A 72089-nucleotide genomic window follows, 5' to 3' on the forward strand; every position below is an offset into this window, starting at 1 on the left:
AATCATTACCTATAATTAATTAGTATACTTGTTATATATTATCTAAGATTTTTGTACATAGAAAATACAAACTGTTCATAACAATGGTATTACTAATAATTAGCATTGTGCATTTTGTTAACATTGGTTTTATATTGTGTTATAAGTTACAACTAACCATGTAACAAAATTATACCTAATTAATTGAGACATAAATATTTATCATATACAAAAATTGACATTTATTTTTAGCATAATGCTCAAATAACCCCTTAATCTAGTAAAAAAAAATTCAAATAAGTCTTTATTCTTTTATTACGTTCAATCAAGCCCATATACTTTATTTTAGGTCAAATAAGCCCTTATGACTAATAATTGATTAATTTTCATTAGTCAAAATACCCATTGTTATTTTATATCCACATGGCACTGACATAGCATTGATGTGGAGGGTGAAAATGTCATATGGTTATGTTATCATGTCAAATTAGTATGTCACGTCATCATTAATTATGATATATCAACATGCTACATCATCATCAATTATGATATATTAAATTACCTCATTAATACCACACGATATAAAATGACAAATGACATTTTAACTAAGTTAATCACTAATTATAAGGGGGTATTTGACTTACAAGAAGAGTTTAAAGACTTATTTAGCTTAAAATAAAAGTTCAAGGGTTTGATTGAATGCAATAAAAGTAAAAGGGCTTATTTGAGTTTTCTAAAATAGTGTAGTGGCTTTTTAAGATATTATGCCTATATTTTTCAATTAAATATCATTACGTGGATGTTTAAGATACACATGTGCTAAAGTATTATACCCTTATTGTACTTTTTATTATTAGTAAAAAAATTTTGTTTATAAATTTTTCTAATATATTTTTATGGATATTTCCCTAAACCCTTGTCTAATCGTATTCATATATTGCAATATATGAAAATTTCACTTAATGTTTTGGTTTGAAGGTGGCATTTTTCTATATATAAATCTTTGTTTTTGTTCCACTCTCCTTGGAGATATAGGTAACCTACACATTAATTTGCAAATCATTACCAAAGTCTTCAATAAACCAAAGCACAATTTACAATCAACAGTGAGTTTTTGCTAATAGCATTTCTTTTTTCATCTTTTGGCATTTTGCGAATTCTAATAGAATCATGGGTCATTAATGTATATTCAACATAAAACATAAATTGATTAATGAACAGCTTAGGCTATTAATGATTTTGTCTTCACCATTTGATTGCTTTTACAACTGAAAAAACATACAAAGCTTAAAATCATCGAAAGCAAAAATAGGAAAAACAAAGAGCAAAAACTTATTATAAAGAAAACAATTCAAATCTCAAACCTTAAATCAAACAAGTAGTCAAATTTTCATAAAAGTGATTGATTCAAGATAAGGTAAATGGTTTTGAAGTAAAAAGCATACCTAAATTGAAATATGCATAGTAAAGTTGAGTTGAGTGGGAAAAAGAAATGGTTGTACAAAGGATATTAGATTGACATGTGTGCTTTTCCAACTAAATGTTTTCCATCGCTAATCTGTCAATATTTTTGTCTACTGTTAAAATAGTTGGTCGAGAATCAATCGTTAATCTGTAGGCATTGCCAATGGATGTTTATCGATGAAAAAAGTTAGGTAAAATCATCTTTTTAAAGGGTATGATTTTTGTTTGTGTATGTAAATATACAAATGAAAAGTTTAAGTACTATATAATTTTATTTCATTTCTCGTTTGAATACTTTTTTTTGAAAGGTAGTTTTTATTATTGATAACTCCATTTTACAAAGTTATGTGGCCTCATTTTGTTCTTAAAAACTAGCTAAAATTTTGAATTTAGGTAAGAATTTAGTTATTCTTAGTGACTTTTTTAATTAGTTTATTTTTTGTGAGTTATTTTATTTTATGCTATTTTTATGTTTATTTGCTTTAGTTTAGTTATTACTTAGTAGTTTTTATACTTTTGTAGGATTCCAAGAAATAAGGCTTCAAGTTGGTAAAGAAAGGTGTTTAAAGGACCAAGGCTTTATTCATGCATGTTACAATATTTCGAGCATAACTTCAATTCCAAATGTCCAAATAATGCAATTCTTAAGCCATTGGGAAGGTAAGAGAATAGACACAACTTTCATGGAATCCACTTTGCCCGTTTCTATCTTGAATTTGGAGAAAATTAATTTGGAATTTGACAAAGTGTAGCAAATTATGCATGAAGACCTAAAGCCAAGCTAGCGCCATGGTATAAAATGTCAGTGTCGTAGCATCAAGAGCCCAAATTCAAATTTTCAACCCAATTGTTAAAGGCCACAGGGTTGGTGCATTGTTTGAAAGACAAGAGAGTCTTAATAATGTTTTAACACCTATTCTAAGCCTCTATAGATAGCAAATTATGCTAAGTTTAGGATTATTAGAAGTTTTAGTTTTTTGTAGAGCAATTTAATTTTAGTTTTTTTAGAGAAGTTAGCCATCAAGAGATTTGAGAAGCAAGCATCAAAGTGGAAGATTGAAGATCAAGATTGAGAATTTTTCATTTTTTCTTTCTTATATTCTTATTCTAGTAACTCTTGATGATTAAACTTCAAATGTTTTTATTTATTATTGCAATTATGAGTAGCTAATTTCTTTTCTTTAAGATTGCAATTGAGTAGCTAATTCAAATTTTTAATCTCTTTCTGATTTATTTTCAATGGTATTGGATTGCTTATTCCAATTTATTCTTAATGCTGTGAATTGCTTAGCTACCAGATAAGTTGAATTGAAAACCTAAACATAACTTGGAAAAAGAAGTTTAGTGTAGACTAAGATTGGAATAACATATGATCAAATTTATTTGCTTAAATGAATAAATTGATTTGTGTATAAGATAAGAATATTCTTATATGCCGTATGTAGCTAGGAATTAAAGCATAGATTTAATCAATTTATTTTAATTTTAAATCATATAGGAACATAATATTTTGATTAAAATAGATATTTTCATAAGAGTTTCAGGAGCGTATTATAAATAATTGAGGACTCTAGGTTAACAATCAAATCTATTGAATTAAGTTAAGAGACAAAGGTAAGATTTAGATGAAGTGTGAGAGATATTGTACTCTTAGGTTTGTTTCAATTGATTTTTCTACGATTATATTATTGCTTTGATTCTTTTAGTTATATTATTGTTAATTAGATTTAGTTAATTTTTAGTTTAATTGGTTATTTAGTTTTGATTGTTTGGATAAGACTAAATTGTGATAATTTTAGTACTTAGTAAAATTTTAGATCAATTCTTCATGAGATTGACAATTTGGTTACTATTATATTATTTGTTCGATACCTGTATTTGCATGGGTAGAAAATTAGACCATATTTATTATGTAACTACTTATAAGCTAAAAGATAGTTTTATGACTTATTACATAATAAGAAGAAAGATAAACCCTAGAATACATTAGGGCTAAGACTTAGGAATATCTAGCACTTAAAAACAAAACACTAATGCCCCATCGCTTATCCATACTCGATTCTAACCCCATAATCCATAAGATGCGTTTTACAGCCAATTAAGATTGCTTAAGACTTGGTACCAATCATGCAATAACATCATTCATATTAAATGATTAGAGGTTTTTCTTCATCAATAATACATTAATTATAATGGGTTATAAGTTTAATTAGATGAAGTCCATGAGATTAATATGCCCTACAAGAGAACTATAATAGGTTGCAGTTATGAGATCTCTATGCATCAAAATATAATCTCAAAATGTTTTTTGTCAATGTATCATGAGACTAGACATCAATGATGTTTAAAGACTGGTAAATTCTATGTTCCATACTTTGGAAGTAAGCAATTGATCTCGTGGATTAAAGTATAGAGATACTTGAAACTAGAATTTAGGTGTTTACCTAAGAGAGTAAGTTCACTAAACATGACCCACCATGAGAAGTGCATTTAGTAATACACACTAGTGTCTATGCAACATTTCTCGTGTGTCAGTTGTGTAAATACTCTCTAGACTTAAGACACCAGACTATCTTATAAGTAAAGTGCTATACTTTAATTTCATCCCTATAGGTGCCTAACCAAAGATGTCTAAACAAGATGCTTTTGGGTATAGTATGAAGTATGTGAAGGCAAATAAGCAGTTAAAATAGGAATCATCACCTCAAGTGTTTTAGAGGACATATCCTATGAATGCTTGGTTAATAGTAGCTTATTGAAGCCCTTGGCCAAGGCGATTTGGAGATTATGAAAAGGTTTTATAAGTCTCTACAAAGCTAAGACTATAACTGTAGAAACAAATATAGAGATCAATAAGAGTAGACACTGTACCAAGCTCTTATCATCTTTGGGATATATGATGAAAGAATGAAATATATTCATAGACTTGATATTAAAAGGTTATCAAAGAATCCTTTGACTCTCCTAACAATTGGGTGGCCATGATGCATTGCTAGATGCCAATCTTGGACTACGAAATTGATTATAAATTAATTGATTGAAACTTATATTAATCAATTAAGTCATTAATCAATTCCATTGCCAACATGTTAGGAACCTAATGAGTCACACACAATGATTGCATTTGAATTAAATTGCAAGAGTGGTGATTTAAGTTAGACTTAAATTATATGCTGAGTAATTAACTTTTATAAACTTAATTAAAAAGAGTTTAATTAAGTTTTTGGCATAATATATAAATATTTATAAATAAAATGTCAAAATTGTAATAGTATAAAGGAAAGTATTTCAATTTAATTTCCATTGGGCTTAATTAAAATAGTTTAATTAAGTCATGGGCCTATATTGTAATGTGTTATAATTTGGAGGGCCTTACTGCAAAATGGAAGTTAATTTTAACCTAGCTATATAAATCACATTTAACTTTTTTTCTATATATGAAGAAAAAGAGTTGTCAAAAAGAAAAGTTTTCTCCTTGTGCACCGTCACCTATTTTTTGAATAAGAAAAATTATTTTTGAAGCAATTTTTCAAGCGTGTGATTGGGCCATCCTTGAGAGAAGTGGAAATGGACAAACGTTGTCCCCTTCTGCTAGCACAAAAACATAGTTAAAATCTCCCTCATTTGCCAAGAGGTTCAAGTGAAATCATGTGTACTACCATTGAAGGCAAAGAGTTTGATTGCCTAGGGTTCTTGTTTCTTATGGTGTTCGCGAGATGCATTGAGGAGATTGCTATTTCGATAAGAAAAATGTCAGCAAGGTTAGCTTCTGATTTTATAATTTTATATGCCATTCTATATGTTAATATATCACCATGGTGATCCGTGGGTGGGGGTATGTTTTGTTTTTAAAGTTTTTAATTTTCTTTCCACAGCGTAATTTTGAGCACGCCGTCCATAGCCAAACCCAACATTTCCAAAAGCAATCTCCATTATAGTTTCTAAGTTATACTTCCATGGGCAATTATTGTGACCCCTTTAAGGCTAGAATACATGTTCACTACTTTCCCATTTATATAAATCACGAGAATACTTATGGTAGCTCTCTATTACATTGTACTCCCATTTTTTGCAAGTGTATTCTCTTCATTGTTTGTTTCTCATATGACACGTGAAAGTTTCCACATCGTAAGTTTGTTTTTCAAGCTGTCCAAATGTACTAACCACTTTTTCTCATCCTTCATGAGGCATTAAGAGGATTATTTGCCTAAGTCACTACAATATGAAAGTCGTTTTCAATCTACTAGTTGATTGACACCATTTTGAGGCTGCAAAAATGATTAACGCCTCTTTATATGCCAATATTTTTGCTAGGTTCGAGTCACTTATGCCAATCAATTTGAAAAACATCACTTTTATTGAGCTTTTTCCATTATGTAAGATACCACAAATTCCTATCTCCTTTTAAAACCTTACTCATCACCACTTCTACTTACTTTACTCCCTACTGCTGCTTCTTTTTCTTTTATCTAAAGTCTTTACTTCTTTTTTCTCTTCTAGTTAAGAAGTTTGAAACTATGGGTTGAAATCTCACCCCGTCCTAACCTAATCGACCCCACCACTCAACTTTGACAACCCATGAATAATGACCAATAGTAGTAACTCCAACTACCTCTGTAGCCTTTATTTCATCCTCAAACTCCAAGATATTTTACGCCTCTTTGTTTCCTTATTCAAATCAATTCAAGCCCAAGAAAATCTCTATTTTCCCCTTTGATCGCTAGCCTCTTTCGACGCAAGCCATAATAAATATCAGCCACCTTTCCTCTATCAAAGTAACAGCCATCATATTTAACCACCACTGATGGGCCATACCACAATATTAGCAACATCACCAACGAGATTATTCCATATCCAACCATATTCTTGTGTTTCTTCGTCTCTACGTTACTTATCAACCAAGACACCTTTTCTTTTAGTTAATTTGTTTGGGGTATTTCTTGACTTCATTTTTATAAATTTATATGATTACAGTAAAACCTTTATAAATTAATACTCGATAAATTAATAACTTCAATTAAATAATTTTTAATCGGTCCTAACTTGAGACCAACATAGTAAATTAATAATTTGCTAAATTTATAATATGAGATAACACATTTAAAAAAACATATGTCTGACTTCATATATAAATTAATAATCTCTTTGTACATAAAAATTATATATAATACACACGACTCAATTAAAAGGCTTTTGTAAATATTACTCCAATGCTACTTATTTCTTTTTAAAACTAATGTCTCTTTAGACTTTATCTCTAACTTTTCTTAATGCATTAAGAAGCTCTGTTGCAGTGTTCTCGTATTACAAGAGAAAATTATGCAATGTGATTGTTGCTTTGAGTGCATTTTTACGTGAGACAAGCTCCAGTATAGAACTATCGTCTTCAACTTCATCTTTTTTATCATTTCCCATGACATTCTCAATAATTTTCTTGTCACTCAACAATTCTAGAGTTGCCTCCTTTTCTCCTAGGTAGTTCAAAAGGTAATCAACATCCATTGTATCACAATACTTAAACCCTTTGATTAAAACATGCAATTGTTGAATGACTCTAACATGTGAATGTTGATCCAAATTCTTGGAAGCCACGTTATCCATAGACCTTATTTTCCAATGTCGAAAACAATTTGTAATTGTACTTGCTTGAACATCTATTGTCCAAGTCAAGATTGCAAGATTCATTGCATCTAAAACATTTATCTTCTTTGGATTTGGGATTCAAGTTTATAACCCTCCAAAAGATTTCAATAAAATCGATGATGATAATGCATCCTGAAAGCTCGTATGATCCCCGCTTCACAAGGTTGAATCTTTAATGTTGTATTGGGTGGCAAGAAAAACAATTCAACATATTTCAAATCTTCAATAGCTTTTGGATGAGTGGAACTATTATCAACAAGCAAGAGAACTTTTTTACCATCCATTTTTCTATCAAGTTGTCGAACATATTCTTGAAATAAAATCTCAATCATCCATGTTCGTTTGTTTGCATGATACTCGTAGTTCATACTGCTTAAGTTCACATTCTTGAAACACCATGGTTTAGCATACTTACCAATGAACCATAAAGGAATTTTCTCAAAACCATCCTCATTACAGCAAGTAACAATTGCTTTGTTAGAAAAGAATGATCTAGTTGTAGCTTATAAAATAATCATGTTTCATCCAAATTGAGAACATCTTTCATGGGAAATTGATCTAGTTTCTCTCTTGTGGACTGAAAATTACTCTCCATGAGCTCTATATCAATTGATATGCTTTCTCCGAAATGACAATGATGCCACGTCTTGACTTGAAGCACTTGAGCCAACCTTGAGATAAATAGAACTCAGGAGTATCTATAGGGTACATCTTTTTCATAAAGCCCTTTACCTTCTCTATGATTAAATCTCTAGTCATATTCATGCATTCTTGGTATTGAACTAACCACTCATAGAGAACCTTTTATAGCTTTGAGAATTTTGCAGTTTTGTGTCGTTTGATATTACTCTTTTTTAATGTTAGCTGATAAATATTATGATGACCTTTTGATCGTATGTGATATTGTTACTTTGCTCACTTGCAAGTTAAACTTTTCTAACACCCACTATTGCAATTGCTTATGGGTGCAATTTGCATTTTATATGTTGTACTTACACAATATTTTACACATTTAATCAGTCATTATTGATTTCTTTATACCTTTAAGATGAGAAGCCATTGTATTTAGTTTTATTGTTTGTGATACTTTATGATTTCTTTTTATAGATGTTTTTGTTTGACTTAATGTACCTTAAACCCTAAACCTTGATAAATTAATTTTTTATTAATTAATATATAAATTAATAAATTATTAATTTATCGATTAAATAATATCTCGATTAATTAATAAATTTTTATGGTCCTAAAGGTATATATTTATAGAGGTTTTACTATAGTTTGAGTCAAGTTTTGGATTAGTTTGACGTTCCAGTTAACTATTATTAAATTTGCTTGAATGGGAAAAATCATTGATTATATACCTAATAGATGATTTATGGGTTTTCTTTAATTTTAAAAATTCATGAAAATTTCTTATGATAATGAAAAATGTTATGATATATGAGATTATATACAATAATAACATATATAATATATGAGATTATATTAAAAAATGAAAATAAAATATATAAGATTGTAATAAGAAATGAAAATAAAATATATTTAAGAGATGATATTATATAAAAATTAACAATAAAGAAAACACATGTATATTAAACTTGCATTTTAATACATATGGGTACTTTTACATTCCCGATAAAATATTTGCAAATTAAACACTAAAATATTATCTTCTCTATATTTTAATCATTACTTTGTTTATATATATATACCAAACACTGTAATATTATATTCTTTATAATCACATTATTTACAATTACCTTACCTACAATCACATTGCATTGCAAGTTACCAAACACCACTTAATAGTATTGTGAAAGATCTCTTCTACCCACTTTATCACATTAGGCCATTTTGCCTTCACTCAAGCTACAATCCTCAATTTAAAAAGATCATATAATTGATGACTATCCGAGCTTTTATCATTGAAGACCTTATTGTTTTGGAATAACCATAGTGACTATATTATTGCAAAAAAAAAAAAAGAAGCAACGATCCAAATTTCATATTTTCCTTTACTAAAATTAACTTGACTCTGTAGCAAGAACAAGGATTAAGGATTGCAGAAAATGTATATATTCTCTATTTAAATAATTGTATTGAATTTTTATCTTCTCAAATAAAGAAACAATTAAATACAAATTTTTTTAAGTAGTAGAAAGTGCATTTTGGTTTTAACTCGTGATTCCTACTCAAATTTTATTTCATTTTTTCATTCTTATTAAAGGTGTTTATAGGTCCATAGACATCTTTAAAAGTTGGACCCTGGTCTAGTCCACTCATTTAAATTAAATTTATTTTTAAAATATTAAAAAAATATTTTTAAGAACTTTTGTTCAATGAATAATCAATAATAATGTCTAAGAGAGGAGTGAATTGGACTTTTTAAAAATTTGCTTTGAACTTAAGGAATTAGAAAACACTATTGCAGTAGACTATAAAAGGTTTCTAGTCGACTATGCTTGTAAAAAACTTGTTGTCGACTCTATTGATTTTGTAGCAACCCTTGGCCAGAAATCATTTTAAAAAGATGCAAAAGAGGTTTCAAAGAGAGTTATGATGCATATGTAAATATTTTGAAAAATTAACAATCAAATGCAAGCAAATGATTATTTTTGAAATGCTTTAAATGTTTTTCAAGTACAAATAGAAAAAATGTAACACAAGAAAATTATTTTCAAGAGTAAAAGTGTATTGGTGATGTAAAAAGACACAATAAAGAATCAAAAATAAGATGTTAAAAAATAAATCAAACCACAAGCACTTTATGAAATGGGTTTTCTTGAAATGAAGTATAGCAAAACAAGGCAATGATAAAATGAAGACATTAGGTAAAAATCAAACCTTTTTCAAAATAGATTTCCTGCTTACGTTAAGACCAAGGTAAATGATTTAGCTTAAATAGAATTTCAAAAATATATCATAAGACATAAAAGTAAATCAAGACATAAGGATTTTATAGTGGTTTAACTTTCTCAAATACCTATATCTACTCCCTTAGCAACCAAGAAATTTTCAATCTACTAAAAAAGATTTTTGCTTTTTAATAAGATGAAGTGGTAACCCTCACAACGGCTTTTTCACGGGATCAAGTGGTAACCCATGGCTTTTAATGGGCTCAACCACAAACCCATATTGACTTTTTCTAGGATCAACCATAACCTTTACAACTGCTTTTCCACAAAATTAAGTGATAATCCATGGTTTTTAACGAGCTTAATCTCAAACCCATTCAATGGCTTTTTTCTGGATCAACCATAACATTTACATTAATTTTCAAGGCTAAGTTAGAATCTTTACACAAATAGAAAGAGTGCTTGTAAAAGGTAGATTTTGCTAAGTGGGAATAATGGAGGAAAAATGCCTAACATTGGATATAAAGATAAGATATTGTTAGAAAGATAAGTTTAAAGTAAAACTATCAAGAAAGAGGGTGCATTAGTTGTGAAATAAGAATTCCCCCTTTTTTGAAAACTTTAAGGATGGAGCAAAATATGAGAGAATGATATAGCAAAACTGAGTATGAAATCAATAAGTAAAGAGTAGAAACATAAAGAGTACTCAATAGGATTTTTATAGAGGTTCAATCTTCCAATTCCTACGTCCTCGCTTTTGATATAACAAGGAGTTTGAATCCATTCTTAGCTGGCCTTTTCAACAAGACCAGCTGTAACCTTTACAACATGCTTTTAAACAGGATCAAGCATAAGCTTCATAACATGCCTTTTACCAGGATCAGGAGTAACCTTTACCAAGACATTGCCTTTTTCAGATTCAAGTATAACCTTTACACAAGATGTAACCTTTTAAAGGATAAAACTAAACCTTTTTACCTTTTGTTTGAAGGTATAACCAATACAATAGTGGATTCTAAAGAATCTCTAATTCAAAACCTCTAGAAAGGTTGATAAAGGAGTTTAAAATTAGAAAAATGAAAGCTTTCTCAAAAGATATGAAAAATCAAGGAAGGTTTAAGTTCAAGAAATATTAGTTGAAGGATAAAAATGTGATTTTTAAATCCTGTTCTTGCTCAAAGATAGGATTTTGCTACTTACATCTCTTTCTCTTGTTTTTCTACTCTTTTCTTCTTTAAAGATGATTCAAATCCATTCAAAATCCTTGCTTTAACATACTCAAGGTAGGTATTTATACCTCTGTGATTTCTTGCCTATTGAAGTGACATTTGAATTACTTCTCGTACGTTTTAGCCAGCTTGCACAATTTTGTTGCATATGTAAAATCGATTCTTTGCTATTGAGTTGTCATATCTTCACAAAGTCTAGAGCTTTTTGTCTCTAGAGAATCGATTCTTCTACAACTTGGTTCAAAGGTGACATCTTTGCTACCTTGGAAAACCAATTTTTCTGCCTTAAGATGTCGATTTTCTATTGTAGTCTGCTATCAAAATTTGCAAATAAGTTTGATTTTTGGCGCTCTAACCTTATCCAATTACACCAACTCTTCCTTGGTCACCAAGTTTCTAAATATTGCTTTTGGTGTATCAAGAACCGATATCTTCTTCATGTCGAATCAATTCTTCTTCATCTTGAATCAATTCTTTCTTCTTTGCATTTTGTCTCTATATAATTGATATTTTTATCTTTGAGGTGTTGATTCTTCGCAAATCCTAAAGCTTTTGTCTTCCAAGAACCAACTTATTCTTTTCTCATAATCAATTTTTCATTTTTGATCTTTGCTTAAGAACTAACTTTTTTCGTCTTCAGAATTGATTCTTCATGTTATAAACAATTAAATTTTGCTTTCTTTTCATTTAAGAAAGAAGTCTTTTCTTTTGAGAGTTTGTTTATGAAGTAGGCACTGAATTTTGAAAACAAAAAATCTTTGAGAAAACCAAGAAATATTTCTTTAAGTTCAAAAGCATAATCAATCACATTCAAAGCATGTTCAAATAATATTAGCATTTCAATATATCATTATCTTAATTTTAGGTTCAACACTTCTTTGAGGATTTTTTTCATATTCAAAAGTATCTTTCATTCATTTTCAAAGCTCATTAAGTTCAATTAATTTTGTCATTTCAAAATAAGAATAAAGCTAACAATCTCTTTCTTTTTCATGTGACAAAATTAAGAGTTAGATTTACTCATTGAAGAAAACTCCTTCTGAAATTAAGCTCAATATTTTAAAACATTTTTCTGAAGTCAAGCTCCCCCAGAATTTGTGCGTTTTCAAAAAAAATTATATTTGAGTTTGAAAGCACTTTTAAAATCGTTTTGAAAAATCCAACCATAATGAAAAGTTAAGCTTTGCAAATTTACTCACAATATTTCTCCTCCTTTTATTATATTAAAAAGCAAAAAGTAGAGTACAAGAATTTAAAACTCATAGAAATAGCATTCCATCATTAGTAGGAATAGTTAAACTAGATATTCATGACAATTGCTTACATATGGCTAGTAAAAAATGTTAATCAATATCTAAAAGCATATCTCATGTGCTATAGATATTAGGAAATATATGGATGAATGTATGCAAATGGAAATGTAGAAATCATCCAATAAAGTTAAGAATTCAGATTTTCGAAAAATAACAATAAATGTGTTCCAAAAATTAATAATCTGTCTCTAGTAGATTGGCTTAAGGATCAATTATTTAAATCAAATTTCTTCTTAAGTTGACTCATTTTCTTTTCATACTTCTCTTTTTCATGTAGCAACTTTTTGATTTGATTGTCAAAGTAGTTGTCCATTTCTACAATCAAGGAGTTCATGGTGTTTTAAGAAGGAGGATCTTCAGTGTCAATAAATTTCCTGTTATCATCTGTTTCAATTTCTTTTTGTTCAAGAACTTATGCAGGTGTCATATTCTTAGGATACCATTTCCTTTCAACCAAGTGATATTTAAACTCCTTTATTACTTCTTTAATGGTCATTTAACATTGACATCTGATTATCAAGTCTACATTAGTGTCAACCTCAAGTGCATCCATCAATTGACTAATCACTATTCCATGAATTAATAGTTTATTCTTTCCTTCGATTACTTCCATCATATCTTTAAGAATAAAATGACCTAAGCTGATTTGCTTGTTATGTTTGATGTGATGCATGAAAAGTAGATCTTCAATATTCACATATGAATATTCTCACCCACTTGGTCTTAGAAACCAACATAAAATTAAGTGTAAATTTTTATCATGAAAGCTTAAACGAATTACACTGAAAGATTCTAATGGTGTTGGTGAAGGGAAGGTAAAGAACTCATTTTCTAAGTCATGTTCATAATGTCCACTGTGTACACTTTCCAAGTCTATTCCAAAATTAGGAACTCATAAGACATGATTAATTACTAATGGAGAAATACCCATTTCTCATCCCATGATTGATGTAAGGAACATGACCCTGGAAGTATATGCCTTTCCTTTATTATCAATGGATATAGTGTTAGCATTTGAGTAGAAAACCTTGATTGAATTCTCATAATATGGTTTATTTATTTCTAAAACTCTTAACCAACCTCGTTCTTTGAGAATCTCTAAATATGAAAATTATAGTGTGCTCTAGTAATCAAAGTCAAGTGATTGGCCAAGAATCACTTAAAGATATGAAAACAAGCACAAATACCATTGTCTTTGTTCATGACTATTGAAGTTTTTCCTAAAAGTATGATTAGGCCTTGATAATGATTCTCCTTTATGGTCTCTAATAGAATTTTCATGTCTTGTTGTCATGACTAGTGATTCTTTTGATGAACAAGGTATTGTGAATAGAAGTGGGAGAGTTTCACAACAGATTGCAATAGAGTTATGGGAGATGAACAAACCAATAATACATTTATATATATATATATATATTTCTTTTAATATTATGAGAAGAGTTGTTTGGCATTTTGCTTTCCTTCTCTGAAGTTTTAACATTCCTTATGTGGATTCTGTCACTTTGACTTGTACATTTATTTCATTTGACTACCGTATTCTAAATCTCTAAGATTCTAAGTGAAAGTCATTAAGATATTAAAGTCAGACATAAATTCTTTGCCTTTATGCTCAGGGGTGACAAAGTTGGATGACTTCTTATAATGAATGCATGTGTTTCATGTCATGACAAAACATTCAAGACTAACAAGACAATATTATTCATATTCATCATTGTCCTTACATTGATTCTTGTCAGTTAAAATTCTACTACGCAAGTATACGTATCGAATAGACAGTATATTAGCAAGTAGAGTATCGATCCCACAGGGAATTGATCTAAAAGTTTACTAAGTACTAAAATTATCGCAAATTAATCTTATCCAAACAATATCAAAATAATATCAAATCAAACTAAGTTATAGCAGAATTAAATTAAGAAAAATCAAAATAATAAATACTCAAATAAATATCAAATCAAACAAGCCTAGGATTACAATATCCCTCACACTTCATCTAAATCTTACCTCTCTTCCTTAACTTATCTCAATGGTTTGAATTGCTAACCTAGAGTCCTAAATTATTTATAAGGGTTTCCCGACTCATCTTATAAAATATCTATTTTAACCAAAACACTATATCCCATATGTGAATTGAAATTAAAACAAACTCATTAAGTTCAAGCTCTAATCTAGCTACATATGGCCTATAGGTATATCCCTATCCTATACGCAAATCAATTAATATGATCATATGCTATCCCAATTTTAGTCTACACTAAACTCCCTTTCCCAAGTTTGTTTAAGTTTCTAGATCAATTTAATTGGTGGCCAAGCAATTAAAAGCATTAAGAACAAATTGGAATAAACAATTCAAATCTCATTGAAAATAAGCAGAAAGTGATTAAAAATCTAGATTACATGTGAGTTAATTGCAATCGTAGAAAAATAAATTAGCTCATAATATCTAATAAAGACAATATCCAAAGAAATTTAGCCATGAATCCAAGTCAAAGAAATAAAGAAAAACACAAGGTAAGAGAGAAAACTAATAGTTAGAGATTTATGATCTTAATTCTCTCTCCAATTCTCTTGTTTCCTTGCTTTGTTCTTGGCTCCAAATCTCCAGAATAGTTGCTTGCTGCCTCCTCTCCAAAATCTCTGAAAAAGGCTCCTTAAATAGGCTCCAAATAACATAATTTTCGAAATTCCGTTAATGTCCTTTATTTTTTTTGGAAAGTCGCGCAGCGCTGCGGCGCTACTTCTCCAGCGCTGCAGCGCTGAGCTCTCTGGAATTTTGTATGTGTGCTTCCTTTCATCAACGCTGCAGCCTTGTTCGCCCAGCGCTGTGGCAGTCTATCAACTTCAAACGTGAGTTTCACCTGATATGTTAAGAACTGGGCAAGTAGTAAACATAAAAGTTTTATCCCTGTCTCTTAACTTTCCAATGGATCAAAAATCACATCAATTGGACTTCTGTATTGAAAGATTTGCTCCAAATACCGCATCATGTTCAGGCTCGTTTACATACTTCTGTAGTGGTCCGACTTTGACAAATATTTTGACCATGATCCAATCAGAACTGGGGAACTTGGTGAACATAAACATTGTATCCCTTCTTCTTATAATTCTATTGGTCTAAGAATCACCTCATTTGGAGTTTTTTTGAAAGAGATATTGTCAAAATACTGAAACATATACGAATGAAGCTATCACCATACTTACACTGATTTTCATCAAATGAGTCTTTTTCATCAATTTCCTACAAAAGTCATAAGAGAAATTAGCAATAACTACTCTTAAAGTAATTTAAAATAAAATAACTTAAAATTTAACTAAAATAACTTAAATTAATCACTTAACAAGTAATCAAACTTAAACTAAAAAAAACACCTATAATGCTAAAATTTGAACCTAAAATCTCAAAGATCTAGCTACTTAAGCTCCCAAAATGACTCAAAATAACTCTATATAATAGAGTTATCAATTCTCATACCTGTTTCAAGCCTAGTAAGCAATATCGAGTTCTTTAAAAGGCACCCTGTGCCTAAAGAATTGATTCTTCCAAATAAATATATCAATACTAGACATTTTGGTTTTCCTTCTTTTTACTTTGATTTGCCTACAACACAAATTCTCACTTAATTTTTGGTATCCAAAATTTCTTTGGATCTTTTGGTTAGTGAAAAAAGGAAACTTTTTAAAAACTTATAATAAGAATTTATTCGCTTCACTTTTGAAACTCATTCAATCAATTTTCTTTTTATAATCTTCAAGAGCATTTTTAAGCTTTTCATTTTCATTTTTTGCATCATTAAGATTCATCTAAGATATTTTAAAATTCATTTTCAATTTTTTATTTTCTCTTTGTCACTCAAGTTTTTCATTTTTCAAAAAATCATTTTTAACATTAAGATTTGAAATCTTTTCTTCATTTTCCAAATTTCTTCTCTTATACATATGAACTAATTCATCAAAAACCTCACCAAATTCTTTAAAAGAGTATTTAAACATACCATCAGATAGGCATTCTACCCTCCCTTCTTGATTCAAGAATGAAGAGCTTGCTTCATCACTTTGTTGCGAGGATTGAATCTTACTTGACTTATTTTCATTGACTGGACTATTATTTTCTTCTAGCTCTTCTTCTCCATATGTTTATTCTATTCTTTCCCATACTTCTCTTGCACTATTGCATGAAAAGACTTTACTATATTCTTTTCTTCCAAGTACAGAAAAGAGAAAGTGAATGGCTTTGGTATTGAGTTCCAACATGTCTAAGTGACTTGCATCCCATTCATTTAATGCTTTGATTAACTAGCATGAGCCATCTTTGATTATTCTCCAAACTTCATAATCATTCACTTGGATGTATTGTTTTATCTAGTTTTTGTAATGGTGATAGTCTTTGCCATTGAACCTTGAACACTCTGCTATTGAATTTCTTTTGTTGGGGGTAAAGTCTAAGTCCATTGAAAGTTACTTTTCTTGGTTCTTCACTCTTGCTATGGTGGTCATTTTCAAAAACAGAATTGGTGCATTCTCCTTCCTTATCCATAGTTTTTTCATTGATAATTATTGTGTGACTCAGACATTTAGCATCAAGATATTGTGAATTGTCCATTTGTATATCAAAATCCAGAAGATCTTTATCCATGAGATCATCAACTGCCATATAATGGAGGTTGTTTGTCTCTTTTCCCTTTTCATTTGATGACTTGTCACTATCACTCCAAGTTGCAATCATGGCTTTTCTTTTAAAGTACTTTGGATGATTCTTATCAATATTAGGACACTCATATCTAATATGACCATATTTCTTACACTCACAACAAATGACATGATCATTGTCATATCATCCTTTTATATGTCTCTTTTCAAATTCCTTTTTGGTTCTTCTCTCTTGAAAAATCTTTTGTTTCCTTGTTTCTTACTAAAAAATCTATTGAACCTCCTGATCAATGGTGCTATCTCTTCATCATTACATTCAACATTCTTTTCATTTTCTTCCTTTGCTACCTTGAGAGCAATGCTTTTTTTTTGTTTCTCCTTTAATTGCTTTATTTCTTTTTTTTTTTTGTTGCCTAAGAGTCATCTCATAAGTGAGCAAAGAACCTAGAAGCTTATTTAACTTAAGTACATTTAGGTCTTTGGCTTCTTTTATGGTAGTGACCTTAGGTCTCCATTACTTTGGTAGGCAGTGAAGGATTTTCTTTACAAATTGTATGTTTAGAAATTCTTTTCCTAATACTTTAATCCTCCAATAATTTTGGTGAACCTCTCAAACATCTCTTCAATGGATTCTTCATCTTTTATCTTAAAATGCTCATAGTCAAGTATCAACATACTAATTTAAGATTCCTTCACTTGACTTGTCCCTTTATAACAGTTTTCTAATGTGTCCCAAATATCTTTTGCTGAAGAATACATAACTACCTTATTAAATTCATTCTCACTAAGAGCACACAAAATAGTTATTACAGCTTTAGATTCAGTTGTACCAACTTTTTGTCCTTATCATCCCATTCAGCTCTAGTTTTAACATGTTTCTCACCATTAATAGTCTTGGTAGGGATATGAGGTCCATTAACAATAATATCTCAAAGATTTAGATTAATAGATTGTATAAGGTTTTCAAACCTCATTTTCCAAGAAGGGTAGTTTTTGTCTTTAAACAAAAGAGGCCTCATCATAAATTGTCATTCTCCAATAAAGTTTGAAGATGCATTGCTATTACTTTAAGCTTTTTGTTTAGGATCTCTCAAAGGTGGTTCAACCTACAAACCTTGAGAACCTACTCTAATATCAATTGTTAGAAAGATAAGCTTAAAATAAAACTACCAAGAGGTGGGTGAATTGGTTGTAAAATAAAAATTTTTCATTTTTTGAAAAGCTTTGAAGACGAAGCAAAAATATGAGAGAATGAAACAACAAAACAAATTATGAAATCAATAAGTAAAGAGAAAAAAATAAAGAGTAGTCAACATGATTTTTATAGAGGTTTAACTTTCCAATGCCTATGTCCACTCTCTTGATATTTCAAAGAGTTTGAATCCATTATTAGCTTACCTTTTCAATAAGATCAAGCGTAACTTTTACAGCACGTCTTTCAATAAAATTAGGCGTAACCTTCACAACATATCTTTTACTAGGATCAGGCATAACATCTTCTAAGACATTGCTTTTTTCAAGTTCAAGTACAACCTTTACACAAGATGTAGCCTTTTAAAAAATCTGGTAAAACCCCTCTACCTTTTGCTTAGAGGTATAACCAATACAACAGTGAATTTCTAAAGAATCTCTAATTAAAAACCTCTAGAAAGGTTGATAAAGAAGTTTAGGATCATATAGATGACAGCTTTCTCAAAGGATATGAATGATCAAGGAAAGTTGAAGCTCAAGAAGTATCAATTGAAGGATAAAAAAGTGATCTTTAGGTTTTACTCTTGCTCAAAGATAGGATTTTTCTATTCATAGCTTTTTCTCTTGTTTTTTTTGCATTTTTATTCTTCAAAGATGATTCAAATCCATTCAAAATCCTTTCTTTAACATCATCAAGGTAGGAATTTATAACCTTTGTGGTTTATTACTTATTGGAGTAAAATTTGAATCACTTTTCGAACGTTCCAACCAGCTTAAACAATTCTGCCGCATATGTAAAATCAAGTCTTTGTTGTTAAGTTGTTAGTTCTTCACAAAGTTTGGAGCTTTCCATCCCTAAAGAATTGATTCTTTTATTTTGAGATGTCAATTCTTCTACAATTATGTTCAAAGGTGACACCGTTGCTATGAAATCCCACCTTTAGTAAAAGGACAAGTTAGAAAATCCTTAATTGAGCATATATATTGCATGTTTTGAATATCAAACTTAGTTTTAACCTTAAAAAAAATGAATTCATTGACACTTTTGGCAGTCTATCACTTTTGAAGTAGAAAATTTTCTAAGTTTGAAAAGGGTCAAAATATGTGATTTTTATAGAATAATTTTTTAGAAATAAAAAATGACGGTAATAATTCCCTTGATATTTAGATGATCAAAAATGATTTTACCATAATTTTTAGAGTACATTTGCTATGGTAAATAGGAGCTGCAAATTTAATTTTAGTTGACTTTTTTCGATATTGTTCTTGAAAGCAACATTTAGATTTTAGTCTTTCATATTTCGATATTTTTTATAGTTTTATTGAATCTAAATAGGAGGTTATTTGCTTATTTACATTAAATATCTTAAGTAAATAGAGAGTAAAAAGGAAAGACGTAAAAATGAATACATTTATTTAAATGGTATTTAATATAAATAAACTGAACAGGTTTCATAAGTAATCTGTCTCAAAAACTATGTTATGTTTCAAATGAATTGATACATATTCATAATGTATCGATACATATGATTATGTACTGCTAAATGTTTATAATTTATCATTAGAATTTTTGTAGAACCAAATGTTTCGATACATGGCCCAAATTTATTGATATATTTTGTTATTTTTAGAAAAATAAAGGGGTAAAATAGTATTTTTCACACTCAAAACTATAAATAGCTCACATTTTAGTAGCCTTAACCACATTGGAAAAATAAACCCTCAACTCTAAGGGTCTCCCAACCCATTTTTAACTAAAAACTCCATTTTTATGATTTTAAAGCTTAGTTTTGAATTTTTATGAAAAAAGATGACATTTTTAGTTTTGAAATCTTTTGATCTCGGATGTCCAAAACTGAAATAGTTGCTTTAATGCCTAGATATTTTTGTGGATTAGTAAAGTTCAAAACTTTGTGTTTTTCTTAAACATCTAAGCTCACCTAAGGTAAGGATGGAGGATTTATGAGTTTTTAAATATTTATTTGGTTGAGTACAGTGGGTTTAAGCTAGGAATTTAGATTTAGTTGAATTTGAATAGTTTCGAAAATACCTAGAGTGATTACTATGACATTATTATTCTAGGTAATGATTATGATGATTTTTGTATGATAGGAATGCTTGAAAACTCCATTGATTATGTCAAAACGGAGTTGTAATTGGAGTTAGGAAATCAACTCTCCAATTAGGTGAGTGGATACACTACTTTTAAATTATTTTGATATGTAAAGCAGCATGATTTCTATGAAAATTATTATTTATGTATGTTGAAATTATATCTCTAAAATGGTTTATTAAAGAATTTGAGTTTCAAAAATGAAAATGGTTTTCTAAAAAAAAAATTGTTAGTGATTGTAATATGATTGATGCAATGATTCTCAAAATGTTTACAAATCTATTATGTATTAGTTTTCAAGAAGGGGAGACAAGCTCCTTACGTTTGAAGTTCACGCAATTGCTCTAGTCTTCAAACTAGTGTGGGTACAAGATATAATTTATGATAAATGCATGAATGTCATGATGTGTATGTTAGATATGTTGAGGCATGAAATATGTGATGGATTGCATGATGATTTCTCATCTAAGATGCTAAGTTAATATATATGATTTGTATTCTATATACTACATGAGGTGATTGAAAAAGCATGATGAATGCAATGAGATTATGTATGTAATGTTTGTTTTACATATTACATGAGGAAATAGAGTAGGCATGAGGAATGCCATAAGCAATGTCTATGATGTAAATTCTATATACCTTATGAGATGAGTGAGCATGTATGTGAAGGACATTCCACATACCACATTCTATGAGTACAAGTACTCAATTAGTGCAATTGATTCCACTCTTATGGGATGCAAGCAACAACTTCACTCCTTTGATGTGTCATAAACACCTAAGTTGTAATGAAGATGTACGTTGTTGGTCCAAGGTTGATGGGGGTCAAACCATCATAATGTGTGAGTTTAATGTCAGTGGAATGACTATAATTGTTAAGTTTATAATATGTTGTATGTTAAATTCATTTGAGTATTGTTTATGATTTACATTATCTAACAGCATGAGAATATGCTTAGTGAAAGAATTAAGCCTAAAAGATAATCCCAAGAGGTAAGAGGACTTAAGGAATGGAAAAAATGTAAAATTTTACCTAGAAACAGAGTTTCAAAGGCTATCTATCAATACATGTAGAACATCTATTGATAAATAGCAAACAAAATGTAACAGGAAGCATTCTGCTTCAAATCTATGCATAGATTTCCTTAATCTATCAATAGATGAGTTATATAATTGTAAGTATTGGCTTATTTGAAGGCTTTTCAAAGGTAAAAAGGTATCTAGAGGTTATGCAAATTTGTTTATCATACAAATGCTATTTAAAATGTGTTTAAACGACATGTTTCATGAACTTTATTTTTAAATGGTTTGTGATTGATACAAGATTATAAAAGCATGTTTATGAAATACTCTTATCCCCTGGCTTATCCCTTTTCTGTATCCACTCACGGAGTCCTTTTGACTCACACGTTATTTTTCCTATATATTTTTATTGTAGATGAGTGATAGCGTTTTTGCTAGTAGCTAGTGTCACAAAGATATGATCTGTTCATACTTCATTGGTAAGTGTCTAGGAACCTCTTTAAGCCTAACGAGACGAGTCATATTTAGTTGATAAGTTGGTTTTTAATTTTGTTAATAATATCTCAAATCAACTAAATGTGAGATTAAAAAACCATGTTTAAAATTCGACTTAAGTCAGGTTAGATCCCTTGACCTGACAAGTAACTCGACCCGTGAACAATTCTTTTTCTTATGATTGAAGTTATCTTTCAAAAAAAAAAAGAATTTCTTATTACTAAAGTCAATTTGAGTAATCGCTTTCGATGATGATAAGTTCTAGAGGTGTAACTTTAAAAAAAAAAAAGTTCTAGAGGCGTAGAAATGATAATATTTCAGATCAAAGTGCTACACTAAATCTATTGACTTAAAGTTTCGGCCTAAACATCTATATTAGATATTCATTTCAAAAGTTAATATTTACCAAAATTTTCATTTCAAAATTCAAGTTATTCTTTCTTCAAAAAAGATTTCAAAATTCAAAGAGGAGAAAAACTAGCATGTATCCATTCTTGAAAACAAATGCAATATCCAGTGTAATTGGGCTAGACATGGGAATTTCTTGCATCAGCAAGGAAAGCAAGAGAAGAAAAGAAAAAGCAAAGGTCAAAATAGGGAAAAAGAAGCAAAGGGTATAATGGTAATTTAAATATTGGAAGCTCCAGCAAGATGCAAAACTTGTGTGGGCACCTGAAACGGAGGTAAAAGGGGTGTGCCAAATGTTGGGTGGCACGTGACATTCCCGTTCTTTTGATATGCTTTGAAGAAATTAAGTCCAATAGTTATTGTTGAACTAAAAGATAATGTATTAATAAAATAAAAGGTTGCTAAAAGTTAAATTATTAAATAGCAATATCTATGGGTTGGTGTATGGGGGACCTTTTATTAACTCAAGGTTGCTGAATCAAAGCAAAAACATTATGATGGTTAATTAAATGATGGAAAAAGCCAAGTTAAATGTTGTTGGATTTATGCTTCATTAATTATTTGAGCTACTCTCATTATGAATCATGGATATCAAACACAGTTTAAAAGAATTAAGTTTCCCATTCCATTGTAATTCTTTTTTCTTGTACATATAAAATATTTTACTTCATTCCAAGGAAAATATTGAAAAAAAAAAAAACCCAAGGGTATACGTAAGGAACAAACCAACTCAAAGGGTCTAATATGGTGTAATGTATATCCATCTGGTAGCTGATCAATTAGAATCACAGCCAACAAAACCTCAGCAGCATGCAGGCGTCACTGCTAGGGTTGTTAAAGAGACAAGATTCTTCAAACTGGCCCACCGTCGTTTAACAAATTAAAACGTAAAACATGTCTAAAATTGATTCTTTTCAGATATTGTTTTTCTTGATGAATGCCAAATTCTTTAGGAGTTAACTACAAAGGCTTGTTTGTCTTCTCTCTGTTTAATTATTCTTAGAGAGAATTCAACCCAACACCTTCATTTGATTTGTCTAAGAAGGAAGCCTCCAGAGCATGACTCTAATCCTCGAGCCTCCTTTGATGCATGCTTGTGTTGTCATTTATCACGTAGATATTTACAACGCATGGACGGGAAGTAGTTGGATAGCTGGATGCATTAACCTAAATGAAATGAAATTTCCTAACTCCATAACTTATAATATTAATTAATACAGATGTCATGCAATTTCTCTGACATGCGAAATGCTTGTAGCTGATCAATTCTTTAGACCTACGATTCTTCGCGGCAGCATCATGCATGCCCCTGCCTAATGATCGTATGGTGTGCATTGGATTTCGACTTCTACATATGATCTTTGGGCTTATACCATTTTACATCCTACTGAGACTTTAAAATCTAAAACAAGGTTTCTCTTCCCAACTACGGCTCGATAAATTTAAAGGTAAAGTCAAAATTTTTTTTGTGTAAAATAGAAGAAATTATTCAAATTTATATAACAAAATCGAATAATTAAGAAATTATTCAAATAATTGATTTTATGTGTAAAATAAAAGAACAAATAAATTTTTTTAATAGCCAAAAAATAAATCTTTTATTAATTATCATAAAAGAAAAAAAAACTATTATAGAGGAAAATTTATATAACAAAATAAATAATATAAACTCCATAAAAACTCCTTATCATATGATATTTTTTCATATAAAAACTTGTGTATTATTTCAACTCCCAAAAGGTAACGGTGTTGAAGTTTCAATTAGTTTCTTGCAAAAAAATAATAAGAACCTTTCTTTTATAATCTTTTTATGTTATTTGTTTAATTAGAGAAAAAAAGATTTGAGCAACTCTCCTCTCACTTTCTTTCCTCACTTTCTCACTCTTGTCCAACAAATCAATTGAGTAACATATATATACATGTTGTTGATAAAAATTTGTTATAGTTAATTAAAATATTTTTCAAAAAAAAATTTCGTTTAATGCATTATTTTCATCAAATTAAAAAAGGAAAAAATACATTAATTATAAATATATTTTAAAATATCGTGTGGATAATATTTCCTCAAGGCAAGTAAAATTTAACTTTAAGTAAATAAATTAGGATTTCCGTTTCTATTATGTTGAACTTAAGCCGCAATTTCTGACGAATCTATGAATGAATGCCAACATCTCAACCGCTGAAAGGCTCCAACGACAATATTTTATAGCTTTTTGCTCAATAAGATATTTTTATAGTAATTTGTTAAGATTAATAAAAAAATTTATTTTAATTATTTTTCATTTAATGTATTATTTTTAGGATAAACTCCACACAGACCTCTATAGTATTTTTTTTAGCACTAGAAGTTATTTTTTCCTCACATAAAAAAAACTTAAATAACCGTTCAAATCTTTTTTTAATTAAACAAACAAAAAACAAAAGTATTATAAAAGAGAGGTTCTTATTGTCTTTTTACAAAAAAATTAATTAAAAATTTAATATTGTTACTCCCTTTGGGAACAAAAGTAAAACATAGAATTTAATGTGGGAAAAAAAATAACTTCTGGGTGCTATGTAAAAAAATGTCATATTACAAAAGGTCTATATGGAGTTTACCCAAATAAATATATATTGTACGGTGAAACCTCTATAAATTAATACCCTTGGGATCATAAAAATTTATTAATTAATTGAGATATTATTTAATCGATAAATTAATCATTTATTAATATATACATTAATTAGTAAAAAATTTATTTTATCAAGGTTTAAGGTTTGGAGTATATTAAGTCAAGTAAAACATCTATAAAAAGAACATAAAATATTACAAATGGTAAAACAAAACACAATGGTTTCTCATGTTAAAGGTGTAAAGAAATCACAATGTAAGATGAAATGCGTAAAACATTGTGTGAGTATAACATGAAAACTTCAAATTGCATCTAGAAGGAATTGCAACAGTAGGTACAAGAAAAGTTTAACTTGCAAGTGAACCAGGGAATAATATCAAATACGATCAAGCGGTCATCAGAGTATTTATCAGTCAACATTGAAAAAGGTGATGTCAAATATACAAAACTACAAAATTCTCAAAGCTAAAGAAGGTTCTCTATAAGTGGTTTATTCAATACCATAAAAATGTGAATATGATCGGAGATTTAATCATGGAGAAGGCAACGGAGTTTATAAAAAAGAGATACCTTGTAGATACGCTAGAATTCCATTTTTCTAAAGGTTGGCTTGAGCGTTTCAAATCAAGACGCGGCATCAAGATGTATCGTCATTTCAGATAAAGCGAATCAGTTAATATGGAGCTCATGGAGAGCAATTTGCAGTCCATTAGAGAGAAACTAGATTAATTTCCTATGAAAGATGTTTTCAATATGGATGAAACATGATTGTTTTATAGGATACAACCAGATCAATCTCTTGCAACAAAGCAACTTGAAGGTAAGAAACAAGGAAGGAACTTACAATTGTTATTTTCTATAATGAGGATGACTCTTAGAAAATTCTTTTATGGTTCATTGGCAAGTATTCTAAACCATAGTGTTTCAAGAATGTGAACTTGAGCAATATGAGCTACGAGCATGATGCCAACAAACAAGCATGGATGATTGAGATTTTATTCCAAGAATATGTTCAACAACTTCATAGAAAAATGGATGGTAGAAAAGTTCTCTTCCTTGTTGATAATTGTCCCACTCATCCCAAAACTATTGAAGGTTTGAAAAATATTGAATTCTTTTTTTTGCCACCCAACACGACATCAAAGATTCAACCTTATGATGCAAGGATCATATGAGCTTTCAAGATGCATTATCATTGTCAATTTATTGAAAACTTTTGGAGGGTTATGAAATTAAGATCCCAAATCCAGAGAAGATAAATGTTTTAGATGCAATGAATCTTGCAATCTCGGCTTCGACAACAAATGTTCAAACAAGTATAATCACTAATTGTTTTCGACATTGTAAAATTAGGTCTATGGATAACGTGACTTTAGAGAATTTGGATCAACACTTAGATGATAACATTCAACAATTGCATGTTTTAATCAAAAAGTTGGACTATAGTGATACAATAGATGTTGAGTATGTTTTGAACCACTCGGGAGAAAATGACGTAGCTTTAGAGTTGTTGAGTGATAGGAAATTATTGAAAATGTAATGAGAAATGACAAATAAGATGAAGTTGAAGATGATAATTTTGTACTGGAGCTTATCTTGTGTAAAGATGCACTCAAAACAATAATTACATTGTATAATTTTCTTTGACAAAACAAGAATACTACACTAGAGTTTCTTAATGCACTAAAAAAAATTAGAGATGAGGTCTAAGGAGACATCAAATTCAAAAATAAGCAAATAACATTGGAGTCATTTTTTACAAAGACCTCCTAATTGAGTCATAGTTTACAAGTAACATTGAATATATATTTTACAATATCCTACATGAGCACATGAGTGTGGAAAATGAATGATGTTCTTATTGATATATATATATATATATATATAAAGAGAGAGAGAGAGAGAGCTAACTTGAGTTCAGTGTTTGTGATAAATGAAAGTATGCCTATTAATATAATTGTTGAAGTCTGCAAACTTTCAAGCATACATGTGACTGTATCATGTATAGGTGTATTATAGAGAGTACAGCTTGCTTGGATCAAAGGGGGCATGTCTTCTTGGTCCTCGCGCTGGTCATGGCCCGGGATCAAGTTGTGACACCTAAGCTCACTTAGGTTAAACTTAATCACCTTGTTGTGCGGCCTAAGCCACTTTTCATACTGACTTGGTAGCTTAAGTCAACCTAGAAACCCATTTTTACCTTTTGAATTGGAACCAACTAGAAAGATGCACAACACACATACACTGAATATAAGAGTGAATGAGGCAAAGAATGTTTATACACAAGTATACAAATATACAAAAAAAGCCTCCATTTCTCTATAAAAAGATTGAAGAAACCCTTTTTATAGCCACAAGAGCTTCCTTCAATGGTTGAAAGCCTTAGAGTTCAAATTAAAAAGCCCTTAATAGTTACAAACAATTTGGGCACATAAGAAAGGCTCCCTCACCGTTGGAACAGTGCTTTGCCCAATCTGCCCTTTTTGCTAGTCGTTACAAAATGCTTAGTTTGTCTACTTGGACAGTTAGCTGGCTCGGCCCCCTAACCTACTCTTGGCTTTTCTTCTTGTTGGGCAAACCCTTGCTACCTTGCCAAAGCTTTTTGGGGCTTGGCAGAACTCACAACTCACGACAAGTTATGATGGTAGAAATTAGTAAGGGTGAGCAAAACCAAACCAAACCAATTACCCTTCCAAACCAAATGCGATTTGGGTAAAACAGTTTTGCCTAATTGGTTCATTGGATCAATTGATCCAAAATGTTTGGTCCAATTGATTTTTTGGTCAGTTCTTAGTTTTAAAATTTTTAGATCAATCCACCCAAAAAACTAAACTAATTTTTTATATATATTTATACATATAATATATTTTATATATAGTAAGAAGAATTGATAATAAACTTAATAAATAATATACTTAAAATATATTAGTTTATTATATGTACGTATACAAATTACAATCATAGTAATTTAATTTTAGTTATATACTTATTTACAAATCTGTATTAATATGAAATTATAAATTTTAAATTTTAAATTATATAACTTATATGTTAATATTATAATATAAGATAGTAAATATCCTACATATTAGTATTTTATAATTATTACATCTTAGTAATGGTTTGTAATATAAAATGTTATGAATCTATATATAATTGTATAAACATTATATATATTTAATTTATATATAAGCATTACTATAAGTTATAATTAACTTTATTTATATGATTACACTTAATAACGTTATTAATTATCACCTTAGTTTTATAACATATTCTTTTTAATTAGTTATTATTTATACAAACTTTGATATAAAACATTATAACATATAAGTTGTGTCATTAATTATATATATATATAATAAAGTAATATATTATACATATATATATATTTAATTTATACATAAGCATTATTGCAACTTATAATAGACTTTATTTATATAATTACACTTAATAATTTTATTAGTTATCGTCTTAATTTTTACAACATATTGTTTATAATTAGTTATTATTTTTACAAACTAAGATATAAAAAATAAAATATTAAAATATATAAGTTATGTCATTAATTATATATATATAATAAAGTAATATATTATAGATATACATATATTTAATTTATATATAATTTGTATATTTTATAATTATGAATAAAGTTTATAAGTTTTAATATTATAATTTGTAGAAAAAATGAAAAAATTTTAGTCAATTGGTCCAAAATTAAACTGACTAAACCAATTTTCTGTTTGGTTTATTTGTATAAATGTTAAGTCTATTTAATCTTTAAGTATGATAGACTAAATCATTCAATTTACCTATTTACTCATCATTTACTCATCCTTAGAGTATGGCTATTCCATGAGTGGGGCGAAAGTCCTACTTGATTTACAGCATTAACTTTTAGCTCTTGAAAGCCCATTTTCATCTTTTGTAAAAATTAAAAGTTATTTTTTTTTTTGAAAAATCCTATTGGTGCATTTTGCTTTCTAGAGTGGGTAAGTCGTTCTTGAAGTTGGACCGAACATGCATTTAAGAGCTACTTGATTTTTGGTTCAATTTGTTCGCATAATTATACGGGTGAGCATTCAGCTAATTCGATTTTAAAATTTTGAAAATTAAATTAATTGAATTTTCATAAAAATAATTGAAATTGATAAAATTATAATAAAAAATTGAAATAACCAAAACCTACTTATCTCAATTGGTTCCATTGATTATATTTATTTTTAACATTTTTTCAAGAATAAATTGCAAGAAAAAGATGAGTAAAATTATTCATCTTCACATTTTAATTAGGATAAATTCAACCCACAAAGGTAGTTCAAAAAGCAAATTGGAAAAAGTATACTTCGTGGTGGGAAGTCAAATGCTAGTGCAGTTGTCACAGGGTCAGTTGTCACAGGGTCATTACCCTCTCCCCCATAAACACGCTTATGGGGGTGTGTAGCACACCCATTTATAAGGAGCCCAGGGCTTCTTGGTCCTGTTCGATGTGAGATAGAGACAGTTTCTCATGACACTCTCTCCCACCTGATTCCGGCAACGCCCTCGTTGCCGTCGGCCACCCTGCCTACCTTGAGTCCCCCTGGGCTAGAGCGCTTGGCGTGAGTCAGACAAGGTCCAATCCGCTCTGATATCACTTGTCATGGGGTCATTACCCTCTCCCCCATAAACGCGCTTATGGGGGTGTGCAGCACACCCGCTTATAAAGAGCCTAGGACCTCCCGTTCCTATCCGATGTGAGATAGAGGCACTTTTCTCGTGACACAGTGGTGTGCTTGTAGTTGTTAGCTACAATAGCAGGAGAAGGGAAGAAATACAGGGAGTAACTACTAGTTAGAACTATTTGGGGATTAGGGTTTTTTTGATATAATGCTAAAAAACCTTTTGAACTATTTTAATAAAATTTAAATAAATTTTGATTTTTTTATTATATTTAATTAAGTTTTGTCTTTTTATTTTAGATCAAATAAGTGTTTATAATTAATAATTGATTAATTGTTATTAATCAAAATATTTTTTTTTTACCACGTGAAGCTGAAGTAAAGGGTAAAGAATTTTTTTTGAAAGGTTGGAGTGTGAAAAATATCATATAATCATGTCATCATGCCAGATAAACATATCATGTCATCATCTATTATGACATGCCAGCATATCATATCAGCGACATGTGGCATAAAAATGATAAATGTCATTTTGACTAAGCTAACAATTAGTCATAAAAGCTTATTTGGCTTAAAATAAAAAATATAAAGGTTTATTTGGCTTAAAATTAAAGCACATGGGTTTGATTGAATACAATAAAAAAATAAGAACTTATTTGAATTTTCAAAATAGTTTAGTAGGTTTTTTTTGGATATATTATGTTTTTTTTAATATGATAGGGGACTTTTTTGGGGTATTGAGATTTCTTTTAAAAATGTTAATATTATCTTTATACAATGATATTTTAAAATATATTATTAATTATCAGATTGATTGTAAATTTTAGACATAGTAAATCGATTGAATAGTCGAATAAATTGTCCCTTTTAACTGTTTAATATTGAGATAAAAAAAATCAATCCAAATTAACCTAATTCAATCTATTTCAATCGATTATTTCGATTAGAACTGATTAATACTCACTCTTACTTACGTTATTTTTAAACATCCGTTCTTTTACGGTGTATAACACATCATGAAGTTCTTTTTTGAGAGATTGAACAACCTAACTATTCCAAATTATTTATCTGAATAAAGAAAAGAGCTAACATATCATATCAGTATTCAGTAAAAAAAAACTTATTTCCCTCAGACTTTTCCTTTTGTAATACATAAAAATGAAAAAGTGGAAAAAAATGAATTCATCCTTTCTCAAATGCAATGGGGTTCTATTTTTTTTTAATCTAAAAAAGCTTCTGCCTTTTATTACATGAATATGTGGCATACATTTAACTATGCTTGTAAAGTTTAAAATTTGGCCAGAGTATATACATAGGATAATTCGTTTTTGAAAGCAGGCCATAAGAAGTGGATGAGTATGTATGATTAAAATATAAAAAAAAAAATGGATTGTCATGCTTATGTTTGGCACACTTTGATTGATAATATATTTAAGAAGCAATAATTATGGATAACCCACCAAGACTAAAGTTGCCACTAACTTACTGGTTCACTAGATGGAAATGGGTGCATCATTTTCCACACCTTTTCGTTTGTTTTTGTAAAGCCACTTCCTCAAGTTTATAATTAAATACATGATAGCAGAGGGAAATCTAGTGTACTCGGTAGGTAACTGTTTGAAAGTTTGATTTTGCTGTATAGATTAAATGTTTACCAACAAAGTAAAAGAAAATACTTGAAAATTCAGGGATTAATTGAAATTTGGTAACAGTAAGAGGATTGAACTTAGACACATATGCAAGGAAAGCATAACCGCTGGCTAGTTCAACTTACTATAAGCTAAATCAGTCTAATTATATTGGAGTGATATTGGTATATTATGATACGATTACGATTATCAAATTATTAATTTGATTCTCTCTTAAATCTTTGAGAATCCCTTATATATATTTTATTAGTCTTTTTATAAAACACATAATTTAGAATACAAGATTTATCTTTTTGTAACATGATATTAAAACCACCAGGCGTTGATAATCGTGTTTCATGTGCCCCATGTGCCAACAACTCCTATCTCACGCATCACTTGCCCTTGCATTGATGTCTTCTGCCACGACAACTTATTGACATGTCAATTCTCATGTGCTTTATGACATCATTCTACGACATATTTTAGCACATATTTTGTTATGTAATTTGTAAAGTGTTTCGTCACATTTACACTCCTATGAGGTCATTGCTTCTGCTAATTTTGACTTCTTGATTTCAACTTTGATTTCTGTTTTTGCTAAATTTGACTGTAAGATGAAGAAATTTGAAATTTTCAAGCCAATTGCAATCATTTTGATGAAAAACAATTACAATCTGTAGATCTAAGGTATGAAAAGCTTTTTGATTAGACGCAAATATTGGCCTTACGTCATTGGGGGATTGTTGTTCAGTCACTAATAAGTTTCAAAACTTAGTTTTCAAACTCAAGTTGACATTTACCAAATCACTTCGAATTTGAGAAAAGGGTGTTAATACAATTATAAGCTAAATCAACGTAATTATGTTAGAGCAATATTGTTAAATTGCAATATAATTACTATATTGTTAGATTACTATTACTATATTATTAACTTGATTCTCTATTTTAGAATACAATATTCCCCTTTTCATAATAGTTATGTATGTTGTTATCTAATGAGAAAAATCAAATGTGAAAGATATATACAAAGTTAAAGTACTAAAATGAATAAGAAAATATTAAATATGGAAGAAAGTCAAACATCTTTCAAAATTGTACACTACGTTCTTTCATGGAAATAAAATCATTAAGTACAGATTCTAAGTCAAAAATTTCAACAATTTATTTATTAAAATAAACAACAAGATTATTTTACCACATTTTACGACTAAAAAGTTCCTTTGATGAATGAGTAGAGAGTAAAAGAGTCAATATAAGACAGATCAATTTATCAATCAGAAAATACATCTTTGACATCTGCCTTTCTATTAATTTTTAACTTAAGTCTTACTTCACAAGTAAATCTGAAAAAATTAATAATTAAAAAAAGAAACATAAAGGAATTAATAATTTGGAATATTTAAGCAATTTTGTAATTATATAAAGCAATTATTAGTTGAGAAAGGATCTCTATGACACAATGCATATTTTCCCCTTTTTACTTACAATTAGTTTTGATTGATGTTTGATTTATTTATAAATCTCAAAATTTATTTTTATCATACTGAATTAGTTTGGTTATTTGATATAATAATCATATTGATATTACGCTATGTTTTATATTTAAAGTTATTTATCAATTTTGATTATAAAAAATACAAAATTTTATTTTAAAATATCAACGTATGAACTCATTTGCGTGCAAGGTAGGAAGTGTAATAAGGAGCAATTGGTATAAAAGAATAGAGGAGAGTAGAGAGAGGAGTTAAAGATACAATGTGGAAGTGGAGGCTTGGGCTTGGGCTTAGAAAGCCTCTGGGGTACAACATTTATGTGTATTTTCGTGGATTGGGCCAAAGATCCACAGTCGGCCATTCCGCCTAACGGTAAGCCAACGGCCATCAACCAACCACCGGCTGTGTCAGTTTCAGTCCGACTGATCAAAGAGCAACTCCCAACTCCCATTCTACCATTAATTCTGGACCACACCTTAACCCCTAAACCATAACAGTAACTCTAACCACCCCTCACTCCCATTTTAGCTAAGTCTTTACTCTCCCCTTTTGTCTTCCGTTGACATCTAGCCAGCCCTCACTTTGAACTCTCAGTTCTCAGCCAAACCAAAACCCAGAAAAATGGCTACTCATAACCTTGCTGTTATCCTCAAAAACCCATTCAACGACTCCCAGTTCCTCCTCCTTAAGCAAACTCCTCCGCCTAAATTCGGCGTAGACGAGTACGATTCTTATGTGGATTCTCATCTGTGGGACCTGCCTTCCACGCTTCTCAACCTTCAAGAAAACGAATCCCACCCCGGGATCTTCATACAAGGCGAAGAATCCTTCTCTGACAAGATTGATTTGACAAAATTTGATGTCAAATTGGGTCTTAATCGGGTAATTTTGAATCCAAATTTCATCCTCTTTTTTTTTTCTTAGTTAAATCAATATTTTCATTTTGGATGTTCTAATTGTGGTTAACGACTTTTTTTAGGTGTTGGAGCAAGTGGGGTTTAAGTTGAGTGATGTAGGGGAGTGGAGTTTGTTTAAGTATGTGGAGGAAGCCGAGTTTGGACCTGGTTTTCCAGTTAACACTGTGTTTGTTATGGGACAATTGTTGGATGGAAACCAAAGTTGTGAAGGTTTGTTGACATTGCTGGTGCTTAAAGCTTTAATATTATTGGTTTAGTCTTTTATAGACTGTTTGTAATTCTTGTAAAATTTTCATGCTGATTGTAAGAAATGCATAAAAGAGAATGAGTTTGCTGAAAACATAAAGTTAAGATTTGGAATTCTTAGATTAGACTGACCTACAAAGGGGGTTCAGATGCAGTTATAAAAGAATTGTTATGGTTTTTAGCTGTCGTTCAAATGCATTATAAGGAGGGAGTTTGTTGAAGCTGTAAACTTGATCAATTTAGGGGGCACTAATCGAGGGAAGGTTTTATTTTCCATGGTTACTCATAAGTTGATTGAAATATTATCGCTGACATCCACTGGTTTTGTTTTTTTTTATTCTGTCACCAGAATATGCTGTCTTTTATAAAGCACAAGCAACTGATTGTTAGAAATACTCCGCTACTTGTTCAGGGCTATGTAAGTGGATGTCTACTGAAAGCTGTCTTAGTTGGCTTCTGGAGGTGAAACCATGTAATGATCGTCTGGGGCCTTCGGTAGTTGTTGGTCTTATAAATGACTCCTTACGTTCTCTGGCACAGAAATTACCACCCACCTTGCGTTATCAGGTTAGCTGTCTTTTGAGTGATTGTGATCTATCAATTTATGCTGCATTAAGTCATAAGCAAGTAAGTAGTCTAGACATAAATAATTTGAGGGTGTTTATGACCTAATTTTATGAAATTATAACTTCTCGGGGCTTTAGGTTGATTCTTAATTCCCCAATATTAAAAATCCATCTCTTTCTTGTCATACTCGGATAAAGTTTGCTCCAGCAAAGCAAGTTTCTGGCATAGATGATTCATCTGTTCTTCTCACTCTTTCAAAGTGAAAAAATGAATATGAGAAGTGTAGTGCCTACTTCTAACATAATGAAGATTCACTTGACAAATACTCTTTTTCTTTTAAGTGTTACTTCTAGGATGCGGATTTATGTAGCCTTTGATGCCTGGTTGCTTACAAGAAGTTTTCTGGAAGTTTACTCTACAAGATTGTCTTTTAGTGCACTTATTTTCACAGTTATCAATTTAAAATATATTCTTAAAGGCTACAAATATGAAGCATATGAAGTTGATGTTTAACCACTGGTGTGCTCCCATATAACTGTAAGTAAAAGTGTAGGACTATGGAGTTATCTATTCTCCGTTATGTACATCAATCATACCTAAGTTAATAACAATATGATATTTTTCATCTGTGTGTGTACTTTTTCGGTTGTCCTTTTTGAGAATATATTTTCTTAATTATATGACATGTATGCTTGAATTTTAATGGTAGGATTTCTTTATGAATGTAAAGGCTGTCACCCTCATTTGTTATGAGAGCTTACATTAAGTCTCCATAAGTATATGGTGTTCACAGACTTGGCTCAAGATTGTCTATCTTATGTTAGTGAGGAAAAAAAGATTGATACTTTTAAATTCAGTGGTTATTTGAATCCAGAATTTAACCTTAAGATGTTGTTATGAACTGAGATTTATTCTTATGTACAGGAGTATCCTCCTGGTGTCATACTTGTACCAATGCAAAGCAGGACAACAAAGCCTTTCCATACAACAAACTTGGTCATATTTGCACCTGAAAATGTTTCAGATACCTCTGGAGATTGTAGCTTTGTTGCTCATGGAGATGCATTAATCGTGGATCCAGGATGCCGACATGAGTACCATGAAGAGGTATGAAATACCTGTTTGTTACCTTTGGTTTTGCCCCATTTTCTAAGAAAAACTATATTCAATCTGAGCTACCATTTGCTATGTCATCAGTTAATCTTTGATGTATATTGTCCAAGTTAACACCTCACTTCCTTCAAAAATGAAAAGGCATATTTATCCATGAATTATTCATGGATGTCATTTATGAAAATTTTAACGGGCTTCTTAGCCAAATTTTCTAAATTATCTCTCAACAAAAGCAAAAGGTTCTAAGCATGCTTGTAGTTTCTTTGAAATTTATGAGATGTCATTCAAACTGCTCTTTCAGTTTAAAATGGAAGTTATTTTCCTGTAGCAACTCTAGTGTGATTAAATAATGTTCATTTTCCTAGTTTGATCACGTGAGGGGAAAATTTGTTCTTTGCATAATTGGAGACGTAGCTTTTTCAGATAAGATTGGAATATTTCTAGACGAATTCCTTTTTTCTCTTTTATCAAAACAAATTAGAAGGTAGACACCTGAGTATAAAGAGAAAGGAAAATAGCCTTCTCAGGCTGTAAATTTCTGTGCGGCTTAGTAGCTAGTCCATGCGAATAAAAAATGGTTAACTTGTATTTGCACCTTAATAAATATACTTTTGTGTTTCATGGTCATCTAGCTATGCGTGCATTTAGTACAGCTGACCTCTATCTGCCTTATTCAATGGCTGTAGTGTTAGTCCAACAACAGAGGTAGGCTTAAATATTCATAGTTATCATTTTGGCTTGTTTTACTTGTAACTAAACTTGATGTTAACATTATTGCTTTTGCTTGACCAGCTCAAGAAAATTGTCACTTGCTTGCCGAAAAAGTTAATTCTGCTTGTTACTCATCACCACCGTGATCATGTTGAAGGTGAGTTTTCAGAAAATGCTTCAAACTGATACTTTGCAATTTTTGCATTATTAAGCATTCTCCATTTGTCTAATTACTGGATTTATTCAGCTTTGGTTTGTTGCAAGTCACTTATATGAATTATGAAAGAAAGGAAAATATTTGCCATTAATAAAAGAAAATATGAAGTAGATACTGGTATTCCTTCTATCCAAGCTTGTTGAATTTTCTCACATCTTAATAAGATAATATATGAGATAATTCCAGAAACCTGTCTACCCACCTTGTTAATCCTTTTTTAGAACTTAAAAAGGAATGAGAATCTATTAAAATGATAGTAAAAGGGGAAAAAAGGAATCAACACACTTACTCTTTGTAGATTATTTGGAGCTTTAGACATGTAGTTCATGGTTAAGTCTGCCATGTGTTAGGGTTGTGCCCATTTTTTTTACTAAATTCATTTCTTTTTGGGGGAGAAAAGAGCACATATCCTCTACCTTGAAATGTAGGAATACCATCTATGTCATTCTATAAGTAAAGACCTGTTTGATATATCTGAATAGGTCCTTTTTAAATTTAATTGTAAAATTATAGATATAACTTTCAAATTATGTAAAGTAAAGTTTTATCGAAGGTAAAATGATCAACGTAAATACAGAGTAGGCCTTGATGTCATGAATATGGTTGACCGATGAAAAGATATCAATCCAATACGTATGGTAGTTAAAGGACTAGTGAGCAAGGGAAAGGAAAAGGAAGTGGGCATGGCACAAGATAGACTAGTGCAGCTCATATCCTCATGCTCCTTGTGCAGTTGATTTAATTGGACCTATGGATAGGCAAAAAGCTAACTTCTAATATCCCATGTCAAGCTTTGAAAGGGAAAGTAGCAGGCCTCATGAGTAAATGGTCATGTACTATTCTTAGTAATCTTAAATTCTTTGTTCATGTTCTTGTCATCAATTTCACACTATATTTTTCACCATTTAACACACACATGGGCTTCAAATTGATAAAAGTCTGCTTGTTAGTCTTTAATAGCTTTATCCACTTAATAGCATCAAGGAATGATGTGAATGAACAAGATGCATTATTTGTGCTTTTTCTCAGAACAAAGCATCTGTAGTACATATCCTTTAAATATTTTCTCATAGATGACTATAAGGTTAATGAATTATTTCTATAATGAGGACCATGAAGTTGTTCCGTCTGCTCTTTTATTGATTATAGGTGCCTCTTACTCTTAATTCAATGATGTATGCTGTACCATATCAAAGTTCAATGTTATTTCCAAATGTTTTATCATCAATTGAGGTTATTTATTGCCATTTCCTTTTCAATTGAGATTATTTCTTGCAAAATAGCATGCTCTCTAGTTGTATGTCTAGAACTTGAAGTTCTTGCGATACATGATATAGGTCTACTGGCTTTTTTGTCATGGAGAAGGTCTTTACTGGATATACTGGTTTATGTTTATTTCAGGTCTTTCTATTATCCAAAAATGCAATCCTGATGCAACATTGCTAGCACATGAAAATACCATGCGTCGCATTGGAAAAAGTAAGATTGTTCAGAATGAAAATTGTGTTTATCTTTGAGTTCTTATAATTTTGTCATTTTGTTTCAATAACCTAATTGGTAACCACACTACTTCAAAGGGAGACCCTAAGTCTGAATCCACTTTCCCCTAACTATTATAGAAAACAAAAGGTCATTGAACATGGTTTTCTTTCTTTAATGTGGGAGGCATGTCAAAAGGAAATACCACATCCAAGCTGTAGGTTCATGGAATAATTATAACAAGTATACATGCTATTTAAAGAATTTGTTCTACATATAATGATTTAATCATAATCTTGACCTCCATCATGATTCCCCAACAAATCATGGTTTAGTTGTACTTATACAATGACAGGTGACTGGTCTCTTGGCTATACCTCGGTTTCTGGAGACGAAGACATTTGGGTTGGTGGTCAAAGATTGACCATAATTTTCTCTCCGGTATTTCTCATTTCGCTTTGATCTTCTTCAAATTTGTTCATTGTTTTTTTTTAATCATTTTATTTTATTTTTTATCAAATGGCTTGGTTGCACTCCTGACACTATAGTGTTGATTGGTTCTACCACAACACATGTCCAAGTGCTATAGCAAAGCAAAAGCAACATACTAACTACCCTCTGAACATATAAAAGAAGTTATATCACAATGACAACAAGAAAGAAAAAGGCAACTGTATTTTGAACGTTGTTTCCATAGTAATTTTCTTGAAAACTACATTAAAATTTGGAGCTGTCATACTCATCCCATGTTGTTTGAGTCAAAATTTGAATGAGATACGGGAACAATATCATTGATCTCCTTATGTTGAATGGAGTCTATGGTTAGAACTTAGAATAATAAGCTTGTTTGGTCAATACTATGTCATGGAGGTTTCTCTCACAAGAATGAGCACGGCTGAGTTGCAGTTTCTTGTTGACTATTTCGAGATTGTAGAGGTGAACATTAATTAGTATGGTATTTGCAAAAGAATATAATTAGCATTCTTGATTATAGGTGCATTAATTTGCTTGTGTCTGTGGATATGTCCCCATCGCCGAATGGCTAAATGTTCACCTAAAAATGTAATGAACATTTCTGAAGCCCTTCTTGTTTTAGGGGTTTGTGCTCACTCTTGTGTTCTATCTTTTATATGAAATTTGGATATGCAACCTGCTCTTTTATTTTGATCTAAGAAAAGCATTCTTCTTAATTCAGGGACATACAGATGGCCACGTGGCACTGCTTGATGTTAGTACTAACTCATTAATTGTGGGTGATCATTGTGTGGGGTAAGATTTTTTTGAAAATTGTTGTATGATAGCATTCTACAAATAAGCGAAGCTTAAAAAATGCTATTTGGGTGCTTTCTGCATGAAGAGTAAGATTTACATAATTCTACTGTTTGTGTTTGGATATGCACATTAGTGAGGTGAGTGTTTGGATATGTTTACTTTGTGGAAAAAAAGGTATATGTTATTGTTGATAAAATTGAGGTATTTTTTTGACAAAATTGAAACACAACATTGAAAAATAAGTTTTGAATGTTAAATATGTGCTGTAACAACTGTTTGGTATACCCTTGAAATTTAAAAGCTAAATATAATTAAACTGTTTATTAATAGCAAATGCTGAATTCTAAAATTTATATAATTTATATTTTTAACCTTATAGTTATCATATCCTACACTATATCATATACAATCCTAGATTAATTTGGTTTGAATCAAACCTTCAAATGGTTTCGGGGTTATTGCTTTCTCTTGGTTAATATATTTTTCTTTACTATAAAAACTAGAGACAGAAAAAATACTTTAAAAAAACTTCTTATTTTTAAATATTATCCATTCCTATATTTAATACAATGAATCGAATTGATTAATCAAAAGAAATTTAAAAGCATATCTCATTATCCTATCAAAATTATATATAATTGGAAGTTTTACTTGTGAGAATTTTATTTTTGTAAATGAGGGCTCATTGGGCCTTAGGCTATATGCCTACACCTTTTCCCATTCCATAGACTCCACTCCCTTGCTAAAGTTTGAACCTAAGGCCTTCAAGTTGAAAGTCCCGAAGTTCTAACCATTGGGGTGTTGCAATGAGGATTGAGTTATGAGATTATTAATATTGTTGCATAAACAGAAAAAAAATCCAACAAAAGAAACAGATAGAAAGACCTTATTTTAGTGGCTGTTGAAGTATGGATGATATATGCTGTAGTAGATGTTGACAAGGTTTTGCAAAAAGGGTTTCTGTTAGAGCCATCGTAAGAGAAAAAAATTCTACATTCACCAATAAGTAGGCCCTTAGTTACTTAATTCTTCCGATACTTATTTAACTTAATTAACATTCAATTAAGTGGCTCCACAATGAGTGACCAAACTGAATATTAAGAATTTCAATTTTCATCACTTTACGAAATGGGAAGAGAGGGGGTAAATACTGATAGGAAACAGTTGCAGAGGAGGCCTTTAAGGACTTTAATTTTTTCATAAATGACTATTACTTTTTCTTTCAATTTATCAGAAATTTAATCTTGGTCAATGAACAGAGCTGTTCCATCAGGCTGGATGGCAACTTTATGGTGTGGGGTGTGTTACATGTGTACCTCCAATGAATCCTAGATAATTTGTTAGCTATCTTTTGAGATTGGTCTGAAGCTTTCAGTGGCTTTTAGTATATGAAAATGTACGGCTTATTACAATCATATTGCTCTTCTACAATGGGTTGCAGAAGTTTGTGTGAATATACTTGGAAGATGAACCCATATAAAATGACTTGATTCTGAAGCTAGATAAATGGTCATAGCCTTTTATGCTCTTAATTTCTATTTTCTTCATGGAACTCCCTTGTTAATACATGTATGGATTTGGTACAGTCAAGGAAGTGCTGCATTGGACATTACATCTGGTGGGAACATGACTGTAAGTGCATGTAAAAGCCCTAATACTTTTTCTTTCTCGCCTAGTATTTCAATGGCAGAATGCTAATAAGATTAGTATCTTTTATTTTCAGTGTTTTCTATTGATATCAGATTTCTGTTTGATTTCATTTTACTAAATTCTAGCTAACGTTAGTTCTTCTTTAATTGGATTTGAAGTTAAATGTTATGGAGGTACATCGAGAATGCAATCGTTGCTGGGAATTTATTTTCTCAATTCATGTAGTAATAAAGTTGATTGTTGGCATATACTACTTCTTGCAGAAATTATCGTTTGTAACCATCTTTTTCAAAAATGAGTTAGGTTTTAATTAGAAACTCATTATGCATGATACTGATTTCAATTTTAGCAATTTCAACTGACGTAACCTACAAAGTTCCTTAAACTGAAAGTCATAGCTCAGAAAGAAAGGAAAAGAGAATGAAATAAATTATCAGATAATAACATTTTTTTTAATAGGCAGATGATAATTTTTTATCTTGTGCTATTACTTCAGCCTATTTGTATACACTGTTTTCCAATGAAGTTTCTTCACTTTATGCAGGATTACTTCCAAACAACTTACAAATTTATGGAACTCTCACCCCATGCTTTGATCCCGATGCATGGGAGAATCAACTTGTGGCCAAAGAACATGCTTTGCGGATATCTTAAGTATGAAACAATCTTACAGCTTTATCTAAATTATTTGGAAACCCATCCTGGGATTCTAGAAATTTGCATCATAGGAATTCAGCCCAATATTAAACTATTGACAATTAGCACTTCTCATGTCTGAATTGTCTTTTCCAGTTTTTCTTTTTGTCTTGGTGATATCATCATAGGTCGTTTAGACAAAGTTATTCAATGCTGAAAACTTTGGCTGAAAATTAATTTGTTTTAAGCTCCTTTCTTTCGTTGTTCAACCATATAAATATGAGGCCCATAAGTATATATCGGCCAATTTGAATTTCTTGCATAATGAAACTGCTGCAAACAACAGAGAATTATTTTCTGAATGAGAAATTCATTCTTTCCAGGAACCGCAGAAGTAGAGAAGCAAACATTTTGAAAGCCATAGAAAATGGAGCAGAAACACTGTTTGACATAGTTGCTAATGTGTATTCCGGGGTTGACCGCAGTTTTTGGATTGCTGCTGCATCAAATGTCAGGCTACATGTGGATCATCTGGCTCAGCAAAAGAAGTTACCGAAGGTAAACGTTGCCAGGTTTTAGGATAAAATTTTTTCCCCAGCCTTATATTCAATGCAGAATTTCATACAATTGCACCATCTCAGTTGGTAGTCCTCTTTTTCCTCATATATGGCATGTAGACATAAAGTTTCTTTGTTCCTTTTTTTTTTAAATTTTCTTTGGTTATTAATGTTGTACAAAATCAAATCAAATAACTGAATTGGGTTCATATGGATTAGAAAAATGTTAAATCAATTATACATTTTAGACATAGCTTGACGGAGGTCTTAAGTGATACATGAATCTCCAGAATGCTTTCCGCTGAATTACTGTTGGACGTGTCATTGTTTTTCAGAGGTTCCATCTGAAATTGCTACTTTCACAACAGTGTTTTCTGGAATCTTGACACCAAGAGCAAATAGTTGAAAATATTATAAAGCATGTTTTGAAATGATTATTTGCCCCTGTTAATTAGCTCATATATTTCATGTCTATCTGATGCAAGACATCCTAGAAATGGTTGATGCATGATGCCGTTTTGGGAAGAGGAAAGCTAATGGATGGCTTTTGGAAACAGTTAAAAAGGGTTTTCCAAGGTGTAAACTAGGGTTTGAGGCCTCTTTGTGGTCTGATCTTTTAGATTACAATAACAAATAGCCACCCCAGTGAATTCTTGAAGGGGACATGAAATCTGGGTGACTATAATTACATTAAAGAATGCTTTAAGACAATCATATTTGAATTAGTTTTAGCACATTTAACTAAAATAGAAAATATTTGAACAAAGAAAATGCATAAAATTTTTAAATTTCCTTTAGGACAAGCTCAAAATGTTAAAATACCCCTAAATGAAATTATGCATAAGTTTACAGCTTGGTTTAACTTCTTAACGCTAGCCTGCCTGCCTGCTTTATTACTACATGAAATCATGCATTAGGAATGTCTGCTCTATTAACACTAGAAGACAGCCAATAGTCACTTACATCCATGTATATTGGCATGCGTTGATTTAGTTGCTTTCTTACCCCCGCCCTCACAGTCCAAACAATTAAAAAAGAAACCACAAAAATCACATGTATGCATAAATAGTATATATCTTAATGGACACTTATGTGTGCATATGCATGCATGTTCATCATGGGATGACACTAGCATTTAGATTTGACACTAGAACTTGAAAGTCATCAGAGTATTATTGAGAGAAAATAGCTGTTACCTTTACTCTGTATCTCCTCATCAATTACTTTTACAATTTTATATCTTGGAAATTAAAGCTGTAACTAATGCCGATTTTGTAGTGCATATTTGTTTGTATGTTCTCTATGTTTTTCAAGCAGGTGTAGAGAGTTCTATACCATGATCACTCACTATCTTCTTTCCATCATTTTATCTTGATAGTTATGATTTTAGTTCGTTATCAACATAGCTATGTATTGACCATCACACAGATTATGTAGCTTCATATGGTTTTTTTGTGTAGAAAAAATATCATTATAGTGGAAGCGGTCATTGTTTCTTCTACAATTTTGCAATTACATATGCCTTATGGTAGTCATAATTGGGTGTTTCTTTCAGATCTAAAATTGCTAGGATAAGCATTTTAGTGACTTTACATTATTGAGACAAACTGCAACCTTTGCTGTGAGAATGTGCAGGGCTTCTCTGTGGAAAATTTCATTGACAGTTTGGTTACATTTGAGAGCTTGGTGGGTGAAAGCTTATAACTGTGGACCGACCACCCACCTACCTCCTCTGTTGGACCGTTTCCGTTTTACATGCAGCTTCTCTGATTTATATAACCAAACAGGTCCTGAAATGTGCAGTTTTACATGCAATTATCATGTCAGATCTGAACCAGTTCCATTATCTGAGAACAGAAATTCGCTTTGTGATATAAAATTATTTTCTATTGGGATTGAGTCATGCTCTCGTTTCTTTTAATTTGGCTACGATAAAAAGATTCATTATCATCCATGTGTGCTCAATTGATTCATGTAGGAATTTTCTGTTCAGAAGTTCCATAAAACTTGGGTGCCTTTCTTTCTGAGGTGGACATGCGCATATCTTAGTAGCAGGTTTATGTTTAAGTGTCTGGAGCTGAAGATTTCTAGATTTCTTATTGCTGGGACAGTGGCTGGCATTGCTGTATATTTAATCAGGTAAAAGCATGCTTAGATCTGAATAAGAGATGTAAAGGTGTGTGAAGCATGCTTGGAGCTCGCGACAGGCTCTGCCATCGCACAAGGCATTCATCTAGTGATAATTCAAGAATCAAGTATTATTTTTATACTTTCTAGTATGGAAAGGAATTGCTAAAATGGGTTGTTGGAGCAAGAATTTATGGTGGATATTGATATATTATATTGTGATGTCGATATGATAAGTTAATTGGTGCTTATGACATCATATATCACCATGTGAAGAATACATGCCAAGAGAAAGAAAATATCTTTCATTCAATTTCTTTGGAAACCAAATGAAGTTGATTGTTTCAGCATGATCAAAAGTATGATAGTTGTAGAAAATGCCTGAGTTTGATTGCTTGCTCGATGATTGAGATCCTTATCTTGCACCACCCTAGTCCTTAAACAGCCTTTAATCCAGGCATAGCCGAGTTGCTGTGACTCACAATCAGTTCAATTTACGACCTTAAAAATACAATATGGGATTGACATGGCATAGGTTCAAGGAAATCTCTCAAGGTGCAATTTGTTTCCAAATTTGGTGAACTATAATTCAATAAAGCATAATTTTTGAGTTATTGATGGCAAAGCCCAAGAAGAGAAGTGATTCAAGAGCATGATCATAACCAGGATTCTTACAAGAATGCAGTCAAGAAACCAAAATTTTTGCTCAACTGCAGCACAGCTCGGTTTTGTTTGATGACCAGAGCAAGTTAAACCACTTCTGTTCTTGTAATCTGCCAGCATTTTCTGTCATCCAACGCATGGGATTCGTGGTTTTCAGTGGTGTGCGAGCAATATGAACCAGCTGGTGAATGCATGCCACATCCATCATTTTCACCTGGTAACGCCCCATTGCCAGAAATAGTAATACCTTCACTTTATCCATCTTTTAAGAAATCGCTGTAAACCTAACATTTCCCACGTTCTCTCTCTGCTTTATCCTTCTGATAAGGTATAGCTTTTCAATGGGGTTTTAGATTCTTCTGGCATCTTCCATGTGTACCTTGCTTGATGCAGAACGTTTTAGGCACTACCTAAAACACTCCAGGGGAATACTGCCTAAGTTAATTCATTGCCTTAAAACACCTTCTCAAGCTTAATTTGCATGTCATGATTTTGATTATCATAAAGCAGAGAGAGAGAGAGAATGAAGCAGTGTGAAATCGCTTGTTTTGCGAAGGAACTCTCCTCTCACATTAGAAAAAGATTTAGAGAAGGGAAACTTAATGCTACAATAACTATGTTGTTTCTCTTGTCGATGGCTTCTTTTGTGGTCGTTCTTGGGACGTTCATCAATTACCATGCTAGGAAGTTCTTAATCTCAGAGGACTCTCACTTCCCTCGACTCAACAGATTTTCTCCGCCATCACCCCCGTCTCCCTATTCCGACATTCTATACAACTTTGCTCTCTCTTCATCCTCCTCCCTGTAGCAGCCCTTCAACTCTTCAGAGGACGCCTGGCATTCTATGACTGATGAGGAGCTAATGCGGCGTGCCACGACAGTACCAAATGTTGTGGAATATACTCACAACCGAACGCCAAAGGTGGCATTCATGTTCTTAAGCAGAGGAACACTACCTTTGGCTCCACTCTGGGAAAAGTTCTTCATGGGACATAAAGGCCTCTACTCAATTTACATCCATACGTCTCCGGACTTCATTGATAAGCCATCAGTAACCTCCGTCTTCTACAAGCTCAGGATACCAAGCAAGGTTAGAAATATAAGCATACAATGATCAATGGTACGTAGGTACTGAATTGGAACATCATTTCATATGCAAATCTCAATTCCTCTTTCACTTTGCAGCCTGTGCAATGGGGAAGGGCGACAATGGTCGATGCTGAGAGGCGCCTGTTAGCCAATGCCTTGCTCGACTTAACCAATGAGAGATTTGTGCTACTCTCTGAAACATGCATTCCGCTATTCAACTTCACCACAGTGTACAACTACCTTATCAACTCCAGCCGCAGCTTCCTTGGTTCATTTGATGATCCAAGGCCCGCTGGGCGTGGCCGTTACAATAAGCAGATGTGGCCGACTGTGTCATTGGCAGATTGGCGCAAAGGCTCGCAATGGTTCGAGGCTAATCGAATGCTTGCCGCTAAGATAGTCTCTGATGATAAATACTATCCTGTCTTTAGAGACCATTGTAAGCCCCCATGTTACATGGACGAACATTACCATTACCTTCCAACTCTCGTGAACATAATTTGCCCGGGGCTCAATTCCAACAGGAGCATTACTTGGGTTGATTGGTCTAGAGGTGGCCCACACCCCACAAAATATTTGAGAAAAGAAGTATCAATAGCATTACTGAATCAAATCAGGCAAGGATTTAACTGTACTAATAACGGTGAGAGGAGCTCAGTCTGCTTTCCTTTTGCCCGGAAGTTTCATCCCAGCAGTCTGGAGCCACTGCTTAGGATAGCTCCAGCATTGCTTGGATTTGGTCATCAGTGATAGTTGTCCAGCCTAGACCACAATTTGTTGTGATGTTGAGGATAACTATGCTGAAGCTGTTTGAGTGTTAGTTACCAGAAAACATACAAATTTTGCGCCTTTGTCACCAAATGTAATGCTTTGGCTCCATTACAAGGGACAGCATGCCAATTTTTTCATCACCTTGATGCTTCTTTTCACGTTAACTATACTGCTCCCTATAGCATCTATAAATGGGGACCAAATCAATGAAGGCCCATTTGTTTGAGTGGGGTTGATCCCTCTAAATTTATAAAAATTAAAAGAGAAATATTATATATATATATATAGAGAGAGAGAGAGTAAGAATTAAACTTGTGGTGTTGCTGTCCTCTGTCACTTGGCATACACGTCATCACTGTGTTGTTTGTTATATTTTAATTTTTTATAATCAACGTACGGATGGATGGAGGTTGAAAATTTTTAAATTAAAGATGAAAGTCATAGTACTATGGTGTATCAGAATTTTGTTACAATTAAGATTATTATTATTATTATTAAAGTAATTAAGACACATCAAAAGGTTAAGCTGACATAATCAAGATTAGTTTGCTATTATTGGTAGAACTTTACCTCAACGGTGTAAACATCCGATGGATTGTAATAACAATAAGAATATTGATTTGAGACAAAAACTTAATGGATACATTAATCAAGCTATTTAGCTGGTAGTTAAACTCACATAATAAATCCAATATTTTACGAATAGTTTAATTTTATTTCCTTCTCAAATTCATTTTAAATTCCCGCATCAATATATCGGTATTAACGTTTTTGTTTTTAGTTGAATGGGGCCAAAAGCAAGACTTTCACAAATTTAAATTATTGGCAAAGCAAAAATCAATGGATTTATTTTCTTACACCTTAAAAATTTAATAATTTCATAAAAATTATTGAATAAGAAAATAGAAAAAAATTTTAAAAAAAATTGTTATCCATTCAAATTACGAAGTATTACTGAAGTATTTTATCCAGATATAATCTTTTTGGGCATAATATTTTTAAAAAAAATCTTGAACTATTTTAAAATATTCAATTAAGTTTTTATTTTTCAATTATGTTTAATCAAAGTTACTGTATTTTTATTTTGAGTGATATATATTTTTATAATTAATAATTAATTAATTATTATTAATTAAAATATTATTTATTATTTTTATATTCACATAATAATAATATAACATTCAGGTGGATGGTGAAAATACCAAGCAACATGTCACTATCTTTATGACATGCCAACATCAGATGGTATAAAATAAAAAATAATAATTTAATTAATAATAATTAATTAAATATTAATTATAAAAATTATTTAATTTAAAATAAAAATTTAATTAAATATAATAAAAAATAAAAAATAATTTAAATTTTTTAAAATAATTCAAAAAAAAATTTTTATATTTTTTCACGTGAAAAATTACAAGGAATAATATAGCTTTCTTTCCTTTTCGTCATTTCTTTTTCTTAAAAACTGTGATTGTCTTTTCTTTTCCCTTCTTTTCCTCTCAATTTTGGTTATTCCCATTTTTTTTCTAACAGAAAAACAGGTTTATTAAAAATATAATGTAGAATTAAAAGTCCTAATAATTCTAGGTTCGTGGTGAACATGATGAGGAATTCCAAGTCACTTGGTCTATGCTTAATTAATTAAAAACATCGATCATAACTGAAAATTAAGCCTAATGTAGGACGGTGATGATGTGACTTGGTACGTCAAGTTATGTAATCAAGGGGATTAACGAAACTAAATGGTCAAATAATTAAGTATTAGAAACATCACGATCAACGGTTGCAAACGAATATTCTTTGGGGGTTAATTTCAGCGAAATTTTCGGAATTTTCTGCTACGTAAGAATCATTAGTCGCAAAAGAATCTTCCAAGAACATCAACGTGTAGACCAATTCCTAACATCACTGCATCATGCGGCCTGAACGTGACACGTGTTTGCCTCTGTGTCCCTCCGCCCTAAACCGAAAGAAACGTGTATGACAAGGGAAATCCTGAGGCAGACAGGGCCCATGCACTAGTCGTTTGCCTTGGGTTGAGCACGCCCAACACGCAAACCACCGTCCTCTGCTTGGAAAACTTATTGATTGGCGGCCAATACTGAGGAGGGGACGTTCAAAGTCCAAGTTCAAAATACTTAGGCTTTTGAAGGCCCTTGGTGCTTGAAGTGGCATGCTAGAAACTGTTTTTGTTAATGCTTAATTAAAGATCAAACGTGTTAAATTAATTAAAGCAAGAGTGGGAGTGAAAAGGGCAGTTTTGACTTGTTGTATATGGGAGATAATTGTTTCCTGTGGTCTAGAAAGGCAGCAACTGGCTTGCGGCCACCACCCATTCAGACATAAATTCAACCCCTTCTCTCAATTTCCTGCTGATCTGAGCTTCCCACTTTTTCTGTCCTTGCCCTTTTGTATCTTTTCATAATCATAGATCGATGGTATGTGCTTCAACCTTGCTTGATTTCTTTCTCTTTTTTATAAGAATCATCGAATGTGCTTTGTTTGACTACTACAGTTTTTGATGGCTTAATTTTCGATCATTACAATAGTTTTTCAGCGACAGCTCTGATACAGTAGTATTCTCTGATCATTACACAGTTATATAGTACATAATCTCAACGTCTGGTCTGTTGTGTCCAAATTTTGATTCCTTCCAAGTTCTTTTCTCTTGCTCGTGCTGTGTTGGCATCTCTTGTCCTCAAAGAAAAGAACTGTTGTGGAGTGACAGAAGAATCACTTTTCTTGAGAACAAGAGCTTTTGGGTCTCTTGAAATTGAAAGAGGTATCTGAATCTCTCTCAAAGGCAAACCTTCCGGATTTTCAACACAAACAAAAACAAAAACAAAAAAAATGAAGGGTGAAAGCAACAATCCGTTAACCTCATTTTTCAAGCTCTTTAATGCCCACTTGCAATTCTTCAATGTCCTCTCTTGTGTCCTTCTCTTTGGCTCTGGCCTATCTCTTGGAATCATACTCAGTTTTCATCTTAAAAACTTTTCAATTGACCTACATATCACACAGTTTTCTCTGACTACGAGAACAGCATCGGCGCCCCCGCCCCCGTCGCTATCATTTACTCCGGCTGCTAAAACATCTAACGTTGCAGGCATAGGACTAACAGAATTTCTGAAGCCACCAGATGTAATGCATGGCATGGATGATAAAGAGCTTCTGTGGAGGGCCTCAATGGTTCCCCGAATTCCACAGTATCCTTTTGATCGAGTTCCTAAAGTTGCTTTCATGTTCTTGACAAAAGGGCCTGTTCCGTTGGCTCCGCTGTGGGAGAAATTCTTCAAAGGGCATGAAGGGATGTACTCAATCTATGTGCACTCCAATCCATCATTCAATCTATCAGAGCCTAAAGGTTCAGTGTTCTATGGCAGAAGGATTCCCAGCAAGGTTAGCCCTTAATTCTCCATGTGTTTTCTTCATTCATGCCTGCAATGCCTCCTACTTGGTGAATTTGATAACGGATCCTGCCATTAAACAACACTATAACAAATGGTATTCTTGCAACAACGGAAATTCAACGTCTTTTCTTTTTAATAAACATCACTTTATTCTTTCATTAATACAATAATTAAGGTTGTGTGGGAAACATATTCTGAAATACATTTTTGGGGTAATCAAACTAATAGTAAATTCCACCATTAATTACTCTATTTAAGCTGCCATGCTTACAAACCCTGATAACTAACTATTGATTTAATTAAAATATTAATGGTTATTTTATACCACTTACATTGATATGAAATGTTAATAAATTATAATTAAAAATAATATAATTTATTAATATAAAATGATAATATAAATAAATGATATTTTTTATTTTTTATATTAATATATCAATGTCATGTAAATATAAAATAACACGAAATTTTAATTAAAAATAATTAATTAATTATTAATTTTAATGATTTATTTCACTTAAAATAATATATATATAAATTTAATTAAATATAATTAAAAAATTATTTAAATTTTTTAAAATTATTTAAAAGTTATTTGAGTATTATATATTTTTTTTATTTTTCAATCTAATTCTCGACAATTAAACCGCAGAAAATTACATTTGCATCTTTCCTTTCCCTGGTGAAGAAATTTCACTTTGTTTTTCCCTTCTTAGTGCCTAATAAAGGAAAAATTTTAATTCCAAAGATGGCCTTTCTAGTTGTGGAACCCATATATGCAGTTTAAACGAGGAGATATGATGGATGCCTTGGTAACAGCTGGCTGATCATCAAAGCACCATGTGGTCCAATATATATGAACATAAATTACAACATTGAAAGCGGTACACGTCTGGGTGATGCACCCTACTCAAGCCTGACAGCCAATCGGGCTTCTACGTTTTTCATGCAGCAAACCGAACTTTCCTTATCCCCCCATGCCCATTTCTTCCTCATGCTCTGCTAAGCTTTCCCCATGGGCCACGTTTCTACTTTTCTGTACTTAATATTACAATTTCTTTGAGCTCTACTTAAGCAAACTAGTTATGTTAACAAATCTTCGGGTTTTTTGGTTATGCAGGCAGTCGAATGGGGAAAGGTGAATATGATTGAAGCCGAGCGGCGGCTGCTAGCCAACGCACTACTGGATTTCTCAAACCAAAGATTCGTTCTTCTCTCGGAATCATGCATTCCAATCTTTAACTTCTCCACTGTCTACTCCTACCTCATCAACTCTTCCCAGAGTTTCGTGCAGTCCTACGATCTAGAAGGCCCCGTTGGGCGGGGCCGATACAGCCGGAGAATGCGGCCCCAAGTCACACTGGACCAATGGAGGAAGGGAGCCCAATGGTTTGAGATGGACCGAGAGCTCGCCATCGAGGTAGTTTCCGACCAACAATATTTCCCAGTGTTCCAAAAGTACTGCAAGGGCGCTTGCTACGCCGATGAACATTACCTGCCAACGTTTGTGACCACGAAATTTGGGCACAAGAACTCGAACAGGACTCTGACATGGGTCGATTGGTCCAAAGGTGGGCCCCACCCTGCAAAGTTCTTGAGGACGGAGGTGACGGTTGAGTTTTTGGAGAGGTTGAGGAGCGGAAGCCAATGCCAGTACAATGGGAACACCACGCATATCTGTCACTTGTTCGCCAGAAAGTTCTCTCCCGATGCTCTGTACAGGTTGTTAAAGTTTGCACCCAAGCTCATGTGCTTCCATGAATAAATACATTCAGTCTCAGCACAGGATCTATTCTTTTTATTCATTTTTGTAATTTTTTGGGGTAAAAGACAAATTTGCCCCTATAATTATCAATCAATTTACTACTTTTCGAGTAATAAGGTCCGCTGTCTCATATGGGCAATCTTACCGCATCGGCGTCCTATTTTTTTTGTCTTTATAGTTAAATCAAAGCACGCACACTTTTTAATAGTATTAATTATTACGTATATAAATTTTGAATTATAATAGTTAACTGATCAATCTTGGTTGGATCGACATTTTCTTGGATACAATTTCGTTATAATTTAAAGTTTAATAGCGTGTGAACCTCTAATTGTATTAATTTGTGCCCTTAAATCATTAATTCCCAATTCAACAAATCATGTTGTTATGTACTTTTATAGACATAATATCTAAAAAAGTGTCAAATTATTTTAAAAAAATAAATAAATTTTTATCTTTTTATCATGTTCAATTAAATTTTTATAATTTTATTTTAAGTTAAATAAATTTTTATATTTTTATTTTAAGTCAAATAAACTCTTATGATTAATAATTGTCATTCTATGTCATGTGACATTTTTTTTAAAAAAACTTAAATATTTAGTCAAAAACAACGAATAATAAGTTCCCTATGAGACATACAAGAAACGTACTAGATTTTAAGTTGCTATATGTTAGACCCATATCAATTTAAAATTTAGGCTCACAATTTCCATAAAGAGCAAAAGTATCCCACTCATTCCTTATACAACATAACCCTTTAACAAAAACAAGATTCATAAAATTCCATATACAACAAACCTTTCTCAGCCTCTATTTTGTCACCTTTTACATATTCAAACAGACAAGCAAACAACAACTCACAACTCATTCGACTCTAGTAGAAAAGGTAGAGCTTCATCTAAAAAATCCATTAACCCAAGATCAAGTGCTGCACCAAAAAAACATACACGTACCTGATATGAGGCACCAACATCAAACAACCAAGCTCCCTATAATCTAGAATGTCTCAACATCATGTCTCCAGACACTTAGCAGATCCAATTCCTTTTAAATGCCATTTGTTTTCAGTAGTAGGCTAGTGGGATTCACCCTTATTTTGTTCATCAATCACCTTTCTCTACAAACTATTTCTCTCCCTACTATACCTCCATACCCATTTATTTAAAAGAGCTTCATTCCTAACCTCCAAGCCAATGATACCCAACCCTTCATCCTTCATATATCTATTGATTTTATCCTACCTTGCATAATGGATTTTTCTTTTCTCCTCCACCCCACTTCAAAGAGACCTCATTTCGATTTTCTCCAATTCATTTTTCACCCCTTGAGAGATTTGGAAAAGTGACATGAAATAGATCGAAAAGCTCGTAAGGATGGATTTTAAAAGGGTGACCTTACTGCCTATAGAAAGCACCTTAGATGTCCACCTTGTCAAACGTGCCCAGAATTCCTCTATGACTAGTTTTTACATCTTTTTCAAGTTATGTTTGGCACAAAGTGGTCATTCCATGTATGTTGTAGGCAACTCTCCAATCCGACACCCTTGCATTGCTACCCTCAACTAATCATATGTGAATCCACCTTAATTCCCATGAAGCTACCTTTTTGGAAGTTGATTTTCAACCTAGATATGAGTTGAAAACGTCTCAATATTCTTTTGCCATTGTGGAGATTCACCAAATTCAGTCTACAGACAATTCCACAAATTGTAAGTGGATATTGTGAGGTCATCAAATCCAATGGGAACCACTTAACACAAGTTTAGGCATTCAGGTTGTTAAATAAATAAGCTTAAATTTAAGTAACCAAGAAGGGGGTGAATTGGTTATCAAATAAAAATCCCCCTTTTTTGAATTTTTAATACAATTGAAGTATAAAGAGTAGAGTTATAAAAATAGAGAATAAACTATATAAAGTGCAGAAAAGTAAAGAGTACTTAGCCAAGTTTTCATAGAGGTATAGCCTTTGATGCTTAGATCCTCTCCCTTGATAGCACAAGGAGTTTGAATCCACAATCAACTTGCCTTTTAACACAAGATCAAGCATAACCTTTACAATAAAATGCCTTTCCAAGGATCAAGGACAACTTCAGTCAAAGTCATTACCTTTTTAGGATCAAACACAACCTCTACCAAATTTCTTTTAAGGATTAAGCATTGTTGGTCCCAAAGAGCATGCTGAGGGGTGGGGGGGTGAATAGCACTTTGGAATGACAAGAAAATTCTTTCCAAGCAAAGAGCTTATTACGGGAATTTGAAAATGAAATTTAAAGCTTGTTAGAAGAATTATTTAAGTTTTAGGAGTAAGAAGAAAATAAAAGAAAGTAGACAAAATAAAATGATTTAAAGTGGTTTAGTCCCTTTGATTTGCATCCATTACCTTGATCTCCCAATCAAGGATTTTCAAACCAATTTACTAAAATTAGTGGAATTTTCAAGCTTCCACCAAGCTTTTATAATGACTTTTCACAAGCTCAGCCACAACCTTTAGCAATGGTTTTTCACGGGATCATTCAAAACCCAAAACTAACTTTTTTAAGGCTAAGTTAGAACCTATAACAACAACTAAGCTAGTCCAAGCTTGATCTACCCTTTAGAGTGTTTCTCACACTCTGAATAAACAAAAAATAGAGAAAAGATGAAAATGGATAAGATACTACATTTTATTATTAACTAGACTTTGAGGCCGATACCAAGTAAGCACTCATTAGTTTTTAGGGAAGATTTATGGTTCACACAGCACATTAAGCTTCAGACTCCTATAGATTTGGCTCATTTCATATTTTTATACATGAGAAAAGTTGTGATAGGAACTAAGTATAATCTTATGTATGGCCAAGTCATCACTTCGATACTTGCTCATTTTAACATTGATGTCTCTTCCATGGATGATGTTATTTCTCAACCCATGATCAAACATCTTGAAAGAATTATGATAGGTAAAATGGGTTATATAGAAGATGTTGAGATATGACCTTGGGTAAATAAGAGAGCTCGTCAAGAAAGTGATGATGATGGTGATAATGAAAATGATGAAAATGTTCCTTCACCAACTTCAACTGAACCATCCTTTCGTATTATGCCATCCAGTACTTCAGACATTAATGCAAAACTTGAGGCTATTACGACCACATTGGATGAAAATTCAAAGCAACTTGATGTCATGGCTACACGATTTGAAACTTTAACAAGCAAATCCAACACATGCTCCAAAATTAAGAAAACTTAGAGACTCATCTTGAATAACTCTTTTTCAAAGGACACTAGTTAGGATGACTTGAACATCTTTACTCATGCTTATTATTCTCATTGTTCAGCATATTGTGTGTGTGTGTGCTCTTATGAAAGATTAAAAATATTTATACTTCTAGTTTATAGCATTCTTAGCTTTCATTTGTGTGTGTATGTGTGTGGCATCCTTGATTTGAGCCATAATTGAATACTTTACATGGAAATATATCTTGCTTGAAAATACCTATATTGTGCCTTGATTGCAATAGTTGAATATATTTCTTTATGTTTCAAATTGAACATCTTAAGTAGAAATACATTATGATTTACCTACATATATTGATCTTTGATGTGCTAAATGAGTATATTTCCCTATGCTTTGCTTGAATATATATATTGATTGGGAATATATCTTAACTTAAATGCTATCATATTATGATTATTGGATATATTTCTTGATCTATTGATTAAATATTTACATGGAAATATAGCTCAATGTTTTAATTTGATGGTAAGAGATCATTATTGAACTTAATGCTTATTTATATTTGATGATTATCACCAACCATTTTCCTTTTGAGTTTAAATGCTTAAAGCTCACATTTCTTAACCTTTTTGAAATAATAAAAAAGGAAAGAAGGCTTATGAGCACATTGAAATGCTCTTGTAATAGCTGAATTTGCCTTGAAAATATGTTTCAAATTCATGCATATATTGAAAGGGAGAATTTTCAAAGTTCATATTTATTACTTATACCTTTCTCATTGACACTTAAATTAAATGTTTTCAACAATGGCATAAAGACTAATTAAGTTAAGGGGAGCTTTCCAGAAATTTCGAATGTAACATGCTCATGTTTTTGTCATATCAAAAAGGGGAGAATGTTAGCTTTAAGTTACATTAAGTTTTGATTTAACAAAAATCATATGTTTTCTTGAACTTAATATTAAACATTTGAAATTATCTCAAATACATTTTTAATCCCCTAAAGCCATGTATTTTTTCGAAAAGTTATACTTCATTAGAAAGCAAATCACGAGCTTTCAAACAATGTATATTTAGCTAAAAGAGCAAACATGCCTTAAAATGTTATTTGAATGTAGGAACAAGGCAAGGAGGAATAATTAGAGAGAAACATCAAAAGGCTAAGGTAACCTTAAGAAACAAGCCATAAGTCGATCTTAAAGAAGGTCAAGTCGATCCAAAGGTTGAAAAAGTGCAAAACTTAAAGATTATGAAGCCATAAGTCAACCCTATTCTAGAAAGCTCAAGAGCACCATGTTTTGAACATACAAGGTCAACTTTGGACCAAACATAGTTGACCTTGACAAGTCCAAGGCAAGAAAAAGTCAAGATTACATAGCTATGGTCGATTATAGAAGAAGCATAATGGACCTTAACAATTCAAAATCACTTTTTAAGCAACAAAATGGTCAAGGCTAAGGCTCACCTGAAGGTAGGCTATGGCCCTTGATGAGAATAGATAAAGAATCAAAATTTGAGCCCAAAAAGTGAGAAAACTCCTTATACTTTTAAACTTCTTTCTTGACTCGATCTTGAACCCTATTTATGTAACCTTTCAGAGGACTTTTAAAAGCATGAAGCACAAGATTTAGAACTAAGATTCAGTCACAAAATCGCTGAAGCAAAGTCTCATTGGAGCTAAAAAGAATTTAAAAGATTCAAGAAGATTTAGAGATCAACATTTTCACTCTTGGAGTTTCTTTATCTTTTTTTATTCTTTTATTTTCTTGATTTGGTTTTAATATTTAAACTTTATTTGATGATGATGTGTGACATTATGTGGAGCTAATTTAATTATCTAAGATTATAATTGAACAAAATAGATAGTCTGAATTATTTGTCTCTTTTGCTTATGTGTAATGGTTTTAAGTTGTTTATTCTATTTTATTTTTAATGCTTCTAATTACTTGATCACCAATTAGATTGATCTAGAAACCTAGGTTAAATTTTGATGAAAGAGATTTATGTAAACCTAGAATAGAATGGCATATGATCGAATGCACTTAGTTGATTAGGTGGTTTGATTTGCATATAAGATAGATATATACCTATAAGCCTTACGTAGTCAAACTTAGAGCATGAACTTAATAAATCTTTCTTCAATTTAATTTACATAAACATGTAGTAAGTTAATCGGGAGAGATATTTTTATGAGAAACTTAACAAAAACTTGTAAATAAATTAGGACTCTAGATTAACAACTTAATCCATTAAAGTAAGTTTAGAGGAAGAGACAATGTGCGGATGAAGTATTAAGAGATATCATAATCTTAAGTTTAGTAGTTAATTAAATTCTTTAAACAAATTTTGCTAATAAATTTTAGATTAGTTTTATTTTATTAGTTTTAGTTTTAATTTTAATTGTTTGGATAACATTAAGGTTGTTAATTTTAGTACTTAACAATAGGAATTCAAACAATTCTCTATGGGAACGATACTCTACTTCATCATTATATTATTTGTTTACAATACGTGCACTTACATGGTTAATTCGACAACATTGGCACTTCAATCTTATCCAATTGTACCATCTTTTTCTTTTTCACCAAGTTTTTGATTTTTGTCGTTAATGCTTTAAGAACCAATATCTTGTTTTTCCAAAATTGATTCTTTATCTTCAGACTTGTGAAATTTGATTCATTCTCACTCAGAATCAATGATTGCTTCATGGAGAATTGATTCTTTCATGCTCAGTTTCTTCTTTTTGGATTCTATTATTCTAGAATTGATTCTTACTCTTTGAGATGTCGATTCTTCTCAAATCTTGAAGCTTACATCTTCCAAGAATTGACTTATTCTTTTCTCAAAATTGATTTTTTTTTATGATAAGAGAATAATTTTGCTTTCCACTCATTTAAGAATCGATTCTTAATATTCAAAAGGTCAATTCTTTAAGGCTGGCACTTAAGTTCAGGCTTGCTTAAAAACATTTTCTTGGCAAGCTAAACTTCAAAACTCTTAAGGATTTTCTTCAAGTTTAAAAACATTTTCTAATCATTTCCAAAGCATATTTAGATAAATCAATTTATCATTTCAAAACCAAAGTAAAGCTAACTCAATCTTATCCAATAATTGACTTAGCACTTTAGTAGCAATGTTGAAAAGAAAAAGTGAGAGCGGACAACCTTATCTTAATCCCCTTTTCATTTGAAAAGGCTCAATAGCAACCCCATTAACTAACACTGAAACTTTAGCAAAAAACAAACACCCTCCCATCCATTTCTTCCATCTTTCACTAAACCCCATCTTCCCTATAATGAAATATAAGAATCTCTAATCCACACAATTGTATGCCTTCTCAAAATCAACCTTAAAAATGAACCACCCTTCCCTCTCTTTCTTCATCTTATCAATAACCTCATTAGTTATTGTTGTTCCATTTTCTATCCATGCAAGTATATGTATCACAAAGATAATATAATGATGAGTAAAGTGTTGATCTCACAGAGAATTGAATTAATTCTTACTGTTAACTACTAAAGTTGTAACACCTTAATTTTATCCAAACAATTAAATTTAAAATTATTAAAAAGAAAAATTAAAACTAATAAATTGAAACTAAAATTAAATAGTGAATTTGTTTTATAAAACTCACTTAATTACCAGACTTAAGATTATGATGTCCCTCAATACTTTATTTGATTATTATCTCTCTCTCTTAACTTCGTTTAATGGATTAAGTTGCTAACCTAGAATCATAAATTATTTACAAACTTGTGTTGAGTTTCTCATACAAATGCCTGTATGTCTATGCAAATTATATTGAAGAAATATTCATTAAGTTCGTGCGTAAATTTTGGCTACGTATGACTTATAGGTGTATATCTACCCTATATACAAATCAAACCACCTAATTAACTAAGTGCATTCGATCATACGCTATTTTATTCAAAGTCTACCTAAATCTCTTTTTCATCAAGTTTTAATCTAGGTTTTCAATTCAATCTAATTGGTGATCAAGTAATTAGAAGCATTAAAAATAGAATAAAATAAACAACTTAAATCCATCAAACATAAGTAAAAGATAGATATATAAATCAAACTACATATTGAGTTCAATTATAATCTTAGATAAAAAGTTTAGTTTCCCATCAAGTCACACATCATCATTAAATAAAATTTAAACATTAAAAACAAAACTAAAAGAATAAGAGAATAAAAAAGATAGAAAAACTCAATTATTGTATTTTTGATCTCTAAATCTCCTTGAATCCTTCAAATTCTTCTTAGCTTCAATGACTCAGTGGTTTAATTCTCAATCGTCAATCTGGTGTCTCGTTCTCTCCTTAAAGTCCTCCGAAAGTTTAGCTTGAAAAGTAGTCAAAACTCTTATCAAAATTGAAATACTGTAGTAATCTTAGAGCAATACGCTTAATTCTTCCCTAATTATCTCTTCTAGAATGTTCTTCCCTAAATTAATCATGAGGTCACTCCTAAACAACCCATTCCTCATTCTAGTCTCACCTAGAATATCAATTTCAACATTATTAATGGATTTTGTTCCACTAAGCCTTCCTATTTCCCGCCACCTATTAACCTAGTTCCTTCTTATTGTTGTGTTTTTAACCTAATTCCAATTAGCAGATTCAGACTCTGTTAGCTCCTTTTCACTCGGGTTGTAATTATTTAGCCCAAAAATAATTCCTTACCCTTATTAAGTCGCCCAATCTATTTCAAACGCATACTTAGAATCTTGTTGTATTGTGAACCACACATCATAAAGCCTCATCCTCCTTTCTTAATGGCTTACTAAGTCTTTTCTCAACAATTGGGCTTATCCCTATTTGTCAGGCTTTAATTATTGTAACCTTATTTTATGTTGTTCCCCTGTTTTCCTTTTAATTATTTGCTCCATCTTTTAATTTTAAACCTCTTGCCTTCCCTATCTCATCTTTACTTGAGCTTTTACTGGTTGACCTTTTAACTTTTTGTGCCCTGATGTCTTTCCCCGCAGTGGTTTTGACCTTTCCCATTGAAGTCTCATGTTCATTACACCCCTCTTTTTGAGGATTAATTCGAGCCATTGTTTCATTCTACCATCCTATATCAGCATCATCAATGGATAAGGCATTCTCCATAGAACCCACCCTTTCTGTCTTCCTCTAAACTTTAGTTAGGAATTTACAACTATAATCTATTCCATTCACCATCTTCCTTACCACCCTTGGGACTTGTCAATCTAAGTTACTAGACACCACTTCAACAATGGATGTTCTCATTGTAAACATTTTACCATTGATGATGATTTTTGGACATGGAAAAACCATCCTCTTACTTATTACCTTGACTTTAATCATGGTGTTAACCAAGATCGTATACCACTTTTCATCTTTATCCAAATCATATGATTGAAGGTCTTCGAACCAAACTTGAAATATCTACATATATTGTTCCATAAGAACCTTTATATCTCTTTTTTCATCAAAAGTAACAATTGTGTTAAGCCCACCAGCAAGTCTTACCAAAGTTAAGACATTATCCTTAAATAAGGAACTTTGAACTCCCTACAACTGATTAGATATCTTAATCTTTTAATGGCACTTTTTTAATCCATTCAACATCCCTTTTCTCTAAATTAACTTAGATTCCATCAACCTTTTTTGCTACAGATGCTTCATTGGGTTTTAAACATCTCAGTTCTCCCCTACGTTTACTGCCTTTGTTTACTACTGCTTCTTTGAATGATTCTCTTAGCCCATTGAGGGGTTTGGTTCCATATTTTCCTTGTTTCATCACATTTGTCCCCTTAGTCCTCTCTTTGGGTTTATCAGCCACTTTAATAATGAGAAATCACCCATCCACTTTAATGCTTTGGCCTAACTTAGTTGATCTGTTAATCTCTTTTCACGTAATAGTGAAGAAATGCATACCTTGAGTCTTGTCTAGGCAATTGTCTTGGGATGAATAGATCAACAACCACTCCAAATTGGTCAAAAAAATTCTTCAACTCTCCCCATTAGGTTTTTGGGTTTATGTTGTCAATGACGCCAGTGAAGACATTCTTCCTCCATTGCTGAACATCAAACCTCCTGTTACTCCCTCTTTTTGCCCTCATCTCCCTTGATCTTAAGCTATGGCAACCCCACTAATGTTATACTCTCACTCTCTCACCTCTTAAGTTCCTATCTCTATCTAATTTTCTCTTTTCTCTCTTATTGTGGGTTTTTTAAAGCTATTATGATTTTATCACATCATGTGACATGTTAACATGTTATAATTGAAAATGATGTGACATATTGATATGTTATAATTGATGATAACATGACATGCTAATATAACATGATAACATGATCATTTGATATTTCTTACCTTACACATCAACGTCATGTCAGCACCTTGTGCGTATAAAATGACAAGTGATATTTTAACTAATAGTAATTAGTCCATTATTATCCATAAGAGATTATTTGACCAAAAATAAAAATATAAATATAAAGGCTTGATTGAATGTAATAAAATAATAAAGGTTTATTTGAAGTTTCTTGAATAATTTAGAGATTTTTTTTAACTATTATCATTTTTATATTTATTTAACTTTTAATAATCTTTTTTGAATGTTATTATTAACTATTGTAAAGGGGGTTCTTGTGATAGAGAGAGAAAGTTTTGTAAATAAGTAAAAGATGTACTAAAGGTGGCAGAGAGAAAGATTGGAGCAGTTCTTGAAATACTTAGTATTGTGGTAGGTGGAAGAAAGTAAGAAGAAAATAAGTAAAAAATGTTTAAGAGGGCTAGGGAGAGAAGTTAGAGAGAAAAGATATGAATGAGAAAAAGGTAGTTTTGAAAAGTCTTCCAAATGAACTGTGAAAGCTCTATAAAGTAACAGTTAAAAATCTATTTTGTGACTATTAAAGGAATAGATTTTATTATTGTTAATAACATAATGAGATTTATTCTTGAGTAGACAGTAAATGGAAGAGGTATATAAGGAAAGTTATACAAGAACAATTTAAAAGAAAAATGTGTACGTGAACAAATATATAGAAGAAGGTAGAAGGGAGAATCAATTGTACTTCATGAAAGGTTTAAGAGATGATCTTTTAACTACCGTCATATTTGAGCCATTAAGCTAAACTATCCGAAACATCACAAAATAAAAGAAACTTATGAACCCTACCACTTATGCTAAGTTGATTTCACTTTTATCTATGTGAAATAGTTATTTTGTATAAAGTAATTATTTCGCATGAAGTAATACTTCACTTGTTTTAGTAGTTTTGAATGAAGTAGTACTTCACTTGTAATGGTTATTTTCATTATTCTTTGTACAATATTATGATGTAAAAGAATTCTTTAGAGAATAAGTATTAACCAAAATTAAGTATGTACAATTACCAATCATAACATGGCATTAGAACGTGCTTTACAATTTGAATGGTAATCATACAACTGTAAAACATTTATTAATGAAATTTGCAGAGTCAATTTTGTATGTACATATATATTTTTGAAATATCAAGAATATAATTTTTCGATAGTGATCACTAAATTTATTAATTTATGAGTTTAATCAAATTATCGCTTTAAAAAGTATAATAGTTATTCCATCACTGTAGAAGGGTTTAATTTAGTATAATGTTATTCATTTTGTTTGCATCTTAGGCTTAATATTGAAGAAAAAAATATAAATAAAAAATTAAAGACTAAATATTAATTTTGTAAACTAACATTTAAATTCAATTTTCACCAACTAAATAAGAATTTAAAAAATATGTTCTCAAATTTATATTAATGCAAAATCATAATATTCCAAATTTAATCATTCTTTAACTTTAATAATATCTCGATCTTTTATGAGATCCATTTTTAATTTAATCATTGTTGCCATAAAAGTTCCCTTTTTTCCAGTCCTTTTCTTTCTTTTCATTTTTTATTCCTTTCATTTCTATTTAATTTGTTTGTTCTTTTTCTTCTTTTTTTTTTGCAATATTTATTCACATAATTTTTTTCATACAATAATTTATCACTCTATCAATGTAGATTACTAAGGGAAAATAATAGATTCTAATGATAGATTTCCAATTTACTTGAACTAATATGTACTCAAATAATTAAAAACTAATAAGTAATTACTATATAAGTATTAAAATTCCTTTTATTTAATAACTTCAATATAAAGGGCTAGAGATTGGGCCAAAGGCAGAGTGCACCAATGATATCAGTCATGAACTCATGATTCATCTTACACAAGTGCACCATAAGAAACAGGCTCCTCAGTGTTTATTTTAGCAAGAGTCAAGAGAGATGAGACCCATATGGCAAACAAGCAATGCTGGCGAAAGTATATATTTACATATTGGGGTTGGAAACTGTGGCAAATGAACATGAAGCTGATGATGCAGACAGGCACTTCCTACAAAATTCAAACCCCAAAACCCTTTTTCCTCCATGATTTGAAATGACAAAGGGACCACTTTGCTTTAAACCTCAATTAATTTCTTCCTAATCAATCTGATCCTGCACAATCTGCAGTCTCACACTGGCACTGACACCAAAAGGTGATTAATTTAGGGCAGCACCTCACATTCTATAATCATAAACAAATAGGGATGCTTCCATGATTTAAGCTGACAAGAGAATTTTCTATGCCCCCAGCCCTGTATTATTTTATCCTCGTTACCACCTGCAACTTGACTCTCTTTTAAGGTAAATTCCTTCCTCTATCATTGTAGCGAATGTGCTAATAATAACAGGCTATGTGTAGAGATCATATTCTTAGCACAAAATTGACAAATGGAAACTGACATTAAAATGCAAGATAAAGAACAAAACCGTGATTTACATCAACTTTTCAATGATTTTCTAACAACTAATGGGAAACATCAAGGAAACTCACACATCACTGACTTCCTGCCCCGCATGTGTCTTCAGACAAGCAAGGTGAGTCGGATACCGAGTCAAGTCCGTCATGACACGGTGACACTTCTACCCCACGTATCTCCTCAATCATCTTGACCACGTGGCTTATTTTAGGCCGTTGATCGGGTGACGCAGAGGTACATGCCATAGCAATCTGCAATAGCCCAACCATTTCCTCCTCAATGTCCTTGTACCTCATCAGCTCCAAATCGAAAACCTCAGCCGTCCACTCTTCCCTCACCACAGATTGGACCCACCTGGGCAAATCGACGGCCCCGCCGTAGCCATACCCTGGCCCACCATTATCCACTATGGAAGGGCACTTCCCTGTCAGTATCTCAAGTAGCAAGACGCCGAAGGAGTAGACGTCAGATTTCTGAGTGGGTTTTCGACCATCTGATGATAACTCCGGGGCACGGTAGCCATTTGATCTTGGGGCATTGTTGGTGGGCGATGCGAAGATGGAGAGGCCAAAGTCTGAGACGCGCGCATTTCCTGTTTTGTCAAGGAGGACGTTTGTGGATTTGACGTTGCCATGGGTGAGTTTAAGAGTCTTGCAGGTGTTGTGAATAAAAGCTAAGCCACGAGCTGCTCCTGCTGCTATTTTGAGCCTTGTGGTCCAGTCCAACGGAGTCCTCCCAGGTCCTCGGTTGCCTGTTGGGAAACGAACAGAGATACGTAAAACCGAAAAAGGGCTCAAGTTCAATAAAATTACATTACAAAAACAAATGCCATAATCCATATCAGGTGGTTCCATCCGTATTAAGAAAGTGATGGATCATCATCTGATGGTTCTGAATACCCAGACAGGTTTCTGATCGAATGGTGAGGACGGTATTGGGTCTATCATTTAACTTTTTGGTCATATTCGCTGGAAAAGAGCCAAAAGACTGGCATTCATAAAGAACAAAAAGAAAAAGTGACGAAAACAGAATTATCTACTGGCGACTGCAACGGCTGGACCTCTAACAGTAATCCCCAATGTGATGGTACCGAACGGTCGAAAACCCACTCCTCAGCTGACATTAATTTCAACCAGGTTGATTGATAAAGGAGAGTTGCCAACTCAAAAAGCCTTGCTTTGCTTGCACAAGCAATGCACAAATCAGACGGCCCAAGCTTCATCCTATATATGAGCAGGGACCCACCATCACCTACCTTCTTAACCCCCACATGTGCATCTGGCCGGAGGCCAATCCACCCCACTCACTACAACCGTGATCCCCGCAAAATTAACACTCCCAATCGGACAACCACAACCAAGCTCATTAGTTTTGTCTGTAATGAACTACCAAATAAATTTTCGTGCTCTTTTTCTTAGCATCCAAACAACAATGCAGAAAATGAGAAAAATACAAATAACCAATTAATGAGAAAAGAGAAGAAGACAGACTTGAAACGTACCATGCAGTAGCCAAAACAAGCTGCCATTGGGCATGTAGTCATAGACCAACAACTTCTCCTCCCTGGCAAAATAGTAAGCCTTCAAGCAAACCAGATTGGGATGTCTCAACCTTCCCAAAACTTCCATTTGTTGCTCAAATTCTCTCTTCCCACCCACATTTGCATCTTTCAATCTCTTCACAGCCACCACATTTCCATCATCCAAAACCGCTTTATACGCCGTCCCGAACCCACCTTTTCCCAACATCTCCGCGGAAGCCCTCAGCAAATCCTCCAGCTCAAACCTCTTAACCCCTTCGAAAAACACCATTCTTCCCCTCTCGAAGCCTGGCTGTGCTGGATAAGGACTTGAAGAGTAAACAATCTTCTCTCCTTCTAGAACCTTGGAGCCCTTCCCGTCTCTCATTTTGGCTACGTAGTTTCGCCAGAAGTAACAATAAAGCAACAGAGACACCAAAGCGAGAACCAAAACATCGCCTAAAATGATTGCTATTAAAGCCAATGGGCTTATTTTGGCTGCACTGTGACGTTGGGAATTTGGGGTTTTGTAGGGGTTTCCAGTGGCGGGCAATGAGCTTGGGGATGAAGCTACAACAGAGGGGTTTCGACCCGGCATTAACGGCGACGCCAATGCTCCGCCAGATCCGGGTTTTGTCGGGTCACTCCCAATGCTCTTACATTTCTCCATCGGGGCTCCGCAAAGAGCTGCATTTGAACCAAAAGCCGATTCTGGGAAACTCGACAAAGACTCGGGTATTTCACCAGAAAGCCTGTTACCAGAAACGTTAAAATCCTGGAGATTCGGAAGATTTAAACCAGAAACTTGTCCAGAAAACAGGTTCTCCTCAAGCCGGAGCGTTAAAAGATGGGTCAAACGGTTGACCGTAACGGGAATCTCACCGGTGAAGTTGTTAAATGATAGATCGAGACGGTACAACCGAAACAGCGACTGAACCGAAGCTGGGAACTCACCGGTGAACTCATTGTGGGATAAAAAGAGGAGCTTGAGAGCAGTGAGGTTGGAGAGGTTGGGAACCGGACCTGAGAGACGGTTTTGTTTGAGACTGAGGACACGGAGTTGGGTGAGTGAAGTGAGGGGTTCCATGGAGCCGGTTAGGTCCAGGTTTTCCAGGACGAGTCGTGAGACTCGGCTTTGGAGACAGGTGACTCCGACCCAGGTGCATAGGTCAGTGGTTGAGTTCCATGAAGATAGCTTGTTGGCTTTGTCTGAAGCGGATTTGAAGTCCATTAATGGTTTCAAATCTGGGTTTGGAGTAGCTTGGACCAGAAAGAAGAAAAGAAAGGAGAGAAAAAAATGCGGGATTAAGCAGGTACGTCTCGCCATTGTTTGCTCTGCGAGAAGCAGACAGAGAGAGAGAGAGAGAGTGGGGAGGACACTGCAAGGTTTTCTGCAAGCTTGGTGTGGACTAGCACTAGGCTAGTAGTAAAGAACGGGGATGGAAGAGGGTAAGAGGTGTAATTAATGGGAAAAGAAAGGAATTATTGGCATTAAAAAGTTGTAACTTCTCGTTTCTTTTTGGTTGAAATGGCTTGGACGAGCCGGGTGAACTGAAAAGCTTGTAACGTGTACTATTAAGTACTGCAAGGTAAATTTATGATCAAAAAGACAATATTGTCCTCGCTGCTTTCTTCAGCATCAGTAACGTTTTAATAATTTATATACAAACCAATCTGAATCTGATGGAATTTGGACGGCCAAGATCGAAGGGCTCAGTGTTACGAAGTAGGGATAAATAAGTGAAGCTGGTTATGAGACAGCGAATGGTCCGATATGTGTTTTGTCTGTAAATCAGACCCATCTCCCGTACGTGTACGATATTTGGGACAGCGCGTGCGTTTCCTTCACACGTCGAGTTTTGGACTAAGTTTTGCCTAAGAAAGTGATCATTTGGGTAATTTGAAGGGAAAAGTGCTTTTTTTAGTCTTGTCTGCGGCACCGATAAAGCGGTCAGGTTTGGTTTCTCGAAGTTGGGCTTTGGTTCAGCTTTTTGGCCTTTTGCTTTTGCTTTTCATTGTTCGGAGGAAGTTGTCATGTCTTGCTTTGCTTTAATTTGTAACATGAATGCGTCTTTTAACATAATAGCAATCCTTAGAATGGGTCTTTGATCTTTAGCTTAATGACACCAAATCGCTCATGGCTATTGAGTATTGGTAATTTCTCAAATGGGAAATGCTCAATAGTCCCCAACCTAAATGAGTCAACAAGACACAAAAAACGTTTTGCATTGGCTTCTGTACTTCAAATTTCGATTCTACTCCCACCAAGCTTCTCAAATAAGATATGGCAAAGTAAAAGTATTGGTGATGAAATGGTCTTGGTCTAAAGTTGGCATTTTGTTAATGGTGAAATCAAAGCAAATGCACGCAGAGTTAGGGGACGACTTTTATTTTTGTGTCTCCAATGTGGGGCAAATAAAACAAGATGCCAGAACCGTTTTCCAAAGCTATCTTAACAAAGGGAATATAATAATAATTATTATAATTAATGTAGTAATAAACAATAAGAAAAGAATAGTGTAGTGTTGTCTCATTTTGACTCTGAACTTAGGCGCGGGGTTTAGGGACCCCTGTGCAATAGTGCGCCATGGCCCCAAAAACCTTCGAGAAAAAGTGCTTCCTTGTTCCATGGTGGGAGGAAGAGCGTATGAGCCACCAGTACCATGAACTGCTCGTGGTAGTAACTGAAAATCATAAGATTAAGTGGGGGGTGATCAGCTTTTTCTGTGGGTAAAACCATGGAGGAATAGGGTGCTCTGATTGATGATTTCGAACTTGAAAATATGTTGAAAAAAGTTGGGTTTGTGGCTCATAAATTACATCAATTATGTTAATAAATTTGTGCATTAGTATTTTGCAATGTGTTGGTGAAGTTTTTGAATTATAAAGTAAGCACTCAGTTGGAAAAGAATCTCTCCCAAAGTGTTGAACTTCAACAGCTCATATTGAGAGAGAACAAAGAAATTGAATGTTATTAGCTATATTAAGTTGTTTGAAGCCAGATTACATGTTCAAAAAGTTAAAAGTGCTTTGCAAAAGGGCAAAAGAACTTAAATATTTCAATTAAGTAACGTAATGTTAAATTCATTTGTTTTGACGTAAAATAATTTATAAAAATTTTTTCGTGATTTATATTTATTTGGAAGATTTAGAACTTATTTTAAATATAACAAGCCAATGAAAAAAATTTCATTAATCACATAAAATATCTTATGCTTTTTAACAACATAACATATTTAAAAAAAATAAAAAAACTATTTAAACTTAAAGAATATTGAGAATTATTTAGATTTTAAAATTTCTATAATGATTTAAATCTAATAATCTAAGACTTCTTAAAACGTGCCCTTTGTTATTAAAATTTTTAAAATTTAAATGATAATGAAAATATATTTTACAAAATATCCAAACAACAATCCAACGACAAAAATCAGTAAACTTTTTTAATAATATATTTTACACAAAAAAATATATTTTTTTAACAAATTACTTTTCGAGTACCAATCAGAACCTTATCATCATAAATGATAACAGCAATCCTTAGTCGATAATGGCAAGACAGAGACGAGAGGGGCTTGGGTGGTACTCGCAAGGACCCCATGTTTTGTTCCAACATCTCCACCAATTTGACCGTTCAGTTGTGCCATTTCCTCTATATTAGTATAATATTTAAATAAAATTTTAAATTATTTAAATAAATTTAAATAAATTTTTTTACTACATTCAATTAAGTTTTTATTTTTTTTTATTTTGAATCAAATAACCTCACATAACTAATAATTAATTAATTATCATTAGTCAACTACTACTTATAATTTTATATCCACATAACATTAATATTTCATCAATATAGAGAGTGAAAAATACCACATTATCATATTATCATGTCAAATTAGGTTATTATATCATTATCAATTATGATATATCAACATACCACATCATTATCAATTATAATATATTAACATGTTACATCACGACCGTATGGTATATAATGACAAATAATATTTTGACTAAATTAATCTTTAATCACAAGGATTTATTTGATTCAAAATAAAAATAGAAGAACTTATTTGATTTAAAATAAAAGTATAAAGATTTATTTAAATTTTTTAAATTATTTAAAAACTTTTTTAGATTTTATGTTAAAAAATTATATTTTGGCTCCTAATACTTAATATTGTGTTCAAGGTTACTCTAAATATCATAAGATCATATAATATGAAACGAGTAGTTTAGTATTAAAAATTAATATTGGACCCACATTAGGAAAAACTAAGCTCCAACTCAGCTTATCTATATATACACAATATTTTATTATGAAATAATAAAAATAATTTGTATTAATATTATAATATTTAAATTATATTTAATATTAAAATTAAATAAAATACACTATATATTATGTGGAGCTACACCACACAAGGCTTCTTATTCAATAGAGGTTAAAATGATATTTTTGCCACACAAGGCTTAGACCTAAAATTCTAATTCAGTAGAGGTTAAAATGATATATTTGATCTTTTAACTATTAACATTGTTAGCTAACTCTTAAAAAATTGAAATACAATATTATATAAATATTTTAGACATAAATACCTTCTTTTTATAAAACAAGTACGTTATCTCTTTTCTCTTCCAAAAATTTTAATAAAAAAAATAAAGGAATTTGGATTCCCTTTCTTTAAATTTTCATTTTTCACATTTCGATCCACTTGAAGAATTTTGTAATAATTAATACCCATTCTTTGAATTCCTTTTCTCTTCTTGTAACTTGAAGAATTTCTCTTTTTCTTTTGGATTTTGTTTTTTTTTCTTTTTCTTTTTCTTATAACTTTAGCTTCTTTTTTTTTTTAAAGAAAAGATCATTGTATTCATTTGGGGAGAAGTTACATACACCTGTTTCAAGTTTTCACCAATTTAGTTTTCACAACAACCTACAACCCCTTACAAAAACGATAGAAAATTGAACAAGTGTGAGTGTTGGTTGCAAAAAGGATAGCTAGGCTTTGTGTGATTTACATAAAGATTATCACACCCTTTAATATTTGTGTCAATACAAAAGACCAACATCATCACAATTAGATAATTGTCAAACTCAAACTTAATAACAACATATACAATACCACTCACCAACAAGACCACATGTTATTTAGACCCTTAAATCTTTTGTGATATCAACAAAGCCTCCTTCCACCAATATAAAAAATCCCATCAAATTTCTAAAATCACAAAAATCGAATCCCCATGTATAAAAAGAACTTGCAATAAGATCATATAGATCCATCATCTACATCTACTCATAGACAAATATAACCTGTCGCCTAAATACTAGAGAAAAAGACAAAGCCCATTGATGTTTTGATTTGTCAAATCACAATTTTAGTTTTTTTAACAAAAGGAATTTTGATTTGAAAGGAAAAAAACAAATACAAAAAAATTATTGATATTTCTTGGCTTTTACCATTTGAGGAGAACAAGATTCACTAATATCGATCCCATAGAAGTTACATTTGTCAAGGTCTTTCATTTATTTTCTTCTTTTATCTTTTTTTATAGTTTTTTAATCTTTTTTTTACGTTCAAAATCCTATTTTTAAAGATTAATTATTTTTTTGATAAAGGCTTTTGAAAAAGGATGAGTAGATTTCTTTTTTTTCAAAAAAAATATGCCTATATTGAAAAAAAAACTTGGTATAAGGGTCATTTATGTCTTAAAATATTTATGTGATATTGAATCTTATTTTTTTTAGCTGTCGACTAACAATGTTAACAGTCAAAGAACAAAAGTATAATTTTAAAACAAAAAGGACGAAAGTGCTTTTTTAGAATGATTACAGGGAGTATTTGGATTTTACCCAATAAAATACTATAATAGTCTATAGTCGTAGACACCATATTTGGGAGATGCCTTCCAAAATTTATATATATATATATATATATATAATATTAAAGATTTATTGGGCAAGAGTCATAGATATGAATGAATCTTACCTTCCTTGTCTGAACAGTGAACCAAGCTCATCTGTATGTAGAAGGGGAAAAATTATCATCTAATTATGTGCCATCATGTGAATTTAATAACGTCATAACCATATAATTTTTTTTAAATGGGGAAGGGGGATTCGAATTTTATTATTTAGACAGAAGACTATGCACCAACCAATGAGCCAAATGCTTGGGTATGTCATAACCATGTAATTAATTATAAAATAATTAATTTATTAGTTAGATTATTTCAAAGACACATAGTTGAACTAACTCACCTATATGTTATATATTTATCCCTTGAGATAATTTAAAGATAATATTTAAATTGGATCAATTAAAATTTAATTATTGATCATCTAATTTATCTCTAAATAAATCAAGGTAAGTTAGAGATATTATTCATATTTTTGACCAATTTGGTCATCTAATTTATTTCTAATAATTATGATATTTTAGAGATAAAAATTAAATTTTATATTTAATTTATCTCTAAATAAATTAAGAGATAAAACTTAGATTTGGCCAATAAAAATTCAATGACTCAAAGTCTAGCAAATCAAAAGACTTTCAATGAATTATCATAATTTATCTCTAATTAAAATAAGATA

At 31.7% G+C, this 72089-nt stretch overlaps 4 protein-coding genes across 5 annotated transcripts; 3 read left to right on the plus strand and 1 right to left on the minus strand.

Annotated features, from left to right (window-relative positions):
• Nucleotides 1-33162: 33162 nt before the first annotated feature.
• LOC110427640 (Metallo-hydrolase/oxidoreductase superfamily protein) lies at nucleotides 33163-44585 on the plus strand. Of its 2 annotated transcripts, none has more exons than XM_021443180.2 (12): nucleotides 33163-33645; nucleotides 33743-33890; nucleotides 34339-34493; nucleotides 35418-35600; nucleotides 36399-36474; nucleotides 37936-38013; nucleotides 38369-38454; nucleotides 39209-39282; nucleotides 40872-40917; nucleotides 41480-41589; nucleotides 41955-42129; nucleotides 44107-44585. In XM_021443180.2, the coding sequence occupies exons 1-12, from the start codon at nucleotides 33385-33387 to the stop codon at nucleotides 44269-44271; spliced, it is 1557 nt and encodes a 518-aa protein (XP_021298855.1). In that variant the 5' UTR covers nucleotides 33163-33384; the 3' UTR covers nucleotides 44272-44585. The 2 variants fall into 2 exon arrangements, with proteins under 2 accessions (XP_021298855.1, XP_021298856.1); XM_021443181.2 differs by lacking the exon at nucleotides 44107-44585 and adding an exon at nucleotides 43764-44027 and having other exon boundaries at nucleotides 33169-33645.
• An 856-nt stretch (nucleotides 44586-45441) lies between these two features.
• Nucleotides 45442-46757, plus strand: LOC110427666 (core-2/I-branching beta-1,6-n-acetylglucosaminyltransferase family protein). The gene is given in 2 exon segments (XM_089785512.1): nucleotides 45442-46008; nucleotides 46104-46757. Coding segments are annotated over 2 exon segments (1221 nt in total).
• Nucleotides 46758-48902: 2145 nt separating this feature from the next.
• On the plus strand, nucleotides 48903-52072 carry LOC110427682 (Core-2/I-branching beta-1,6-N-acetylglucosaminyltransferase family protein). The gene is made up of 2 exons (XM_021443231.2): nucleotides 48903-50180; nucleotides 51312-52072. Exons 1-2 carry the CDS (start codon nucleotides 49632-49634, stop codon nucleotides 51954-51956), a joined length of 1194 nt encoding a protein of 397 aa, XP_021298906.1. The 5' UTR covers nucleotides 48903-49631; the 3' UTR covers nucleotides 51957-52072.
• An 11842-nt stretch (nucleotides 52073-63914) lies between these two features.
• LOC110427659 (leucine-rich repeat transmembrane protein kinase family protein) lies at nucleotides 63915-67157 on the minus strand. The gene is made up of 2 exons (XM_021443209.2): nucleotides 65477-67157; nucleotides 63915-64726 (listed from the first exon to the last, which is right to left on the minus strand). The coding sequence occupies exons 1-2, from the start codon at nucleotides 66819-66821 to the stop codon at nucleotides 64053-64055; spliced, it is 2019 nt and encodes a 672-aa protein (XP_021298884.1). The 5' UTR covers nucleotides 66822-67157; the 3' UTR covers nucleotides 63915-64052.
• Nucleotides 67158-72089: the final 4932 nt, after the last annotated feature.

The sequence above is a fragment of the Theobroma umbraticum genome, unplaced genomic scaffold, assembly GCF_002168275.2.
Source record: "Theobroma umbraticum cultivar Fairchild unplaced genomic scaffold, ASM216827v3 scaffold_2.0, whole genome shotgun sequence".
Classification (NCBI taxonomy): Eukaryota; Viridiplantae; Streptophyta; class Magnoliopsida; order Malvales; family Malvaceae; genus Theobroma; species Theobroma umbraticum.

Bases quoted from the DNA above. Each gene is read 5' to 3' on its own strand.
- LOC110427640 (XM_021443180.2), top strand. From the start codon at position 33,385: ATGGCTACTCATAACCTTGCTGTTATCCTCAAAAACCCATTCAACGAC. The intron at 33,891-34,338 runs GTTTGTTGACAT...CTACTTGTTCAG, and splicing joins TGGAAACCAAAGTTGTGAAG to GGCTATGTAAGTGGATGTCT. The intron at 42,130-44,106 runs GTAAACGTTGCC...TGATTCATGTAG, and splicing joins AGCAAAAGAAGTTACCGAAG to GAATTTTCTGTTCAGAAGTT.
- LOC110427682 (XM_021443231.2), top strand. From the start codon at position 49,632: ATGAAGGGTGAAAGCAACAATCCGTTAACCTCATTTTTCAAGCTCTTT. The intron at 50,181-51,311 runs GTTAGCCCTTAA...TTGGTTATGCAG, and splicing joins GCAGAAGGATTCCCAGCAAG to GCAGTCGAATGGGGAAAGGT.
- LOC110427659 (XM_021443209.2), bottom strand. From the start codon at position 66,821: ATGGCGAGACGTACCTGCTTAATCCCGCATTTTTTTCTCTCCTTTCTT. The intron at 64,727-65,476 runs GTACGTTTCAAG...GTTTCCCAACAG, and splicing joins CTTGTTTTGGCTACTGCATG to GCAACCGAGGACCTGGGAGG.